This window comes from Diuraphis noxia, unplaced genomic scaffold (genome assembly GCF_037042655.1).
Source record: "Diuraphis noxia isolate RWA-SAM2 unplaced genomic scaffold, SU_Dnox_SAM2 contig0002, whole genome shotgun sequence".
Lineage (NCBI taxonomy): Eukaryota > Metazoa > Arthropoda > Insecta > Hemiptera > Aphididae > Diuraphis > Diuraphis noxia.
The window spans coordinates 76,755,649-76,827,028 of record NW_028301712.1 but is presented as its reverse complement, the minus strand read 5'-3'; the positions used below and the strand labels follow the sequence as shown (position 1 = coordinate 76,827,028).

Below are 71,380 nucleotides of genomic sequence, written 5' to 3'. Positions count from 1 at the left end.
TTTAATTTTGTATAAACGTATTTTAACAATTATATTATATTAATACGCATTCCGTTGTACTATTATTACCTATATATTTTTATTGTACGCAAAGCTTCGTCACCATATATCGCTACTTGCACCGATATTTTATTTCGTTTTATAATATATGGATATCGTCTGACCATTTGAAGTTATTACTATTATTTATGTTATACAATGGTTTATTATATTATTACAATTGATAGCTAAAATACCAGTGTAGTCGTGCAAAGATTTTACAAATTTGTTGATTCAAAGTTTGAAATTCTGGTCTGATTGAATTCATTGTTCTTCGAAACATCAATAATTTTACAGACATTTCAATTGCATAATATTTCTAGCCTACCTACATAAATTTTACACGCAGTGGCAACGTATATTGGATATATATATTATATATATTGGAATAAACTAAATTGTAAGTAACAATCTTAAAGACGTTTGCATAACTCAATAACTGTCTATCCCATGACATTGAACACATGTGAATAATAGGTGACTGATCACCCGCACACCTTGTCTTATCTTGTAAACATGTCGCCCTCGGCTCGTGATCATAAGAAACTGTAGGACGAAGTTCTCCGGACCGGAAGTGTCGATGAGGCTCGTAATTCACAAATACTCGTAAGTGCACCAGTTTTATTGTTACGCCGGATGCCGGAATCCCGTAGTACTGCACACATGCATACACACTCGTTTGCACTTTTGGACTGTTCGATTCAACATTGTTGAGAGTCGGACGGCACAACGGGACGGGATAACGGTTTTCCTAAGACTGATCGACGGCAAATATCGCTTCTGCCCACTCGCGAATTATTTAATAAACAATTTAACCAGAGGGTGCCATGAGCCCATGATGTATAACTAAGTAGTCGTTTGCGCACACGTCGTTTTGACGGTTCCGAACTTCGCATCACCGCGGAATTGGCCGACAGGCGTAATTTGATGATGGGTGCGTCCAGATGAGAGTTGCCGCCAAAACTAGTATCAGAATTCGGTAAAACGGTTTAAGATTTACCCGTCTAATACTATATGATATGTAATTATTATATTTATAAATCTCATATTCTTCATAATTTCACAATCATGAGTTTTTTTTTTATTCAGTTTGTTTTGTCCATCATTATTTATTTAGTAAAAGGACTAATCCATCATATAGTTTCTATATTATAAATGTTAACAAATCATTTTTTTTTTTTTATTCATCATTTTTGTTAATTATTATTACATTTTATTTTAATGTGTATTTTCATTTTTTTTTTCCTAATGACTGTGTTCTTATACATTTTTAAACTATATTTTTCTCTTTTTTTTCGTATCTATAACGTTAATATTTCTATGATAATTACACATAAACTTGCTAAAGGCAAGTCTGCTAGTCCTCCATCTAGTCGTTGAATACCTTAAAACATGGGTAATTAATGTAACATCGGTACCTATGTTTGAAAGCATATTACACTGTATTATTTGCGGAACTTCAATCATAAGTTGCGTGTATTCCCATAATAATATCATATTACTCTTACTCACACGTCTAAAATTTATGTTGTGTAGTGTCCAATGTTAAACATAAATAGTTACAAGATAGTATGAATATTTAAATGATAATTACGGATAAAACTAATAACAATTTAAAAAAAAATATATATATATATATAATTTAGTATATGCACACGGAACTGGTAAGACATAAACCAATGCTCGATCATGTAATACCTATAAATAGTATTCAATTATAGGTATTGTCATAACTGTAAGACTTGCAGGCTGCAGCACCAATGACCGATAATATGCCTATTGAGTCCTATAATTCGGCTATTTAATCGATTTTGCTATAGTTATTTGATGTGTGCCATTCATAACTATATAAGCCTATAAGGAATAAGGATATGAAATACATACAACGTAAAACGAGATGGCTATTTCCATATAAATATAAATCAGTGGTACAGCAGTTGATCCACGACCATCGATATTCTGAATAGTGATATTTAAATATATTATTTATACTTAAAAATTAAATATCAATGCAATACATTTGTATTCAAATATAGTTATTATTATAGTATAATATACATTTTTTAGGCAATAAAATAGCCGATGAACACACCGCAATTGCCATCAACAACAAAGAAACCGTCTTAATTAATAATATGTCATACGACGACGCGAAAAATCTCATAAATGAACGTACAAAATATAAATGGCAAAAAATATGGAACATACAAAACACAAAATTAAATGAAATAAAAAGAGACATACATCGTTGGACTTATCCTTACCTCAACCGTAAAGAAGATACGGTTTTCAACAGACTCCGTACTGGTCACACCAGAATTACTCACGGCTTCCTGATGACAAGAGAGGATCCCCCCATCTGTCAAACCTGCGGAACCTTGTTAACAGTCAAACACCTAATAACCGACTGTTAAATGTTCAATCAAGAACGGGCCGAGCACAAGATATCCTACAACCTAGACGACTCACTTGGACCCAACCATAAAAAAACATTGATTTAATTAAGTTTATTAAACAAACAAAACTTTTCAATCTTATAAAAAAAAAAAAAAAATTATTATTATTATTAGCAATTAATTAGTATAATAACCTCTTTGTAACTAATGGCCTTTGTTGTCGATGTTATTTTTTGCGATCAATAAAAAAAAATATATATACATTTTTTAATATTTTTTACTCTAACTATGTATAATGTTTTACATTTTGGCATAACTTATAAAATGGGAAAAACATATATTTTTTTTCTTAAACTCGATTAGGTAATTTTTTGGGAACAAACAGTGCTAATAGACTATATCGATTTTCAATTGTAGTCCCGCGTTACAGTTCCGCGGTGGAAGCCATCCGATACACACGTGTCTCTGTGCGCTCCTCTCGCAATTAATATAATCGCACTCATTAGCGTTCACTGTTCAGTGACAATGAGTAAATCTTAGTTGTACTTTAGTGTTTCTTTTTTCGCAACCTACTAGCAGTGTTTTTATTATGATAAACTTACCAACGTCGCTTGTATAAGTTCTCCAAAATCGTCGTTTAAAATCCTTACATAAGTTCGCCGTACTCACATTACTGCGTTATTACGCAATAGTGCATACGAGTTCTCCTTATCTGCGACCGCCACCAGGCGGTCTAGATAAAACAAACACACGCCGCCGCCGCCGCCGCCGCAATTTAATTAATTATGAATAATATTAATAATAGAGCTAATCAGCAAATCGGTCAACGCAAAACAACAACGTCCAGTCAGCCAATTAAGTCAAACCCTCACGCTTCTAATACCAAATATGACGACGCAACTTCAAATAAAAATCCAAATGACAATGTTACTCATGCTACTCAAGGTAAAAGAAATCTCTCTTCATCTTCTCAAACCTCATCGACAAGCGATCAGGTCAATATTATATCGCAAAATATTAAAAAAAAAAAAAACCAAACTGTTTAAATCAACAAATCGGTTTGAAATCCTAAATCAACTTGACGAGCCTGACCAAAACTCGTCTTCTCAACAGCTGCCTGACGAACCAAACAATGATATCTCAGACGAAGTTTTCAAACCCCCACCTCCTATTTTTGTAAGGGGCGTGTTAAACTACTTAGACCTATGTACATCGCTAATTGAATTAATTGGTGTAGATAATTTCTTCTGCAAAACGTCTGCTGACCGTTTAAAAATTCAAACATCGAATCCTGAATCATACAGGGCACTTATTCACTTTTTAAAAGATCAAGAAGCGGAATTTCACACTTACCAGCTCAAACAAGATAAACCACTCCGTGTCGTCATACGTAACCTTCATCCAACCACTAATGTAGACACAATTAAAGAAGAACTAGAAGTTCGTTTGTTTGAAATAAGACGTGTTACAAATGTTCTCCACAAAGTAACAAAAATTCCACTTCCGCTCTTTTTCGTAGATCTAGAGCCATCAATCAAGTCAGCTGAAATCTTTCATCTGTCCTCACTGTTGCACACGAAAATCAAAGTCGAAGAGCCCTACAAGTCTAAAACAATCAGCCAATGTACAAACTGTCAGGAATACGGTCACACAAAAACCTACTGCGGTTACCCTTCACGCTGCGTCCGCTGTGGCTCAAATCACAAGTCCCCCGACTGTCCAAATCCACGCTCCGATCCACCAAAGTGTGCTCTCTGTAGAGGCGATCATCCTGCAAGTTACAAAGGCTGTTCCATATACAAGGATCTCCAGCGTGCCAAAAAACCATACACCAAAAGTAACTTTGTACCAACTAACACTAGATTTAATACCACAAATGTTAGAGATAGTCATCCAATAAATGACACCCACCCAATTCAGCCCGATTCTCATTCCCCCACCTATGCCCAGGCTACTTCTGGTAGGTCAGCTAATAATCCAACTCCTTCAACCGCTCCTGATTTAAATTCTACCATCACAAACTTCCTTGAGGATTTCAAATCACTGATAAATCCTCTAATATCCCTACTCACCAAAGTAATCGAAAAACTTCTTGCTAAATAAAATGTCAGACAAAGCTACAAATAAATCACTTTTAATACTACAATTTAATGCAAATGGAATAAAAAATCACGTCAACGAACTCCAAACAGTTCTTTACAATTCACGCATTGACTTAGCACTTATTACTGAAACCCATCTCACCAAATACTCCAACATTTATATACCAGGGTGTAAGCTTTTAAAAACCGACCATCCTGATAACACGGCTCATGGTGGTGTCGCTATTCTCATAAAAAATGCTATTCAATTTCAACCTCTTCCACATTTTTGTTTTAATTATTTACAATCCTGTTCCCTAATCATAAAGTTAAATAATATTCCTATTACTATTGCGGCCGTCTACTCTCCTCCAAAACATAAGATAACGTTTCAAAATTTTACTAATTACTTTAACTCTGTGCATAACAATTGCATTATTGGTGGTGACTTCAATGCAAAACACCATTCCTGGGGTTGCCGTGCAAACAATCCGCGTGGTCAGATTCTTCATAATTTTGTAACTAGAGAAAATCTTAAAGTCCTTGCTCCACCAGGCCCAACATATTGGCCGACCTCAGCACGTAAAAACCCAGATATTCTAGATATTTTCATCACAAAAATCCCAAACAACATTCACTGTACTACGGAGAATATACTTGACTTAAATTCTGACCATTCCTCAGTACTGCTAACTCTTAATGTCTCTCCTCCTCTTCGACAGGAATCCCCGAAATTATTTAACCATACTACTAATAAAATCAAATTTCATGACCTTGTAGACCAACAAATCAAATTAAACATTAAATTAAAATCCTATGACGACCTGGATCTAGCTGTTTACAATTTCACAAACCTCATTCAAAGTGCAGCTTGGTCATCTACAGTCACCTCCCTCAAACTTTCTAAGACTCCTGCTATACCAGTCCACATTCGTGAAATCATTGTTGAAAAACGTAGGTCAAGGGCTCTTTACCAGCGAACCCGCTTGCCTTCACACAAGCAAAAATACAATAAATTAGCCAACCATCTAAAAAAATTGTTAGCTAAACTCAAAACTAAATCTTTTGAAAGCTTTCTAACTAATCTCTCTGCAAATGATGGTAGTCTTTGGAAAGCAACAAAAAATGCATGTAAAACTAAAGCCCCTAACGTCCCAATAAAAAAAAACGATGGCAGCTTTGCTATATCTGATACAGATAAAGCTGAACTGTTCAAACTCCACCTATCTGAAACTTTCCAACCTCACCCTGATATTGCCTCTCCAAATAACATCAACTCTGTGGAAGAGTTTCTAAACTCCCCACTACCAGTTGCTCTCCCTGTCAAACATTTCACTCCGAATGAAGTTAAATATGCTATTGATAAATACCCTCTCAAAAAATCTCCCGGGTTTGATCAAATTACTGCTGAAGTTGCCAGATGCCTGCCAAAAAAAGCGATCATCCACCTCTCACATCTATTTAACTCTGTTCTTAGGCTCTCATATTTTCCTTCCCTCTGGAAATTCTCGATTATTATTCTGGTTCCAAAGCCCAATAAACCTCCTGACACCATTTCCTCTTATCGCCCCATTAGTCTATTACCTTTTTTCGCTAAAATCCTTGAAAGACTTTTACTTAAACGTATTCTACCATGCCTAACTGTGAATTCCATTCTTCCCAACTCTCAGTTTGGATTTCGATCTACCCACTCAACAATCCACCAAGTTCATAGAGTTGTAGATGCAATTTCTTATGCTTTAGAAAAAAAATTATATTGTACTTGCGTTTTTCTTGATATCTCTCAAGCATTTGATAGGGTCTGGCACCATGGGCTCCTTTTCAAATTGAAAAAATTTTTACATCCTGTATACTTCCTGATCATTAAATCATATCTTTCTGACAGATATTTCAGTACTCGTTTCGGTGAAACCCTCTCCAGTATAGCCAAAATATCGGCAGGCGTTCCACAAGGTGGAATTCTTTCGCCTGTGCTCTACAACATCTACGCCTCTGATCAACCAACCTCCCCGAATACGCTAGTCGCCGACTATGCTGACGATAAAGCTATAATCTCAATAAATAATGACCCGGTTATTGCCTCCCACCATCTTCAAAATCACCTCTCCCTCATGGAAGAATGGTACACCAACTGGCGGTTGAAAATAAATCAGTCCAAATCCATACATTGTACTTTTACCCTTAGACCTCCTACCTGCCCAGCTGTCTCCATTCATGGCATCCCTATTCCAAACTCACAAACAGTTAAATATCTTGGACTAACTTTAGATCGTAGATTAACCTGGGCCCACCATATTAAGTCTAAACGAACAAACTTAAACGCTCGTTTACGCCTTCTTAAAACATTTATTAACAATAACAAATTCACTAATATCAACTCAAAACTGCTCATATATAAATCTTTAATCAAACCAATCTGGACTTATGGAATAGAGTTATGGGGTAATGCAAAAAAATCAAATATAAACAAAATACAAACTTTTCAAAACATAGCACTCAGGAAACTTCTAAACGCTCCTCCTTACGTCTCAAACCACACTATTCACACTGATCTAAAAATGAAACTGGTACATGAAGAAGCTATAGATCATTACCAACGCTTCCACAATCGTCTTTCCTCAAATAGCAACCCGCTAATACGTAATCTTGCAGTCCATACTATTCCTGGTAACCCACCCAGACGTTTAAAACGTAAATGGTGTCGTGACCTACTTGCTCACCCCCCTGCCCTCAACTAATCATTTACAGAGTATCAGTTGTTTAACTAATTATTCTAAAAATAAAAAATAAAAAAAAAAATAAAAAAAAATTTAAAAAATTAAAAAAAAAAAATCAATCAATTTGAGTGTCATTAGTGGATGACTTCTCACGTCAAGCGTATCATGTTGTAAATTCTCTAACCATATAAACTTATTGTGCCCCTAAGGTATAGATTGTTTATCTCAAATAAAGAAAAAAAAAAAAAAAAAAAAGTCCCGCGTTACATTAAATAAAAGGGTTCTAATTTGAGGTTTTGAAAAGTTATTTATTACGCTTATCTTATCGTTGATAATATGAAATTTAAATTTAAATTTAAAAAAAATCCAAATGTTAAGTTTTAATTTTTTTGTTAATTTATGATTATATGTCTATATTGTGTCCATCAATAATTATACAAATTTTAAAATGATCACTACAATTAACTTGTACCTGAACATATTAAATTCTGAAATTTTTTTTTATTTGATTATATTTTTTATTTCTTTGATATAGCATGATAAAAAGCAATGTGTAAAATAGGGAAACAGACGTTGCACCAACTATAAGAAAGTATATATTAAGAGCCTTAGTAGTCAGCACTCGTAACCGTCATACAAGTATAGTTGTGCCATTGTCAATAATTTGGACATTTTTTGGACCAAATTAGGTGTAAATTTATAGACGAAACTAATGTGAAAAATCAAAACATGATAATTACTCTAGATGAACAGTAGGAATAGGAGTATCTATTATGAATTTATGATTAAGTAGGCTAGTGTAATAGATGTGTTAAATTTAATTCAATACTAAATCATTGTATATAATGAATAATTGGTTCTGAGCAAATGCGGTTAACTTTATCTGTATTATTTTAATAACAAATAATTGTATTTTTTTTTCTAATTCTATTTTGAGAATTATAAGAATTTTAATAACAAACTAGATCTTATGTGTTGACATACACCACCCGCAAAGTTGAAAATTCAACCTTTTTTTTTTATACAAAAAGTGTCTTCTGTAAACGCAAAAAAACACTCTTCATGTCAATCAATATATTCATTGTTCCGATCAGAATCTATATTAGTTAAAATTATATCTATAGTTCCTTGCATTTTTCGCAGAATTTCGTCTTGAGATTTCGAAGAATTTCAAATTGGTATTTCAATGAATTTACGTATTGCATACCATACTGTTAAGTTTATTAAAAATAAAAAATTGAATAATTTTAATAAGCGTAGCAAATTTTTATTTGTTTTAAATATCTATCAGTATCATACCAAGATTTTGTTTATTTTTAAAATCTTTGACCATATTTTAGTTATAATGATAATATTAGTATATTGAGATGAATCTGACAAAATTATCTTACTGTCAAAAATCCATTAATGATCATTTCGAATGGATCATTACGTATTATGATGCAATTTATCGACATGGAAATGTTAATGATATTTTTTAAGAATGATGAACGATAAAATAACTCTTTTCACAGCAAGTTTATTGTAACTAAAATTTGTATAATTAGTTTGCACCTCGTTGTATTATAGGTATAACTAATGAATTATCACATGTTATCGCCTTTTTATATTAGTTGCATGTTATGCATGGTTTTTCATTCGTTTATTGTTTTTTTTTTTGTTTTTTGGAGGTTGATGATACATTTTAGAAAATGTTGAGATCGACTAACATATTATGTATAACACTGTACGGTGCATACTAGAAATTCGACGTCATACAAGTGTGTGAGAGCCAATAAGAAGAATAGCCAGTTATTAGTCATGGAATACAATAATATATTGATACCACTGATTTTGTAATTATATTTTCATAAAGCTAATTATTGCGTAATGAAGTGTATTTGTGAATTCATGGTCGCAACACACAGCCGCACAGGTATATCATATTGGTATAATAGTACGTCGAAGTAACGAAAATAATAATAGGAAATCATCTATGGCCAGTGCAATATTGTCCATTTGTAGGTAGTAAGTATCAACGCCTACTGTTTATTTCTTAATACGCATAGGTAGGTAAATGTAGGTTTATCACCAAATCTTTTATAATATTGTAATAATACGTTCAGTCGTGTAACAAATCGAACAAATATTTATAAAAATGTAGAAACGCAAAAATATGTTAGTTTGCAGGTATCTAATATTTTCCAGAATTTAGTTATTATACGTTTATACAAAACAACGATCACTCGATAACTATTGTAATTCCTCATTGCGTGAGTGTTGAGTAAATATGTACTTATAGCGACTATAGCGTATTCAATAAATACTCTGATTTATTCGTTTGTTTATTTATAATATAATCATTGAATAATCCTATATTTGCATTACAATGTTGAACTCATAGTGTCAATGCGTAATTATTGTACCCCTTAAAAATGCTACATAGAAGTGTTTCTCCGTATTTTATGTCCTAATACTATCCATAACACACAAGCTTCAAAGATAGTTCAGCTTTATCTATTCGTGCTATTTTATATAAAACTGTAGTTTATAATGAGAATTAACTTACGAAATACATGTTAATAAATCACGATTGATTGAATTTCCAAATTGCTATATGTCGTGGAGCGATTAACATTTAATGTTGCCTAACCTTCTAGATTTCGAGAGTATAATAATTAATAGTTAATTTACGCGTTGTGTTTATAATTTATTAGTGTGTATTATACATTGATTATACGCGGTACACTATAATACGCAACAAACAAAATGTTAAAAGTAAATTTAGATATTCATCTAAAACTGCCAGCTAAAAGTTACGTTAACGTCTGAAATAAAGTCAGATTTTTTTGACAACAATCAATTCATTAACAATCAATAGTTTTATGATTATAATATTATTATATAACATAATCAGCTACTTCTTATACGACCTCGTTGTTACGTATAGGTGTTGGTAGGTTTATCGTTTATACTAACTGCACGAATTGTATTTACGGTCAATTTTCAATATTATAGTATCACATAATGTACAGAAATGTGGCGTTTTCCTTTCACCCATATTTTTTTTTCTTTATTGGGCATTAGACGGGTACATTTTTAATTAAAATAACACTACCTACTATAATTTATTAAAATATTGCACTCATTGTTTGTAAGCACTGCAGTTTATAGTCTTCATTAAACGCGCCCAAATCGAGTAATAATAATATATTACTGTGAACCGCCTTCGTTGTAGAATTTTTTTATAGAGTAACTTGTTTTAAGTTTTTGAACATTTCTTTGCAATTAAAATATCGAAAAGCTATCATAACATATCTGCTATGTCACGCGTACGATTATACCTAGAAACTGAACGAAATATGTTTTATTAGGTATCATAACAACCATACGACGAGCTTTGCTGCAGAGCTTCATGCAAAGTTATTCACCAAGTATGTTTCATTTCCGCATTTTTTCCTGAAATAATAGATTTAATGCAATTTTTATTTTTGTATAAGTACATCGTACATAAGAATCATAATATTTTTGAATCTTAGATGTATTAAGTAATTTGATGAGTAGGCATTATAACGATACAAACTTATTTTTTTTTTCAAAATATTCGAGCAACGCTTTTTTGTTTGTATCTGTTAAGGTGGTGATTTTTTTCTTTGAAAATGTCGTTGAATCTATATAATTCGAAATTTGAAAGAATATTTTCTGAGTTATTTAACTTTAAATACTAAGGAAGTTTTAGTGTATGATATAATAGGTTTAGCAGGTATGGAAGCAATAATAATGATTTAAAGTTATTCTGATAAATTGATTTAATGTTTTGGCTAGTTGACATTTTCCGAGTATTATACCAAATAAATATGAGGTAAAACTATGATGTAAAGCAATTATAACTAACAATTTACAATGAGAAAGGTGGTTGTCATCTGGAAAAAATATTTTCTGATCACCTGTAATACGACTCATCCTCCTTGAACGGTATATGTCTAAATGTCTCAAGTATTAAAAAATAAGTTCTTCATTTAGTTTACTCGGAGATTCAAAATTTTAATTCCTGAATGCTGTTAAAGGATCGGAGGGCAGTGACAATCATGCTTGCAGAATATTGACCTGTACATGTTCTTTTTCTTGTGCGTTATGGCGGTTATTTAAATTTTTACATAATTCAATAACCGATGGATTACAAAAGAGTCGTCTATAACACTGCTAGTGGACAGTCTCACTGACGTAAATCTTTATATGCGCCTATACGTCTTGCGCATAACTGTGTTCAATAAACGTATTATGTACATATAATATTATATGGTGGGTGGTCTCTGTCGTAAAATCAAAGTCATCAAATAATTCATACATCTGCACCTTTCCGCCGTACACGTTTGACATAATTTTAAAAGTACACAGTGACTATATAATAAACATATAGGTAGGTATAAAAGTACTATACGTCGTATAACGTATTTGTTTGTTTGTTCGTTTATTTATTTCCACACCGTTCTATGAAAAGTTATTCCGTGCTGTGCGGCGTTTTTGCGATCTATTATATTATACACATAATATGCACCTATACTATTTAATAGTTCCGTTGGCTAGGAATTAATAATGGATTCTGTCAGTTGTCCGGTTGATAATAATTTACGTATGTGCATAAATATGCAGAAATGTAATGGGTACGTACACTGCAGCGTACCTACATATTATTTTACTGATTTGTTTTACACGTACCTACAGGTACTTTTGCGTAGGAAAAAACATAATCCAGAGAAAGTTTCGTAACGCAAAAACTCAACTATACGGTTATCGCGATGGTTTCAATCCACAAACATATAGGATTGTGTGAACAAAAGCTATCAAAAATACCTATAAAATGTAATATTATATTAAATTTTAATTATGAACCTGCAGTGTCATTTCATTTGATATATTATGTCTATTTTATACGCCGTCATATAAGTACAAGATATACAAATGCATAACACCCGCACAGTAAAACCTACCTATATCTACAACTACCTATATCTACAAAATAAAGTAATATAATATAATAATTTTGTCCCACCTAGAATATTATAAAAAAAACGAAATCTCTCGTTTTGAAGACGTAATAATGTTACGGATAAATCAGTGACCGTGTTTGATTCGTTTTTTGTGTATTTGGTTTTGAACAAATGTCACCTCCACGAAAATAAATTAAGCATAATTATATTACTATAACTTATAGGGTACGGATACGTTTATGCATCTAAAATGTCTTAGATAAGTGCAAAGGCATTATTTTAATTCGTGGAATTTATTACAAATACTATAACGTTTGATTTGATGTGATTTATGATAGACAACTCACATAATACAAGTAGGATGGTATTTTATCATCTTTAAATATTCTTATCACTTTTCGGTTCTTAAATATTATTTTATATTAGGTTATATCCAACACGTTCTATCTACATGATCAAATTATAATAATTATTATCAACAACCAAAAACTTATATTTCATATTATTCATCGTGTCAACCATACAATAATCATGAGATAGCACAGACAGACAGACAGACAGACAGTTATAGCTATATACACCAAGTTCTGTTTACACATTCCTGAATAATTTTATTTTTGCTCGCTGTTCACAAACAGCGTTGTTGTTGAAAAACGAGTGGTTCTGAGTATTACATATTAGTTTACTAAAAAATATTTTATTTTAATATAAAAGTAAGGTAAAACAGGGCTCGAAAAATAAAAACGTACGAAATAATATGCGTACTTATGAACTTATTATCATTAAATTATGTAATCATGTAAAGCAAAAATACTCATGTTTATTAAATTGAAACAAATTTAAAAATGTATAAATATACCAAATAATTTAACTGTACCTTAAACTTGAGTAACTCATTACTTCATTATTACATCGCAGATTCAATTTTGAGTGTTCACTAATCTAAAAAAAATGTGACAGTAGAAAGTCGATTAAACGAAATACAAACAAATACGTTTTTATAACATTAAATAATATTTGTTACCTAGGTCCTAGAGTGTTACTGCAGTTGACATACTAAAAACTAAACACTTGGGATACATTTTCAAATAAAAATGCCCGCTTGTTCTCAGTAAAAATATTCTTGAAGCGAGAGTAGTTGCTTCTCTTTTTTACGATTATTTTTCATTTTTTGTATTACTCGTATATTAGTTTTTATAGTTATGGACGATATCGTTGTAGTACTTTCAGCAAACATTTACTTGGTTTAGTGAGCTAGAAAACAAGTATAAATCGAGTAATGAGTATTGGCAACAACTAACGAAAGGTCAAACCGTAAAGGAGTCGATATACATATTGGTAAAATAATTGAGTCGTAAATTATTTTTTCCATATAATATATATTATATTAAAAAAAAAAATGCTAAATTGCGCAATACGTATTTCAAAATGGAAAATTATGCAAAATCAAATGTTTTCACTAATTTAATAGGCTAAGAATTAAAATATGTATGATGGCCTTGCTACTTTTTATTTTTTAATAACTAGGTAATAAAGAAAAATATACGTTTGCATGTATTTCTGAACTCTACACTAATTAGTAATTGTAATTATAATTATAATATTGTGTTTATTATACCACTATAGTTCAATATAATATTATATATCGCTAAATTTGAAAAAGCTGTTGTTTACGTATCATATGTTATAATATATTATTATGAGTCGAGTTATGTAATTTCTCCCCTCAAATATTAATTGCAATATATGAGTTGGATCGGCTCTGTAAAACTGTCCTAAGAATTACATTTTATTCCTATTCAGTATTTAGTTGTGTTAGTATGTTTCCCTCTCCTTGTGAAATCAGTCGTATAGTATATACATGGCACTTTACATAACACATATTATATTTAATATTTATCGAACTGTTAACGAAATTGCATATTTATAATAAATTGTAAATAATACATGCCATTCTCTTTTTTTCATTAGCGTACATTGTATGATCATAATATGCACGCGACAGTATGTAAATTTGTGTCGAAACATATATTCGATTATTAATAGCCGCCGCCTGTAGTTTATCTGCTCAAGAAAATATTTCATAGTAAACGGTTAAACTAAATACATTTCGATTGTTCCAATTTACCAGTAAGGCCATAACATAATATGTTAATTTCCTATACCTAATTAATTAATACACGCTACCCATCTAACACATAACTGGTTGATCCTTTTTACAGTAACACTAATTGGCTGTTTCAGAAAGTATTGCAGTTTTTAAAAACATATTTTTATGTGATTTAATGTCATTACAAAACAAAATTGTTGAAGAAGAGTTGTTACAATAAGTAATTACCGAGTTGATTTTTACTTTTTTTATAGACAGCGAATTTTTAATTTTATTTTTCGAAACAGAACGTTTTTCTGAGTATTTTCAAACATTATATGTATTTGAAATTTAAATGAGCGGAATGGTGTGGCAATCATAAATATCTCGAAAAATGTTGATCCACTATAACTATACTTCACTCAATACAAAACCCTAATTACTTTTAAAAAACTAACTACAATTTTGGTTTTTAATTTAACTTCTAGGCGTAAGATAAATAAAGGATGCGTTCATAATTGTTGCAAAGATATTAAATACATATTTTTTACCTTTAGATATACGCGAGATACATATGTTACGTCAACTTGCCATATCTTTGGCTCACGTGACATAGGTTCATCAACCTTGAGATATAAGATATTAGATAAGTATATTTGTAGCATCTAATAAAATTCGAGACATATTTATTTTAGATAATTGTCATTGCAAGTAAAATACTATTCAATATTATTTACTTAGGAGAATGAAAAATGAGCCTAGATAATCCAAAATCATAACTCTTGCCAACTAACTCCAGACTTGTCATGTGACCTGCACAAAGCCACATTGTCCGTGTTTAATTATTAGATGTTATAATCGGGTACAGACATAACACGAGACCCGATTAAAAAGCTAATTCGAATAAATTATTAACCTTTTTTTCTAAAAAAAAAAAAAAAAACACTTTCTTGTTTTTGTCTATAATTTTTCACGCGAAAAAAAGTCACAAGACGCATTTTAGCATTTCCATTCAATATACCCACTTGGTACAAATCAATAAACGTTTAAGTTTTGATATAAACAATAGTACAACAGTCAACCATTAATTTATCTAATCGTGTTTCTACAACATTATATCTACACGGCCCTGTAATTCTACATCTATATACATACAGTATATACCGTAGTTATATACCATAGGAGGGTCAGGAGGGATGTGTATTAAAGTTATTTTTCGTATCGCGACAATCACGGCATTCCTGACCGCCATCATGCAAGGGCTGAAGTAAACCAACGTTCATTAGACAATTAATACTTATACATAATTCCACAGCCGAGAAAATAAAACGAACCCGAGTGAGTATCGTGTTATTGGTTTTCATTATTTTTTTAATATAAGCTATCATCAGATGCTGTTCTTAATAAATAATTTAGGTTTGGCATTAAAAAAAATCGCGCGGGTATACAAAAACGATGTTTTTATTCCTGTAAACTAATATGCGTTTTATATTGTGTACGCACAATATTTTTAGTTATGAAGAACTGCCGTTTCGTCTCCGTCTGGGTCTCTGTGGACAAGAACCGAAAACTGCAGCCGAAGACTACAATAATAATACAATGGTTACAACGAACGGACAAACAAACGAAAATTCGCCAAAACTCGTTTACGGGTTCTGCATGGGATCCGATTTCCAAACAACCATCTGCGGGGCAGGTTTAACCTATTATTTTCGTATATTTACGAACATCGTCTCTGGCGTACCGTGAACACAGATGATAATATTATATACAAATATTGTATGAAATATTATAACAGGTAATATAATAATATGTAATATGGTATTGTCCGAAAAACTGCGCGCTATTCGTGTTTTCGCTTTCAATCATTGGGAACGGTAAGTAAACGCAAAACTGCCACTCCTGTAACTATAGTCAGTAAATAACAATAATAGGTACATCAAATCATTTTAAAAAAAAAAATAACCCAAAATAATTGTTCAATAGCTCTGCGATGCGCCTGCGGGTGTATAATAAACGTCACCGTATATTATTTTATTTCTGACGTACCTCAAAAAACTCATCAAATCGCGCGTACCTACCTACGTAACATAAGATGCATATAAGATGATTCACTAAGCATGCACGCCCACATTTTCCCCTTTAATAGGTACCTAGTGAATTCATCAAAATTCTGATTTTGGGACTTTTTTCCAGCAGAATCTACATATTTTTAGTTTTTATTTTTTTCAATATTGTTGAGCAGATGATTTTTTTGAAAACTCCGATGTATTTGAATAAAAATTCAAAGCATCAACGAGTAGTTTCTAATTTATTAAAAATAAATGTATGTACAAATGATTTTATCGCATATAGTTCTAAAAATAGTATCACAAATATGTAATATAATTTTCAAATTATCATAAGTCATAACCCCAATAAATCGTCCAAAACCTATATTGTCCATAAAAGCTACACAAAATTAACCAGGTAACTCGAAAACTACACGTTAGATTTTCGATTTATAAAAATCAAAATGTTCATTTTCCTTCTTGACAATTCACAGGAAAACAGTGAGATTGTCATTTGAAAAAAAATAAGTTGCAAGTCACAATTGACGCTCCTCAAACGTTGGATACAAAAAAAAAAAAAAAAATACAAACATTTGAAAATAATACGGTTCTAATAAGACATTTAGGCTTGAAAAATCCAAATCTCCGAATTTGAAAAAATGTCTGATTAAAAGTAAAAATGGGGTTGACTGGATGCGCGCCATGTTTGTGGTGGATCACTCTGTATATGCCATGGGAAAAAAACACGTTTCGAACTGGTCAATCGGCTTGCCATCATATAATATTTTATTATAATATTGCAGGTACATGCAACTGCCTATCTAAGCTGTACAGAATATTACACTATATTACTATTATACGCTTATAGATGACGTGAGCGCATCGGAGATAGCTCCAAACGATGTTTATTAATAATTATATTATTCATAAAACGTTTGGTAAATTATGCGCAATATTATACGCGAAACGATGCGGTTTCAGATCCTTCATAATAACAAACCTTCGAACATTTTGCGGGCAATTAAAACTCGTTTTCGGCGGCGATTTAATAGGTCAAACGGTCGATTTTATTTTTCCGGTGATATTACACAAATATTATAGTAGGTACGACTTGTGCTTCAGAACAAGAGAAAACGAAAACCACACAACTAAAAATGTGGTAACAAACACAGTTTTTTTTTTTTTTTATTGATGCTATCATTAGAGTATCCAGAGTATTTCTGCAGACATGACCTCATCGTGACGTCATTTAAATTGGATTTATACTTTCGTTGACACTGCAGCAGTCGTTACACCTGCCCGTACAGTTATTCCACACGAAAAGTCCGAAAAAGCGTGTCTAATAATAACAATACTGCAGAGTGGATTCAAAAACTCGTGCAGACACGAAATGCCCAAACACGAATATTGCAATATTGAATTATTATTCACCTTCGGATGATTGTATTAGTTGTAATCAACGTAGGTGTAATAAATATATTTTACCTCGTTAATTATTGCGGTAAAATAGGGTCATTTGGCTGGTCCAAGATTGGCTCGACGACAGTAAAACGAGGTTAGTAAAACACACACCGGTAAAGATGTATAGGTACAACATAATTATTTGAAAAGTGTGTACATACAAACTATTTTTATTCGAGAGAATCTCTTTGGTAGGTACATTTGATTAAATTACAACACTAAATTAAATACGTTTTTTTTTTTCATTGTGTATATTATAAATAAGCCTTAACATAAATTAAAGTAAAGATACGAATAGTAAAAAAAAAAAAATAAATAAATAAATAAATAATAATAAATACAAAAAAAAAAAAATGGAATTCAATTAGTTAAAATGTACACGAAAAAAATCATACATGGTCCGGCGTTTATGAACAAAAAAAAACATTTTGGAAGACAGACTTTTTTTTTATCATGAAAAATCCAGGTTAAACGATATAAAAACAAAATATACAATTTTTAATAGCATATTAAATTTAAGATACATATTTTTTGTACTTGTCGTTAAAAAAGCTCAGTGCTTATCAATAATTTCACATAATGGTTAAATTAATAAATATATGAATATGAATGTCTTTTTATTATTTCTTAAAATAATTATCATTTAAACTTACAATATTTTGGAACACACAATCATCAATAATTAAATATAAATATTATTGTTTTTTATTTCATTTAGAATACAAAAATCGCAACATCTTAAAATATTTATTTGAAATTCAACGCATTATTAAATTTTCTTATATTTTTATCCTAAAAAAGTCTTCCAAAAATATATTATATATTTTATAATATTAAATGTTTATATATTTATGATTTTTTTCCATTTGAAATACTGTCTTTTTACACAAATTTATACAATTGATTTATTCTAAAAAAAATAAATAAATTTTCAAAAATTTATGAGCGGTTTTCGTTTTGCATTATTACTTATGAATAATGATTAAAAAATATTCTTATAACTAAGTAGGTCACACACTACCCCTATGATAGCTACCTAACTAATCAGTCAAATTTGATATATTTTTTTTATATATTATTATTATAATATTTTAATTCTGATTTCGCAAGTGATTTGTACATGCTAAACACTAATAAGTGTGATGGACTTTCTACTTACGATCGTAGAGAGATCTATTTAATGAACACAAAATTAATTATTCAATAATCTTATTTTAAAGGGTGATTGGGAAAAGGGGTATACCTAAAATCGATCATTTTTAAACTCATGGGTGAGAATAGTAGGTGAGTTCATCGACAGAATTAATTTTAGAATAATAATTTAAAAAAAATTTATACCGAAGCCGAGTTAACTTTGTTTCATCTAAAATTGTTTATACAACGGCAGCATAAATATTTGATACACATATAAATAGGCGATTAGTTAAGAGTACAAAAATAAAACACTAAACATTTTGGAATCGTACATGAAAAAAAAAGTTGTCTATCAAAAAATAATTCACACATATTCCTTATTTTGGGGTATAAGAGATGTTTTTCACTATAATATGTACAGAAAAAAGTAAAAACAAAAAGAAAACAAATTATAACAAAACTCGTGATTAAAAATTGATACTTATAACTAGGATTTTCTTATTGACGTAAAATGATTACTTAAGTCCTATCCAAATAAAAATTAAAACGATAATCGTATATTATATAAATAGCTTCTTTGGCATTCGTACGAAATTCGAGAAGTGTAAAAATGTAATGTACGGAGGAGAGAGGATGAATTTTTTTTTTGGTGGGTTGGGTTAGATAGAGTTGTGTCAAAGTCGAAATCACATGGCATGAGGAGTGGCCGATCGACTGTGTGTAAAAATTAATACAAAAAAAAAGGAAGTAAAAAAAACTTGACCCTTTTGCTCCGGTGACATATGTATACTAGCTGCTACTATTGACATTGGTTCTCCTGGTACGGTCCAGTCACCATACACGGGAACATCGGGAACAGCGTTGTCCACGTTGTGGTGGTCACAGTGGTCGATTTGCGTCCACCATTGGCCGACAACAATGCGTTAGCCTTGGTGGTCGTGGTCGTGGCCGCTGTGCCGGTGCTGAAATTGCAGTTAGTAGATGCGTTGCCCATCTTCCGCACTCTCATTTTCTCCTCCCATTCATCCCAGCCGTGTTTGGGTCTGTTCAAATTCCGGTGCTGGTAGAACACCAAGCTGATCCGAGTTGGGTGCAGTCTGTCAGGTTTCCGCAGCGCCGTGGTTGCGTGTAGTTCCTGCTTTGCCACCTCGAACAGCACGGAACCGTGACTTAGCGCAATAGCTACTCCACCCATTTGCGAGTCCTGAAAAATTGCAAATACAAACTGTTTTACAAACTATTTAGGCATAAACGATTCAACTGATGATGAAATACAAACATGAAATTGATTTTTGATGTACAATAGCGATCACAATGAATAATTTTAATCTGATAGGCGTTGAAAAGAATAATAAATATCTATTATTAGGTATGCGAATATTCCTACGAGTATATAGCGAGAGAAGTAAAAATAAGATTGCATAAAAATAAAAATTTACTGTAAATTTCATAAATATTCGAGGAATTATAAATCTTAAGAAATAAAATTATGGTATAATTTACGGCGTAAATTAATTTTTTCGTGTAGGTATAGTTGAAAAGAAACGACAATCATTTAGAGACCGTGGTCTTCAATTTGTAATAGGTATTTAGTTGAATAATAAAATCTAAGAACTTTTTTCTCAGCCGTCTGCTGGTTTTATCAGACAAACGTCAATGTGGCATGTGTTCACCTCATTTAAATATAGATACAACGCTCAAAGAACATACCTTGAAGCATTCTTCGTTCTCTATGTAATCGGTCACTTCGCCGATCGGATGTACTTTGGGTGCCGCTGCAGGTTCGGGCACAACAACTGAGGGGAAGTACGGTGTTGGTCCATATAGATCCCATCTTGGAAGTTGGTACTGGGACATCCCCTGTAAGAAACGAAATCATCGTTAATACGAATACAAGACGCATGTTTACAGACAAAACCACTATTAAACGTGATTTACCTGATTGAACATAGTTGTCGGGTCCTGATGGTTAAATCGAGTCGCTTGCGTTTGGAACGGCTGTGGTGATGGTGGTGGTGCATACAAATGCGACTGTGGTGGTGGTGGGCACCAGCGGTTAGCGGCAGCCTCTGGGTGCAATGGCAAATACTTTGGTTGTTGGCTGTAATAATGACTGTAATCTATTGGGGGGGTGGCTATGACGTTTGTCGGATTGGACAAGGCTTGACTAGATTTATAATAATAATTATAGTTGTTGGCATTTGCCATCTCAGTCGATCTCGGAACTGATCTGCTCTGAGCGTAACTGGTCGATTGATTGTAGTAAGATGGTGGTTTTTGCAGCATCGGGGTTGAATTCTCGGCAAGTGCGGGCTCAACCGGTTTGCCACCAGGCAATCCACCACCAACGGGTGGCCAAAGGTTACGAACGTGATGCCTAGTTGACGATTGATAATTCGTCATGTTTGTTTTCGAGTTAATTTCCATATCCATGTTTGGTGAAATAAGATTATCTATTTAAAATGATTATCATATAACATTATGATTACTTAAATGATTAAAAAAAATGACTTGATTATTATACTAAATTACAAAAATGTTAACTTACCAACATTATTCCACGGACTGTATTGTTGAACGTTATAGAAATTAGAAGAGCTCTGCCCCAGTAAACCTTGATTGTTCCATTGTTGATACATGTTTATTGTTGGGCTATCTAATACTGTTGAAGATATCTAAATACAACAATGTATAGAATTAGTTTTTATAGTTTTATACCAATTTTGAAGATAAAATAAAATACCATGTTATTACATACCTGTGAACTTTGAACTTGTGCGTCACTATTTTGTTCGGATTTTTGTGGTACTAGAGTTGTTGGTACACCTCTAGGAGACTCGGGTTCTTCGGCTTGACGTTTCTTACGTCTACATGGAGTAAGTGGTACAGATCTAACTCTTACCTCGCACGGAAATCTAAAACCACGAAAAAAAATAGTCATGTATAAAATGTTGATCCAATCATAAATAGTTTATAAATTATACAACGTACTTGGAAAGCATTTCGACCGAACCATTCTTAAATTTATCACTTTGAGCTTGCTTATCTCCAAACTCATCCGACTCATCTACTACGTATAAAGGTAGTACATGCAACTGTTCGTCATCAGGTTTTTGAAACCCTCGATGTTTGTTCAATGTTACCACCTATAAGTCATCAAGAACTTTTAGAAAAATTTCCTTCTGAGATAATGAATTTATAGTTTCTTACGACTGTACATCCATTGTGCATGTTATGAAAGTCTCGGTGAGCGTGAGCGCAAAAATCTATACAAGCCGTAACGCTAGCAAAAGGACGACCAGGTTTTAAACCCAATCGACAATCCGACGCTTCACGTTCACATTGTATTTGATTGTTGTACGAACGTGGAGCCAATGACTTGTATAGAGGTGATAAATTAGTCGCTAGCATATGTAATCGTTCTTCTAATTCTTGTTCCTAATTGAATTTGAAAAAAAATCAAATATTATTAGCATACAATATTAGTTTAAAAGGTATTGTATACATAATTATAAAAACTAAATTTACCTCTGTCCGTACGGAAAGTCTAAATTTTCGCACGTCTTTACTTCTTGCGTATTTACAACCGTTATAGTACATCGACCAAGAACAACCGAACGAAAATGAAGCTCCACACGTATCCGGATCAAGTCCCTGACAGGCACATGTTCGCGGATCGTTCGTACCACATCGTCTGGTAGTCGGTACTCCGTATCTATATTGAATAAATCGTTTATTGATTAATAACGCAAACAACGTGGGTTAATTTATATGTTATATTAACGCGTACTTGTTAAGTTTATGTGACAGCATTGTATACAGATAATCGGCCTCGTCGGACAATATGCCTTCCCATGACACAATACAAATGACAATCCAGGAATGTTGACATTTGTGCCCTCGTCGGTTTTTTACAACTATTAAAAGTTTTTCGTCTATCGACGAACGCCGTATTACCCATTTGGCTAAAGGACAGCCTTGCGTAGTTTTGCCTTCTTTTCCGGTATATAACACCTTTATTCATTAAAAATAAATGATAATATTAGCAACCATCAATAATTATGGAAATTAAGTAAACTTCAGTCATCTAAAATTATCATACCTTTTCCATCCGTATTCCATTGCCTCGTATACCTGACATATTTTCCATATTTGTTCTTAGTTCCATTAAGCTATTCGCTGAACCCAAGTGAGTGTAAAACGGCCCGGGCTCTGGTGGAGCTTGATCCGTAGGGAAACAATTGCAATCGGGAACTGTAGCTTTGATATTAGTTTTTTGTCTGAAATAAATCATTCATTTCAAAAAACATAATCATGATGAATTATAAACAATAATCACTTACTTATCATCTAGATTATCAGAGGATTGACTATTATTTAGACCGTTTTCTTTTTTAATTTCCTCTGGATCGGTCCCCTCATCCAGCGCCTTTAAGCCACGGCAACACCCGTCAGATAAGTGTTTTGTTGTTGGCGTATCTGTACCACCCATTCTACAGCACCACGGGCCTGCCACAACGTCAATAGGATTAGGACCACCATTGCCGTTGAATACATAACCATTCTTCTGGCTTACTCTAGGATCGAATCCAAACGGCAATCGATGCAATCTCACTTCATACGGTATTTCAATAAATTCTTCTTTAACCAGTGTACATTTTTGGATGTCTAGACTATTTTTGTAATCATAAACAGGTTTCTGTTTCAGCTGTTGTTGCTGTTGTTGTTTTTGAGATGGTGGAGGTAGTGTCGGTTGTTGTTTTCCTTTAGATTTGTTTTGTTCATTATGGTGGTGGTAGTGATGGTATTTCGGATATCGTTCGACTTCCGAGAAAAAGCCACCACCCTCAGTAGCTAAGCTCCGAGGATGGTGGCCTTGGACTAAAAAATTATTGCTAATTAAGTTTTGTTTGGAGTCCGTCCGATATTGTTGGTGATCAGATTGGCTCAATGGACTCTTGGCGTCTCCACTATCATCGATTCTTTGTTGACGTTGAAGCGCTTGATGCTGTTGCATTATTTGTTGTCGATGTAAATGTTGTTGATGTATCTGCAATTGGTTATTAGTTTGCTGTATACTTTGATGATGCTGCTGTTGTTGTTGCTGCTGCTGTTGTTGCTGCTGCTGTGGTTGCTGCTGTTGTTGTTGCTGCTGTTGTTGCTGTTGTTGCTGCTGCTGCTGCTGCTGTTGTTGTTGTTGCTGCTGCTGTTGTTGTTGTTGCTGCTGCTGTTGTTGTTGTTGCTGCTGCTGCTGCTGTTGTATTTGTTGTTGTTGTATTTGTTGCTGATGATGCATTTGTTGGTGATTGTTTTGCTCTTGTGGACTGTGCCTCTGTTCAGATTGATATTGATCATTAAGATATTGTTGATGCTGTGCCGCACTTTGTTGTGCTTGTTGTTGGGCTTGTTGTTTAGCTTGTTGTTGTGCTTGTTGTTGCGCTTGTTGGTGGGCTTGTTGGTGCGCTTGTTGCTGTTGAGCTTGAACTTGTTGCTGAATTTGTACCTGTTGTTGCTGCTGCTGCTGTTGTTGTTGTTGTTGTTGTTGTTGCTGTTGCTGCTGCTGTTGATGCATATGTTGGTGATTATTTTGATCATTGGAATTATGTTCTTTTTGATACTGATCGTTAAGATATTGTTGATGTTGAGATTGTTGTTGATCTTGCGGTCGATCTTGTAAATACTGTTGTTGTTGATATTGTTGTTTGTTAAGAATCATAGATTTTATTCGATTATTTAAGTTGCTTTTTTCAGACACTGGTGTTGATGTGTCATATTGATTATTTGACTGGCCCCATACGCCAGTTGCTGGAGAGTCAGAAACTCGACTCCTCTCCTCCCCTACGGAATTTCCTTCATTTTTACCTGGGTACCTGTTAATATAAAACAGCATCAAATTTTAATTCGGATTAATTTTTAATACATTTTTACATTTAAATTTTAAAAATCGTGTTTTAATGGAAAAATAATAAATCGTTTAGTTTTCAACATTGTGAATTAATCAATTATTATGTAGACATTTAAAATAATATATCATTGCTTCTACATAATTATAATAAAATATTAAAAAATAATGAAATTATAAAGATAATATAAAACTAGTAATAGTAAGTTTTTTACCCATTAGAGTTGTGTAAACTCTGTTGCGATTGGGGAGGTTGTTGAGGTGGGTACCCAGGTATCGCGTTTCCCGCACCGGGTTGACTAAAACTGTTGTTAACTACTTTGATAGATGCATCGTTTGAAGAATCCAAAGTCTGAGACGATGGTGATTGTTCTTGTACCTATATATGTTAATATAATAATAATGATTATTAAATTTAAAAAAAACACACACAACGTTTAACACAAGACTCAAATATACGTACAGTCTGGGAAATGTGATTGTAATTCGGTGTTCCATTGACAAAATCTGTTCTACCCGAAGTCTCCAAATATTCGACATTGCCATTTATAGTGGGTGCAACATTAGGCACACCATTGATTAATGAGCTAGTGGTTACTTGGGTGGGTTGCTGAGCGAAACCGTTGCTAACTTGAATAAATCCGGAAGTCGGCGTTTGAGCCGCGCTTACCGTCTGATAGCCTGGTTGGTTGTAAACGTTTGGTGGAGCGTGAGTAGAATAATGCAGAGTGTTGGCAGGTGAATGGTATCGTATGTCTTCTAGTTGAATTTGTTGACCAACATACTGAGGTTGTGGTGATTGAGTGACTGCCGTCCAACCTATAAAAAAATATTACATTAATGTAAATTCATCCATATTACATTATTGTAGTTATTTCCAATATATATATATTTTTTTTTTGATCGAAATTTATTTTATCACGTTAGCATTATTATTTTGAGTATATTATCGTACTAACCTAATGCATTACCGTCGGTCGAGTGCCAAACTGTGGCTGGCGTTCCGAACCTATTATCTCTAAATCCGATGCCATTAGGATCGGATTCCATAATGCTGACCGTCTGGTTGCCGTAGAACCCAGACCCGTTGCTTGACGTTGACAACACCGAACCAGAAAGCTAAAAAAGAAATGGTATATTATAATAACGTAAGGAATGCAAATACCGAGGTTTCAACAATTTGCGTGTTATCTCACCGAATTGTGATGGGATTCGGTCATGACTACTGGCGATCCGGGAGCCCCGTTTAACGGAGTCGACGGTCCGGGAGACTGTTGTTGAGCGCCCGAATTGCCGGATATCGATCGGTTGCCCTTGTTTCTATAAGCCTGTAACAAAAATATTTCAACGTAAGACTCTAGTATATATTATTACCGCGGCATACATAATAAACTGTTACAAAAGTAAACAGACTGTTGATTATGTAAAAAAAAGAAAGATAAAATGGCTGTTTGGGCTTAATAATAGAAATTACTGCACTGTGTGTGGGCGTGCGGATATTTTTGATTCAGTGCCAAGCAACATTACGAGTTTTAAAAGAAATCAATGTGCGTCGGTGGTTTCACCCTCGTCCGCCTTTCGAAAACCATATATCTACTAATATTTCTTCTACTACTCCTAAACTACTATAAACTACTACTACTATAAATGGCACTCGTGATGATGATGCATCGCAGCTGGATACCGAGGAAATGCGCTCACCCGACCTTCCTCAATCGTTTTTCAAGGAACGCACTTGTTACGCGCCATTTTCACAACCCGCTCAACGCATGTACAAAAAAGCTTCTATACATTTGATATATATATATATATATATTGTTTTGTATATTAAACTATACAAATTAGAAGCCCCGAGGGACATTAAAAGAATGGATAAGTGCTCGGTGGAGGGTGTATCTTGGAGGGGAGTTGGGTCGACATCTTTGAACGCATTGTTTTCGGAACTCGAAAGATCTATTATTTAAAGTGGGTTCCAAATTGTAGGTACTTATATATAATAAATATTATACGCAGCGGAAGTTTTTTAGATTTATGAATGGAACAGAGTCTTTCTCGTTGTTTGACTTTGGACAATGGACACCGCTCTCCGCGCGTGACGATAACGTCAACTATCAGCTAATCGTTATATATTTTAATATTACGATTACTATAATATTATTGGATTATCTCTAAACGCTTATACGATAAAAATATATAATACTTATAATATTCTTATATTGAACGTGCACCACAAGCGAATGCATTCCTCTAATTGTTTTTGCAGTGGTATGTAATCTAAAAATTATTAATTATGACTGAACCAAAGAATATTTAAGTTGTTATGATATATTACTTAATATACCTCTATAATGATATATAGGTAATTTTTTAAAAGTTCAATATTTGTCCATAAGTATTATTCACGAAATAAATAAATCCTTCCATTCAACTACACCAGCAGATAAACGAATTATCGTAATTTTCTTACACTTAATCAAATTAATGGTGGTACCTAATTATATTAAATAATTGTAATTAATGTTAAAAATGTTTGATAAAAGTTAAATTTATCACACTTTCTTTAACGTACTTCTTCATTTATGTCCACAATAAAACAGATTTATTGAATAGACAATTATAATATTATTGTATTTTAAATAATAGGTCAACTGGATATGAAAAGAAGTAAATAAAATATAAACTCAACAAATTTATTCTTATAAATTGTATTATAATATAATATTGGTATTAAAATTATTTTAAAAACTCTAAGGATTTTATTCGTCAATTAAAACGAATAATTTAATCATAAATCTCCATTTTTTACATATATATATATATATATATTATGTTTATATTACATGTCAAGCACTTAAAGGTTTTCAATTTATTGGTTATTTAATTATGCTTGTGCAATCGTATTTTACCAAATTAGATTGGCCATGGTGTGAATAAGGTATATTAAACATTATTTAGTATATATATATAATTATGATATATACATACAATTATAAAACTGTATACTATTATATTGCCTTTAATTGCCGAAGAAGTTATATTACATTGATATGTTGGGACAAATACCTAAATAATTGAAAATGTTCTTGTCCAGAGTATTGTTTGAGTACTGTGGGTACAAACAAACAAAACGTAAATCAGACTTTTGACATCAGCTGGTATAATATTATATAATCACCCGGATTATAATATATTCCCAAATATTTGAATACCTATTACACACACACACACACACACACACACATATATATGTAGGCACGAGGCACTAAAGGCACGGCATGCGCTAGGCCGTTCTACTTAAGTATAAAAGTATAGTAAGTGAAGTCAACGTACAATATATCAATATAATATATTGTGTTGTACACGCACGACGACCACGACGTAATATGTATGTGAGTAAACCTATAAACGATCGTAGAACGTGTGCGAGCGAGGCCATTGCACCAAATTACCATGAAGCATCAATAACCTGAACTGCGATTACCACCGTACAGTATGATATGTTTGTATACTTCCATAATTTAAACAAGCCGTGCATAAGATTCGGAGGATAAACTAAAACTATGAATTCCGAATTTAAAAATGTATATAATAGACAAAAAAATGATAAAAATATTCGTCCAAAATATGATTGTTTTACACATAATAAAATATGAAGTTAAAAATGCATGTTTTCGTTCAAACAAGTTAAGACTTAAAAAATTATAATAATTATGAATTGTAAAAATATTCGTTTTTTTTTTCAAAATGTCGTTTTTAACCGTATAAAATTGTTAAATATATAAAAGTGGTTTACGATAGATGAAAATCACCTAACAATTATTATAAGTTGCATTGCTCACGTTTCCCACGATGATTATTATCCTTACCATTTACCACCTGCAGCATAATACTATACTATAGGTAATTATAAAATATTGCACCAATTTCTAAGGCTGTTAGACCCCCCCCCCCCCCCAATACATGTCAAAATACAAATATGCCATCCAATCTTAATGTTTTATACCTCAAAATCCCTTTCGAGAACGTATACCTTCTACCATATTATATAATATTCGCAAAAATATAAATTTGGCTGGCCAAAGAACTCGAATATTTGTAAAAACAATAAAACGGGTACCTTTATGATTATAGACCATAGTATAACTTGATATCTATATAATACTATTATACTAAAGTCGGTGTTACGTCATCCCACCAGTTAATAATGTTCAATATATTACTATAAATACCGTTGTCGTCTATATAGTTACCACGGTATCATGTATACCACTGATGCAGCAGTATAATATGATATCGTCGTGGCCGCCGGTATAACTAAATCATTAATTTATTATCGTACAGTTACAGCAATGGAGTTATTATGATAACCTGCACCAAAATCATGACACACATTCGTCTTGCTCCTCAAATAGGTATATACGTATTATACAATCGCGAGCTATGTTTTCACATTCGACCACCGTCGTCGGCGTATTATATAGTACCTACCTATCTAGTGCTTGCGAGGACTTGCTTGCTCGGAGAAACGCATAGTTGTCGTCGATACCGATTCCATCGTTTCCGTCATTCGTCGGCCGCCGTAAGAGCGATTTACGAGTGTATACAACGCGATTAGAATATATTATTTATATGGCTGTATTAGATGCGTTTGAAAACGATTTCAGCGGCGGAGTACGCGCGACGAGTGCAGTCGATATCAGCGGAGGTCTGACTGTGTGGTATTATCAGAATACCACTGTCCTCCACCCGCCCACGGCAAGCCGCCACCGTTCCAGCCTTTCCAGACGTCCAAACGCGCGAGTGCATATTGTTATTATTATTATTATTATACGTACGACGCGCGCGCGCACGTCTGACTTCGAGGCCACCGCAGTGTGGCCGCGGCCGCGCGCCGTAATTATCGGGTGCCGTGCAGCGGACTCTGTCGTCACAGTGATATTGTATTTTTACTACTACGTATAATAATAAAAACATTAATATTTCTCCAGTGATGGTACGACTACAACAATCTATGGCTTGAATATATTTACGGAAAGGGTTTTGAAAAGCGTCCGGAAAAGTCTCCGAGAAAGCGCGTCATTCATTATTAGTCCATAGCTATCATCACTATTATAGTCGTCATATTGTATTCGTCTCTCGATTCGAGTACCGACAAATGGGTAGGTACATTAATTATTGTACCCACTTGCCTATTATAATATTATACCTACTAACGTACGTTATCGTATAAAGTGCGGTAGTCAGTTGTACTGCCCTCTCCACCCCGCATTCTCATCGCCCACACCGGCCGCCACTGCCTCTGAATTACGTGCGTGTATACACTATTTGGGTCACGTCACTACACGCATACACACTTATCAGGAGTACGGGTCGTCGACCAGTCGCCTGATAATTAAGTGTTATAATATAGGTAATAATAATAATATATACACATTTCGACCACCACCTCGAAATAGGTACCCATTCCGATACTCCATACAACACCGTCAACATTCGTTTATCTATACAACATATAGATAGGTATATGATTATAATATTATATGGATAACCATATCGCATATATATATATATATATATATATATAGGTATGTAAACCATGTTATTAATTATTTTAATTTAATGCCTGTATGATATTATAAATTTCGATTAGGTATAGGTACGTAAAATTTGATAAATGTTTCAGATATCATCGGTGCATTAGCACGTACACATTTTGATGGACTTTATTTTTAATCGGCCGGCTTATTCCACATTCAAACTCGAGTGTTTGATGTATTCATATATCATATTTTCACGAAAACTGGTAGTAATTTTAATATTATATACTAAATTTTTACTTGTAGTAGCATTGTATATATTCAAAATTTATCAGTACCCAATATCTGGTATGTACCTATAAAGGTAATACAAACGAAAATAATACATCTAGAATTAAATTTAAAAAAATTGGAAATATAAACTGAAGTTCCATCGTACAATAGAATTTTTTAAAACGATTTTAACATCAATCTCACTTTGATTAATGCCCTTAGTCTCACTTTCCATATATTATAGTGTTCTTAAACATTTTGTTGATTATACCTGCAATATTACCCCTCTATTATACTGGTTTAATTAAAAAATGTTTTTCCAAAAAAGATCCATCAATACGTCAAATTCTATCTATATCATAATATATTATGCTATGATAATATTTATAAACAAAATCTCCCGTCGTCGATAATAAATATGACAAGCTACTTTGAAACTGTTTAATAAAAAAATAAACCCACTTCTTGTACATGATAGTAATTGTTCAAAAACAGTTCATATAATAACAACACATTATTATTATAAGGACTTATTCATTTATAGCAGACTGTAGTACTGTAGTACTATTGATTTCTTATTTTTGAAGGGTAGACATTTTCAATATCCAAAAATGTATTTACACTGCACGTACCTACATTGCGGTGACTACACGAATTAATATTAATTTTCCACACACCTACTAATATTAAAATCAGTTTGCAGAACTTTCCGCATTACGCCCAATACTCCCAACATAATTAAGATCCACAAAATGATTTCCATGTTATTATATGTAAGTAATTGCATTTATAATAAACACAATAATAACATGAAATAAAAAATGATTTCGGTCGGTAGATTTAATGACCTTTATTTTTGTGTTTTCCTAAAATTCGTTTAAAATGTAAATTGCGATTAGAATTTTAATTAAAAAGTACATTGCATATCAAACAGCTGTATCCCAATTTCATTATATTTTGTTTTTAAGCAAACAATATTTTTACTGTTAATCTGATGAGTTTACGACTGCCTCAGCCACGGTTAAAAAATTTGTTTTTTATCCACCCCTTAAAACGATTTTTCATTTTACCGGATCTAGCGCGATAATAATATTATGCCTGATTACATTCAGCGGTGAAACGAGTGTCCAACGATCAAATAATATTATTGAACAATTTTGAAATGTCAAAAACTGTAACGATTTATTATGGCCGAACAACTAATATGCATAACGCATATTTGGTCTGGCCATCATGCGTAATTTACATATTATCATATTAATACACCACCTTATCTAAATATTTTATAACGCTTGGACGTGACGTTCACTCCTTCTTGATAATAGTTAAAATTATGTGGATCAAAAGTGTGTTGGTACAAAATTTTTTATTTCATAAAGCAGTTTTAATCTTTGAATAAATAATTAATATCACACAATAATTATTATGATTAATTAAAAGCGTAAATAAGATTTCAAATAAAGCAATAATACAAATCATTTAGATAAAATTGTTATTATTTTATTACAACTTATTATTATATTACACTTATTAAATCTAGGCATGTATGGTATTATATAAGTGTCTCATTTTACACTTTCACCGCCCCTAGATGGCTACACGTATCAACGGCTTAAAATTGTATAAGTTTTTTTGACGAGTATTGAATGATAAATTAAAAAATTTAATTTAAGAAATCGTATATTTAAGATTAGTTAACATACAACAATTATGGATTTATCTTTTTTCAATAAAATAAAAAGTTTTATAATCTGTTTTGGATAATATTGGTGTAATATCTAAATTAGCAGTTATGGAAATATTACAAAATCATAATAATAGTATATTGGTGTGAAATAATGGAACTTACCTATATATTAAATCAGATAATATTTTAATAGAAGTATTATTATGATTAATTTATTTTAAATTAGTAAATATATTAATAATGTCATCGTACTAGTTTCACTTTTCAGAAGCATTTGAAAATCAACTGAAATATAAAAAAATTATCTATTCACTATCACTATCAGCCAAATTAAAGTTCAATATCTGTAAAACCAGTAAAACCTTAACAATTTTATTACGAAAATAAATGGTTTTCTTAAAATATTTAATTATAATCATTAATTGTACCTATACTAACAAATTTGAAACCCTAATATTTAAACCAATATTTATAAAAGTCATTAAAACACAATATAATGTGTATATAGCTCTTGACACAAAAAAATACCTGCCCATATAATATAACATATACTATATAGGTACTAATAGATACCATATAGACAAAACATCATCTTACGACGTCCAATTTATTTTAACAAACTATTTTTGATAAGACCAAAAAAAATCGTGTACAATAAAGATGCGTATTTCTAATCTAATAATTCTGCGGCGTGACGCGACGAGGATGACACATTATACCATCTTCTCTGACAGAAATGAATATCGTGAACAATCATGGCATCTTGTCGACGACACAAGGAGCGCTTAAAATATTAAAATCAATAGAAGCCATCGAACATAGTGAGTGAAAAAAAATATAATATCATATATTTATAATATTATAAACACGAAAAGTGCAATGTTCCGAAATGTATCAAATAACCGGATGTACCAGTTTTCCGATACCCGAAAGTGCCATTTAATATAAACGTATGGAATTTGACTCCAACAGGCAACAGCATTATGGTTTAAAAAAAAAAAAATTAACAATAATACCATATTATGAGGTACCACGATAATCGACTCATTCGTCAATCTTCAATCGTCGAATTCGATAATTTAAATTAATCAAACATGCGTCAATTGAATTTCGGATACTAACTATTGTCGTTTTTAATTTGACGAGCAATATGGGCTAGGGTCAGTTTATTACAATACTATGTTTTAGATAAAACTCGAAATTAATTGTTATACAACTAGAATATTTTTAACGTAGATATGCGTAAAAAAGGTCGCTGAATAAATTTAAAAATAAAAACTATACTAATTTTTTACGAGTCAATAAAAATATTGCCAGTTTTTGTAGTTAACCGCAATTAAAAAAGCATTTAAAAAAAAAAAAACATCGTAATATTTATGGACGTCTAATTCCTTTCGGCTACTCTGTCATCGCGTTGATATTTGCCACCACATAAATTAAAATGTGAAATTACGTCGATCTGCAAATTACATTAAAAAATAAGTTTTGTAGAAAACTTGTCATGATTTGTCATCGCATAATACGAAATGTCTCCGTTTAAATAATATATCACAATCTCGTGAAATTATATAACATTATATAAATTATTTATGTACAATAATTATGAAAGAATATTTTCGACCCGCCGCCTTCCGATTCTCTCGAGACGCCGCGTGTCGTGCATTAACACAAAAAAGCGTACCAACGCGTAAGTTTGATTGCTTATCGAATATAAACGCGGCGCTTGCATAGAATGTTGGGTAGAAAAATCGACCGATGAGCCCCCGTACAGGCAGTGTTACCAATCGGATTTTTTGAAGCAATCAATGGGCTTAATTTGGGTGGGCTTACGATACAACAATTTTATTATATTAATAAATTATCATGTCTGGGGGACAAGGGAAAAGATCACTAAAACGTTATTTTATCGCGGAAAAAAAATGATACAAACCCTAACCGTCACACCTATTTCACGTACGCCACCGGATTATTCAATTACGTTGTCGTGTTTACAAAACGAGTGATTAGTTTTTTCGGGTGAGCGTTTTCCACCTACCCTCCGAGTCTGTCGTCAGCGGACGTTTGTCCAAGGAATTGAATTTCGCGTGTGCTAGCGTAATTACCGCGAGGCAAAAACGTGTGCTCAGGGCAATTACTACAAATAAGAGGGTGAAACCAGCGGTCTTGATGAATATACACGATGGTTCTCGCACCTCACCCCCAGCCAACCACGTAACTCCTAATCAACCTATAGGGGTGGCCAGGATATTATGTAATAATAAATAACGCATGCGAAAGCCGCACACTGCAGCAGGCGTCGTCATCTGATGCAGACTCAAGACTTGTACAATCGTCGACCGATCGATTCGCTGTGACACGATGAGTCTTTCTTGGGCAACCGCGACCAACCCTCCGATCGTTTCACTACGTCAAAGAATAAATTTAACGTTGTCGATGGAAGCTTGGTACCATGGTAACTATACACGATCCGGCATCCGTGTTTGCAGTGCTTTGTGTCGTCCACCGGTCACTCGTGTATAATATACGGGCTACACTGATGATATATAATCATGTATACACAATATAAATTATTAATGCATTTATGTATACGTATACAGATAGTTAGGGGAGCTTGCACAAAGGCACGACGGTGGTTGACAACCGCGAAAGACATTTTATAATCTACCTGCATCGCACCGGAGCGCTCGTCAAAACCGCTATGTGCGGTGACGGCGACCACCACACCGCAGCCACCCCTTTTTCGAAAGAGTCATAAACTGTCCTACCCCACGGAAACGACAACCCACGAGCGGGTGGGTTTTCCATCCCCATTGCAGAAAACACCCGCGGGCGGTAGCAGTGGATGCATAGCGGCAGTGCAGGCGTATAGTTGGTGTCGGTGCAGGCTGAAGCGGAGGCGACAACCACGACGTCAACAACAAAGTGCCCTTTTAACCCCCTCGCACGCAGCCAACGACGGTGGAGAAGGATTTCGCCTAATAACCTCGTTTGTGTTATGTGTACGCTGACGAGAGGTGACCCCCCCCCTCCGAAAATCCTGCGGGCCTTTGTATACATATACGCCGGCCCGTCGGTGGAGAGACCTTAACCCTGAATGTCCGCTGATGTTTCGCCCCCGACCTAGATATAACATCTAAATCGCGAGTTTGTTTACCCGTTTTTCACCAAAATGGCTTTGACGAAACGGCGCACACACACAACCGCATCTATTATAGTTACAAAAAGAATCGACACTTTTACATTTTTTAAATTTTTATTCGCAGATTTCACTCGATCTCTAAATGCATCGCATCCCCATGATACAAGCAATATTATCATATTATATGCAATAGGTAAATTAATATTATATTAAAATTATAAAATTCATTCCATCATTTTCAGATTTATTAATTAATACGACGAATTCATACAAAACAAATTTATTTTATTTTACCTATTTCTTAAAACGCAGCGTTATAAATATCGAACAGAGTAAAATGCATTTTAAATATTTAAATATTTAATGTAATAAAAACATTGATTTGAACAATATGCATTGTACATTGTAATGACGTTTGTAACATATCCATCATCCGCATATTCCATTTTAACCATTTTGAACCCATAAAACATTCGGCACGGGTATCTAAATCTTCAGCCTTTTATATGCTGAAGATAAAAGATAGTTCCAAGAAGAAAACCACTGCGTCATAATAATGTATCTACCTATGTCGGATGTCCTATATGCAAAGTAGGCCAATGAGCCACTATAATTTTTCGTCTACACCACGCGTCGGTTCGAGATATTTTATATGAAAAATTTGTATATATACCATAATATATAGTTTGGTAAACAGTAGTAGGTAAATAAACTATTATACAAAATTAACATCATGTACAATGTATATTGTAAACATATGTATACTACTAGGAAATCTATCGGAAAATCTACAAATGTGTATAATTGTGTTAGAGAGCTGACTCTTGGCAACGACATTGCTGTAATTATAATATACTATAACTTTTTAACCCGACCATATTTATGTAATTTCTGTAATTTCATTATTCTTTTTCGATTTTCCTGGGCTACAAGCTAAAACATTACAAACCATCCCTGTCATCTATAGACTATAGTTACTACTCAAAGCACTAGATGCCAGTACGTCACTACAGAGCACGACCGATTACAATAAATATTACGTGATTTTCGTTTGTTTTAAATATTGATATTTTATTTATATTATTTAAAAAAAAAAGTTTGTTCAAGTAATATATTATATTTTATGATAGGAAAATGGAGATAAACCATTAAAAAAACCAAGCACCATATAAATGATAAATAAAAAATAAAAACAAAATAAAATAAACATACCGCTCGACTTCCTTTTCCACGCCCTCTTCGATTTTCCCCACGAGGATAGGATTCGTTGGTCAGGTATAGGAGGTGCTGAAACAATATATTTCATAAACTTAAATAAACAAAAACAAAAAATTAGTTAAAAAAAAAAAAAACATAAATTATTGTAATGCGCTGAATTTAGTTTGAGGCAGTCAAAATAAATACTCGTAATAGGTAAATAAATAGTTCTCTCATAATCTATAAACAGTAATTATAATAATAATACATAATATAGGGACGACATAAATTGATCGCTATAATACTACGCAGCTGGGAATGGGAATATAATTTTATTCGATCAATTTGTAATTGATATAAATCAAAGACAATTTAATATTTCGTTTGTCAAGCTGATCAAAGGGAAGGTTTAAACGTTTGACGGCCGGCGGGTCAATTATTAAATCGGGTGCATGTCGTACCAGTCGTATTCGGTATAGGTACCCAAGTGTAGAGTGGAATTCACAAATAAAGTTATAACAGTTATAACAAATAATTGATTGATCATTTTCTTAACGTTTGTTACATCTTTGCACTTAAGTTTATAGGTATTGCAACTAACCGGTTGACATTATTGAAAAATTGGAATTTTTTTTAATAAATTATGTAATGTACATTTTCAATAACAATTAAAATTAATTCAACGAAAAAGTAATTTCAATAATTCGTTTATTCTATAATTCAATAGAAAATAAAAATTCCTTATTGAATTTAGTAAAAACTATAATAGTTTAAAAATTAAAATAAACTTAGTAATTAGTATATATAAATGCATAATATTATATTCTTGGGGTGTTGTTATTATTGTAGATGGGTCCTCAGTGCGATTTCGGGTAAGCCCCGTAAGGCTGTAACAATACCGGACAGAAGATGAAAACTGTGCACATGATATATTTACGATTATACTAAGTGCATATCTCATCAACAAATTCTGACTTAGCCAATCTACCATGTAAATACAATTAATAATTAAACTGTAAACATGTAAATATTTGTTTCTTATATCTTTTCTTTTCTTTTCAATTGTATACATATTTAAATATCAAATCTGTTTTTTATTTAAAAAAAAAAAAAAATGTTGGCTAATAACCGTAGAAGTGGAAGCCTGTAATTTTTTAAATAATAAAAAAAAAAACCAAGTGCATAATGCATGTCATACCTATCAAATTATTTAAAAAGGTAAATATTAGCGATATATTGGCGATGGCTGATGATGGGTGTTTAGCCCGTCCGTTCAGTGATTATCCTTTTTACACAGTCGTCGAGTCATTAGGGTGCGCGAAAGTGCAACTATACTCTCGCGCACAAGCACACAAGAGCGTGTACAGTCTAATTTTGGACCTTTTTTCACGTGTCCTGTACAGGCAACAGACGACGTCTATATTCCATGTTTATTATATTGCGTTACGGTAAGGTCATCGAGCGTCTACCGCCGTCGCCGTCGCATATGTCAGTCTAGATCGCATAATATATTATATTATTATAATATATATATATATTTCGTATACATAATACATATATAATAATATAAAATATATGTATTATATACTTATTATACTTATATAGTTATATACATATACACTGCACGTATGTAGGTATTATATGCATGGGTTTACGTATATCGCATGTAGTATATATGTATGTTATAATATGTGCAGTGTATATATTGACATCTGGCACCCATCTGCCGCGCGATAATATAATTATTATACTATATACATTCACGACCACGGCGTGATAATATATGACTTGACTGAACGGGCCGCCTTATACCGGTTGGAGTAATAGCTTAGTAGTAAATACTAAATAGTAATAGTATCATAGTATAGTAGCGGTAGTAGTAGATAGTAGTAGTAGTAGTAGTAGTAGTCATTGGCATGCTGAGGAGGGAAGGTTAGGGTTTACATCCCACTCCATTGTCTTTTTTTGTCGACCTACAGAAAACAACTTATTAGTTATATAAAAGCTGTTTTAAAGTCGCATTACTCAATACTTTTTATTAATTATTAGCAAAAAGTTATTGTAAAATATTTATAAATTATTTATAAATTCCTTCCCCCATTAAAAATATCTGGACACGCCACTGGTAGAAGTAGTATTATTAATAATATTAATATAACTTATAAGTTGTAGTACCTAGTAGTGGTGATAGTCGCCGTAGTATGAGTGATGAAGCACACGAGTATAACAGGAAAATAACAGTCTATTATTCGCACACGAATTCAAACAGTCAATTTCTTTCGAATAAACCCTTTTCTATACGTACTCGGGGCGCGACCTAAGAAATAAAATATAAACACAACATCGTCTCGCCGTCTGTATTTTATAATCTCACCTAAATGTATAAATGTGTAGTTCATCGTCAAACCCTATTAAAAATTACATGCTGTTTTTATTTTCATTCAAGTCGGAGATCTTCAGTAGGTAGGTTATATTATACCTACACATTTAAGCCCGCCGAATCGTGATTATCAGATTTATTTCATTGTTCGGCATCAATATTTTCCTGCAGGTATTTACTAAAACAAATACTAGGTATAATAATATATATTATTAGATCCTAATCCTATAAAATACATATATACTTATATTATATTATGTTATGTATAATATATAAGTTATATACTTAACTTATATAATATGACTACAGTTATTTTATAAACATTAAAAGTTGACGAGAACCTATAAAAATGTAACAAAAAATATAATCATGAATCCATTTATAGTTGTATAATAATAAAATAATATTCAACTATAAGTCGTTACTATACCCACAATTCCACTCGATCCCGAAGTCGATCTACTAAATAATTACGACGGTGGCAATGTGCCTATATATCTATATTCACTATTGCAGCATTGTTTCCCTGCAAGTTCATATATATATATGTATAATGTATGTATATATGTATTATGTTTACGTATACAGTAGTGGCCGTGACTCATCCTACTCTAGCGCCGAGAACGCGATGCGTAGACGATCGAAATTGGTAGTAACATCACCGGAAGAACTCGGGAGCGCGCGTGCGCATACGTACACCCGACGAATAGTATGTGTATATACTATATATATTATATATGTTACACATCAACCCCTAGTTTTGCGCTTGTGTACGAAAAACTAAATAAATATATATCGAATCTAGTGCCGCCGGAACGGTTTACGGCGAAAATGTTGTGCATGGAAACTACGAGTACACGCCGTGGAAGCAGTCTATATAATTCGCATGGCCAGTGATTCAAGAAATTCGTTTCCACGCGTCATCGAAAACACTAATGCGAGTGCATTGTGCATACTAACAATTTATAATAGTATTAAAATTATATTTTTAGTTTGAATATAAAATTATATTTATTTCAATATTTACGAAAACATATTATTATGATCGGTTTCGGTATATTATAATATGGTTAATTCACTTGATTGTTCTGGTGCAAACTCACCGCGATGGTACTACGTATGATATATAGTCTCACAAATAGTCATGTCTCTAGAATCCGCAGAACTATAAAGACCTTTCGCCAAAGATATTATATTATTATACTAATATTTTCGCGCTTACGTAATAATATGCCTACATTGAGATCAAAATTGTTTAATAATTATAACAATAATAATACATGGGACGAAAAAAAACTTTTAAAAACGAATTAAGCGGGCCCGTAAATTAGAGTTCAATTATTGCAAAGCATATGCTGCAGTTATATCGTTATATGTTATTATTTTACGTTTTGCTAGGCGCACTACGTAATATTGTTTTATTGAACGAGTGTATGAGTATTAAAAACAACTACCATCATCAGACGCACAAAATAAATAAATATCAGAAAATAATCGAAAATAAAATGCAGATCAAAGCTAACTGCTTTCATCATAAATAATGCATATATATATATTATCAAACGCGCATCATCATAACATGCAATTCTGCTCGTCAGTAAATACGGAAATGCGCGCGCTGCGTCTGTCATCCAAAACTTCAAACTTTGGCTCAGGCTTTATTTATTATGAAATATTATCGTATTACGGGAAAAGAGATTGTCAAATGAATCCATGTGAAAATAGTGAAGAGTCGTTTCATTCACGGACTTGAGTCGGTGGTGGTTATTGGCGACAAATAGCGCTGTAGGTACTAATTTATAATTATTCAAAATTATCGATATGTATTAAGTCGGGAATCGGAAAATTGTGCATGAACAAATTAAAATAATGATTGACCTATGAGTTGTTTGCGAACCTCAAAAACCAATTCACATCGATGGACATGATCATTGCCGTAGCAGATCGCTCTTATTTTGTTATAATAACAAAATATAACTCGCACGGCGATTTAAAAAATATATGCGCCACCACCGCGAGGGTCGTCTGTCCGCTGATATTATCGCCTGGAGACGACGACGGTGAAAAAAATTGATCGCGCGGCGGCGGCGTCGTCGTCGGTGTGATGGCGAGAGAAGTAGAGAACGCATCGGCGGGACGTCGCGAAGGGGAAGAGAAGCCGCGGCGGCGGCAGCAGCGATGAATCACACGCACGCGACTTTTTACGGTCGGCGGGTGGTGGGTGGTCGGCGGACTGGCGAGCGGGGGTCGGCCAACACGCATAAAATCAATACTTTATTCACATGCACACGCGGAGCGATACGCGCGCCGCACCCACGTGGTGTCCGCCCAACGACGACGGCGACCGCGGCGCCGGTACCACGTGCGATCCGCCCGGTCGCGCCGGCGTTCGAGCGCGGCTGTCCGAGTGAACTTGAAAACGCGGACGAGCGGTTGGATACGTCAGCGCGAGCGCGCGCGCGATACGCACGCTGGACCGGAAAAAAATATACACAAACACCCCGCGACGGGGTTCTTACCCTTTAACCTTAGCGTGCGATTGTTTACAACGACAGTACGAGCGCTTAAACGTCGCTCACTTTGACGATCGCGATCCCGTGTACAGTTGATGTGCTTCGTACACTTTTCTGTTTCCCGCCCAAAAATTAAACTTTGATGTTGCACAATCTGATGCGCAAACCGCGCGCTTTTAATATTATTGTATTATAGTTATTACGTGGAATGACCTTTTGGTTAATATATGGTTGAGCTTAAGCAGATTCTCTCTTATGTTGACCATTCAAATTGAATAAAAGTTAGGTGTGGGTATTGATATTACTCCAAAAATCCGAACGACTCGATGCAGGGGAAACCGTGGTATTATTTAGGTACCTATTTCAAAATAAAAACCTAGTTTTTTCAAAATTTATCATAACGAGTCAAACTCGAAATTAGTAATAAATATTATGGCGATATTTATTGAAATATTCATTTTTATTGTATTGTATAACATACTGGATTTTATAATGATATCATACTACCTATAATCGATAAATAGAAATAATAAAATTTCGAAATAAAATACGTATAGATACCTTTAGATTCATGAATCGATAATATTGATTATTATTTATAAATTACAACCATTGAAAAACACAATACATATTTAAATATTAATACAATTTCTTTTAATCGCGGTGCTTAAAAGTTAAAAACTTTTTAAAACGGATTGATTGCGTTTGTTAAATTTGTATACGATCGGTGAAATAGTTAAAGTAAAAGAAATAAATCATACAAATTTCAGCATTGGTGCCAATATATAGCAAACAGCAAACAAATATTACCTATATGATATAGAGTGATTGAATATTTTTTCATAAAAGTTTAATAATATGTTGAGATTACATTTTCACTTTATAACCAGAAATACGCGATGCATCGTAGTATTTGTATGGAACATTTAACATTTACGTGTTTAGCCGTGAATGCTCATCGGAGGGGAAAAAATCAATTTAGGTACACCCTTAAACTTACATATTCTACTATAAGTCATGTGATGTATACAGTATACACATTACACACTTTAGTGTATATGTGTATAATATTACATAAATACATACTATAAACTGTTAAAGTGTAAAGTGAATATGGTGCTATAATGTTATTGAAGTTTGTATCATTGGTATACGTATACATATATTATTATATGTGTGAGTGCAAGCATATTCTCCCTTATTCGCTGTGGCCTGTGGAGATACGTAATTTTTTGTACGTCAATTTGAATGCAATAAAATTAATAATTTTAAAACATCGTAAGATAGAAAGGTAATTAAACTAATTATTTTATTATAATATTGTTATTGCTAATCGAAGTTTGAACGGTAAGTATATAATGAGAATGAATATATTAGGTATTTATGGTATTATCAGGTACATTATTATGATAATATATTCAATGAATATGTATCACGGTTAGAATCAGATACGACGACGAGACATCTGCTTTTAATTTGTAAAAATCGAATTTGCCAAATTTCGGTTAAAAATGGCGGGAAATATTTTCAACGGCAGTAAAATTGAATTATTTACACTGGACCGATGCAAGCTGAGTGGAAAAGAAACAAATAGATATTTTATGTGAGCAAATGTATGTGAAAAGAGAGAGAGAGAGAAATAAAATGTGAAAAAGAGAATACTATCGACAGAGATGGAATAATGTATGTGTGTGTGCGTGCGTACGTGTGTGTGTGTGTATGTGTGTTTGTGTCTGTGTGAAAGACAGACAGACAGACAGAGAGACAGACAGAGAGAGGGACATAGATGAGTGAAAGAGAGAGAACAAAAATGAATTATTGTCAGACGCATCAGCGGCGACACACACGAATATATGCAGCTGTTCATCATCGTTTTTACTGAGGGCCACCTGGCCACCGTTTTCGATGTATCCGCTGCCGTTACAAGTATTATAGGCACCTCTAAGGTCTATATGGTTTTATTATTATTATATATATATATATATTTTTTTTCATCATGTAATTTTATACACACCGTCCTCGCATAGTTAGCCCAACGGTTTTTTCCGCATTTGTTTTGTTTGCATGTTCAGTATACAATATACATATATATTAAATATGTGTGAATATAATAGATATATACAACGGGGCTAACACACCTTTTTCTTCCGTGCCTATACGTACCTATTATAAAAAATACCGTTATCACCGCGGATTTATTCTCCAAATATCGTTTTTGGATGCAACGGCTCGACCGCGATGTCAGTTCGATTATATATATAATATATAAAATCTATACAAGAAATTCCTCGTAAAACCTTGAAAGAGTTAACCGAATTACTTTTGCTCTTTTTACGACGGTAATTTTTCTGAACTCGAGCAAGAGGTGTGCAATTATAAATGTCACACGTTTTTTTTTTTTTTTTTAGCTAGGGTGCACTGTATACTTATACGCCTCTCCTGTGCCTCTTGCGTATTGAGGGGGTTGAACGATTATCAATTGTTTACCCCTTATCGACGGGCCGAGCATAATATTATATACGAATTACTGACTTTTGATTTCAAGTGTCAACCCCAATGCGCGTTTTCGATTAGGAAATAATACGACGAATGAGGGGGTGATTATTGTATACATATTATTATATACATGCATCATGTGTAAGTTGTCCTACTTAAATAGCTTGGAAAATTTATTGCTTACATATAAATCTAATTTTTAAAACTCATTATAAATTTAAATTAAATATTTTAATCACGACGTGGCCTCCTGCAATCGGAATATATAGGTACTACGTAACAAAGTCTCGGAATAAATAATATATGAATATGACGCATAACGCACGCGGTTTGATTTAGTTCATGATGTCATTTTATAATATACTATCATACTATTTATATATTTTTAAGTTCTACCGATGATATTTTCGTAAAAAATAAGTATAAAAAATACCGTTCGTTTGAGAATATTACAAGCAAATGAAACATCCGGTACGTAACACTACTACGTCCTTAGCCTCTGGCGCCATATTTACGCAACTGAATATTTGTCGCCTGCCATTGCATTTGTGATTTAAAATGTAAATACTTTTTGACACAGCATTTCGTAATCAAACAATTTTCGACTAAATTTAACCGTGAATCATTTTCCGGGTCGTTTCACGGTTTACTATCATATAGCTGTTGATTTTGAAACCCATCATAATATCATATATTATAGAACTCGTTAGATATTTCAAAAAAAATTATGCAGGCAAATAATTATTATTCATTACTAAAAAGAGAATAATGATTTTAGACCGTTAAGATTCTCTACCTCTCTCAGTGCAATGCAATGTAATACACACGACCCTTCTTTTTTGAAGTCAAAATTAAAATGCCAGTTTACATTAAATATATATATATATATATTTGAATATTTCTCTCGATATATTATGTGGGTAAGTGGGTTTCTTTGATCCAAAAAAATAAAGAAGAAGAGTACAAAAACCAGTGTGTGAGTGTGTCATTAGCATAAAATGGCGAATTGGTGAGAAAACAACTACCCACTATTTAACTTCTCTCTCACTCAATCTCTTTTACCGAAGTACGTTTCTAAAAGGGGTTGAATAATTTTTCACAAGCATATTCCATTCATCGTATTGTTATAATTTATTTCAGCCTCGAGGCGACATAATGATACGCGTTATGTGATAACTGGTTTTTCACATATTATTATGTGCTTGTGTGTATGTGTTTTTTTAATTTTTTTTTTCCCTTTCGTTTACATAGTCATTGAAATGTAGTCCAACTAGTTTATGTATATGATCATATCAATATGTTCATACGAACTATACGAAGCTTCTTCACCTCTTACGTGATCGGTAAAATGTGTGGTCTTAGTTTTTGGATATCAAACAAAAAATCGAAAATTGCGTATAAGTAATTTTTTTGGATGTAATCTTAATAATTAACTTTAAAATTTATCACATGTATACAATATTATACAAATATTCATATAGATATTTCTAGATAATATATGTACAGCGTGAGATATATGAGATGGAAACCTAATACGGGCGGGCGCCGCCTACGCGCAATGAGGTACATCCTTTTTCCTGTTTGTGTCTGTTTTTGAAACTCAGTGCTGCATTTTTTTGAAATTTGAATACCCATAAAAGGTTGGTAATTTCAATTTAAGGAATATTATTTGGTATTTTTATAATCCAACGTTCCCACAGTATAATATAATATAAAGACGCAAGTTGCTAAAATGCGTAATAGATAGGTACAATTTGTAAATAATAAGACTCTTGAATCCGACAAACAACTTTACATACATCCTCGTATTAAATGAAAAATAATAATTTGCAATGTCATAATTAATAAAAATAATATAATGTGTGTAGCTATGGAGCTATGGGTAACTAGTAGTATTATAGGTACCTAAAAGACATTTTAAGCATATAATATTTACATCATTAAGAGTGTAACTTTAACTACAAATTCAAAGATAATAATTTATTGTCGTTTGAGAAATGAATTAAAAATATCTATATATAGAATAGTTGCTGAAGTAAAATAAAAAATTAACAACGAAAAACTAATTCAAAATTCAAAAGTTATATAGGTATTATATATAGGTATCTACCCCTAACCTCTATCTCTACGGCTCTACCCCATAACTACATATAAGATATTTAGAATAATTTTTAAAGTCTGTGTGAAAAGGTCTAACAACAACAGATATTCGTTTTGCTAAACTAGTTTTAGTGAGAGAATAACGTCAACATAAAGAATGTATGATATACGTATACTATGTATATACGATAGATGTAGGTACATTATCATACACTACTAATATAGGAACGAGTTTCTCAAAAGTCTCTATCGATCGTCGTGGGGATGGGAATTTTAATATCTTGGAATGCGTTTCTCAACAAATACGATGTTGTGGTATATGTACACGTTAAATATAAAATAATAAATAAAAAAATGTCTATAGATATAATAATATTATATTATTATCTATAACACCTACATTAACCAAACAATACCGTCGTCGTCGACGCTATTTACAATTCACGGTTCCGATAAGCGTTTATCTTTTTCTCCGTGTACCTATTTGACTTGTGACTACCACGACTATCACGTCAACTACACTGCACTAACATCATTACGATATCATTACGATTACGCACAGTACAGCAGTGGTAGGTACCTATATAATATGTATGTATATATTAGACGAAATAATACAGTCTTTGCCATCATTTAAGTCTCCATCAATACACTCCGTCAATATACAAATAAAACTTTACATGTTTAAACCAATAGGATGTCCCTTGCAAATTTAATCAAGAATACTTTGCTGTGTACATTTTTCTCCAAAAAACATGGTTATAATACCTATATCGTGAACAACCAACGATTCGAGTTCAAAAATCATGATATTCGTAAGTCTCTTGAATTTTATGTCCATCATTGCTTTGATTATAGTATGCAGATAACGCGTATTGGACAGTTATTGATTTTCACGAAGCGGGAGAATAAATCGTTCGAATAATAAAAAAATTAGTCGCTTGGGAACACGGTGTGTATTATATTATTATATACGTTTTTTATAAACGAATTATATCGTCTATATAATATGCGTTGTAGAACAATATAATATATAATATATTTCCATCGTAACGTGCGTGCGTGCGTATGTGTGTGTGTGTGTGTGTACATGACAAATAGGCTTCGGATGAATCATGTTAATGCGTATTATTTTATATATATATGTATGTATATGGACGGGCGCGTGTGTACGTGTGATTGGAAAAGGGACGCAGGAGGGATGCGCGCGATATATATACGTATAGAGTAATATAAACGGCCGCAGTTTATATCGATCCAGTTTCCCCCCTTCCCCCCGAACAACCCCCGGACCCCTCCAGATACATATATTATATTATAAAGTCATTCCGCACTCACACTCATTCTGTAAATACATATATTATATTAAACTATGCTTTAAATATAGGTATATATAATACATACATACTGTACTGTATATTAATATTATTATTAATAATAATAATAATAATATATTGTCTATACGTGTGCGAAATATAGTTTTTTTTTCCTTCCGACGGCGGCGCATTCCGTGATGACGGTTTCTCGCCCGAGCCTCTAACGAACTCTAATTGAACCGCCTGCACTGCACCGTTCCCAGGTTCCCGCGAATGGATTTGATTTGTTTTTTATTTTTATGATTATTATTTTGTCGCTTTAAATATGGAGCTTACGATGTTCTTGACCTCAATTGCATCCATAAATAAATCAGACTAAATAATAATCATCGCAACAACTAAAAAAAACTACCTACCATCCGATTAAATTATTAGCGTAGGAAAATTGTTTAACAGTTCGACGAAACAGTAGTAAAATGTAACATATACTCCAGTATAATACACATTGTTGATAAAAATCAAAATCAATAAGAGTTGAGATCTAACGCATGAGAAAAAATCGTTTAAAAGCCATCGCGTAATAATATAGTACAAATAATATTGTATATTCCTTTGGAAGATTTAGTGTTACCAAAATAGTGAAAATACTATATAATAAGAGCGTTCTATAGAAAAAAGAAAACATTTAATAACGATTGGCAAGGTTTAAGCGCGTTTAACTTTTTAGTGAATCTGCAAATCACCTACATACTAAGGAAATTCCCCAATCAAACTGTTATATATATTGTAATCTGCATGTCTGATGTAAGAAACCCATTTTTATTTAGAACTGTTGTAAATAATCTCGATGACTTTGATAAAACACAATGCTATAATGTTGTAAAATATTAGAATATCGCTATACGAATCACAGTGAAATACAGATGACGGTAATTGGTCAAATAACTCTGTAGGTATACGGATTGCCAATATAATATGTATCTTACATTCTTGCATCATGTATATGTATTATTATGAGTGATGAATGATAATAATATATCTATATATATATAAGAAAACATTAATATCAATGCTATAATTCTGCACTGACGTTATTTACACACACGTGTGGTGATCCTGTTATTTTTTTTTTTTTGTCTTTTTTATCGAGACACATAATATTCGAATAATATATTATTATATTAATAACGTCGCACACAGCAAATTTTCCACCCGAAAGCCCTTCAAATTCAGACACATCACCGCAAGCCCACCACGACGTTGGTTTCGTATGTACTTATATCTCTATATATCTACCAATACATGTACATGTATATATTTACATAATATACGCGATGAAGTTTCCAAACCGAAAACCGGTACACGCACGGCCGTTTATTCAGGATCTTATTGTCGTATACATACGCACACAGTACGTCGGAAATCCGGCAACCAGGCGGCGGTGGTGTTAAGTTACGGCATATAATAATATTATATATACTCTACGTGCGTGAGTGTGTGTGTGAGTGTGTGAGTGTATATGTGTGATATACGAAAAGTTGTGTGCGTGCGTGTGCCGCGTGTTGGCTAAAGAGACATTTTGAAAAGGATCGACAACATGGCCGCCGCCGCGCCGCTGTATACACTGACAGCTGTTCTTATGCACACCTCCCTTTTGTGTGAGCGCGCGCGTGTGTACGCACTCGCTTGCGTATATTTGTGCGTGTGTGAGTGAGTGTGTGAGCGACCGAGTAGTGTACTATGCCGTGCACGCCGCGTGTGCATTATGTTGTTGTATTGTACCCTGCGGGCCAGGGCTGCTCAGAGCGGGCGACGCGGCGTGGCCGGCGGTACATGCAGTTACCGCGCAAAACGGCCGGCGCCTAGCCCAACCGTTTGCGACTCACGGAGAGACCAGCCGAAACGAAACGCGCGCACTACGTCCCGGTAAACGGTTCTCGACCGACGGCCGATTGCTGCGAGCGCGCGCATTTTAGACACCCTTGGACAGCCGCGGATCCCTGGGCGACAGCTGCCGTCGCCGCCGTTTTGTACCGGTGGTGGCGGTGTGCCCCCGCCAGCCACCCTCCACCGCGTGGTATTTCACCGGTGCGCGCGTATTATACACGGCAACAGCGTTGATGCGTGCGTGCGTGAGTGCGTGCGTGCTCGCGTACGTACAACGTGCCGTTTCGGTAAGCCATTCGATTATATATATTATATTAATTTATTATATTACACAAAATATAATATTACTAATATATTATAATCAACTTGTGACGAAAATAAATAATACTGCGCATGCGCCAAAGTCATCGCGTATATATTTATCGTGTTCCACAAACGTAAGAACAATTCAATAATGGCCCCACTATAATAACGGGGGAGACGCGTCTATATATTATAAATTATAATATTATTATAGATAGCCAGATAAAGCTGTCTTAATCGTCGTGGTTGTCATCGTCCTTGGACAAGGACGCCGATCAGCAGACGATGCATCAAGACGTCCTACGTTTTAATTAGGGTTCTAGGTGGTAGAGCGTGATATTTATATGTACAGTATAATATAGGTAATCATCGAGAACGTATAGTAGTAACAGTAACAGTCGGTATTATTAGTTGTAGTAGTAGTAGCCGTAGTAGTAGTAGTAGCAGTAGTAGTAGTAGTACGAGTAGTAGACGTAGTAGTAATAGTAGAAGACAGTAGTATATAGTAATATAGTTACATGTATATACAGGTCCCCTTCGTTCGCCTGAGGGTTAAACGAGGGGCGGAGACAGCGCCGACCACGCGACGACGTAGACGCGTGGTCAGGGACCTTTGAACGGATCGCCGCCGCCACCGTCACGTGAGACGTCCCTCGACCGTGGTATGTATACAAGCATTATTGTGTTGTCTAGCCGTGTGGATCCACGGCCACTGACCCTCGTCCAACTCGTCGATTTGACGAGACATCCGGCCGGAGACGACACGGGGGTCGTCTCTTTTTTGTTATTATTTGTTTTTTATCCTATAAAATCATCCCCGACGCGTGGCTATACCCAAATTTTGCATTATACGAATACTATACAATTTTTATAATACATTGATCTATTATACTCAATTTAGGTAGGTTTGGTTTGGTAGGTACCTATACAGACATTTCGTTTCTTAGGCGTACATTATTGTTATTTTAATAACATAGGTAAACCGCGAGTGCGGCTGCAGCGGTTTATATTTTTTTTAAACGCTGTTATAGTAATACGTTTTTAATCAATCTACTTATTTTATACCTATGTTTTTACTGCTAACAGCAGCTGCAGCTCGCACTATTACCGCATACATCACTACAGTTTGGTCATTTGGCCGACAGAACGTCTACTATGTATAATATAATAAATTAGAAAAAAAATACTCACTGAGAAACGTGTACGCGGGATCGTATACACATAAAACGACTCAGATGGTCACCAGGAATTCATTTTTCAATATTTACTGCAAATTGATAGTATATATACCGGAATAATGGAATTCTTTTTTAATAGAAAAAAAGCGAATTATTGTTCTATCGCTATTTTCTACTGTTAGTACTGTACCTATCTCTATAATATTTATTAGTATATTTCGACTGACTCAGTCCAACGAATATAATATAGTAGAATAAACTTTATTGAAACCATCTGGATTCTAATCCATCGTAACTAATAAAAAAAATTAAACCCACCTGGGTTTGAACTATGTTATTATAAAAATGCTCATAATGTGCGTGTGACAACAATAGAATTACGTCCACCTGGAGTGTAATATATGCATTTAATACACGTATAATGTGTATACAGCAACTAAAATCATAAAACTCGCTTATTTAACATCTATTGTATAATTACGTTTTCCCTAGACAGATTTAAATCAAACTTTATTAAAAAAAAAATAAAACTATAAGCTCTTTTATATTTTTATTTGCTTTTATATTATATTAATGCTAGGTGTAGACTACGAATATATATAATTTTATATAGTATTAAATAAATTTTTTTTAATTCTTTATTATATAGGTACCTACTACCTAGTAAAATTATAGTTGATTAAAAAGTACCTAATATATATGTTGACTTTGATTTTGACTCTTAGTAACTTTAACATTAAATGTGGTCAACAAATTATATCATTAAGGGTTATTATTTTTTAAAGTTTTAAGTTGCTACAGGCCTACAGACTACAGTATCAACTTTAATGCTGTAGTATTGTTATTTATTGTATGATTTATACGTATATGAACATATTAAAATATTTGTATAATATCCAATAGAAGTAAGTACCTATTATTTTATATTCAACGATTCTCGGTTAAAAATGTTAAAAATTATTAATAAATTGTACAACAAAATCGACAATTTTATTTTCAGTTCTATAGGACAGTAGTAATGTAATATTATAAAATAAATCATGGTATCATGAAAATAAATTGCATTTGTTTTAACATCAAAAAATAAACAAAAAAAATGAAAATTGTATACAATTTACAGTTTACTCTTTAGTATTTTCATGTTATAACGGTTTGAAAATTATTATGGTTGATTGTAAAACGAATCGTTATTCATTTTGATTAAATAATACGTAATATACGTTACCCACCAACATTATTTAAAATAAGTACGAGTTATTAAATTACAAGTATCGCTTAAAAACTACCATAATACATTACAGTTTAATAACAATTTATTATATTGGAAAATTTATTAGCATCACATAATAATATAAACGAAATGGTTTGCGCATATAATGTTACAGTTTATGTATATGTAGGTATATGCGCTACACATTCGTTAAAATTATCGTTATACATTATATATTTTATACGTTTACAAAATATTTAAATCGACCATATCATTCGATATAATATAATTTATAAATTGTGCGTGCGTATGATTGTATACACAATAGAGAAAAAGAGAATAAAATATCATACAGCAGTTTCGCGAATATTTAATAAGCATAAACACGAGAACTCGGGGGGTAGTGGTAGTCGGAACCAATATCACACATACAGAGAGAGACACACACACACACATACGCACATATTATACATATATATATATATATATATAAATGTATATACGGGATTTAATCTTTGTCACCCTATCGGTAGGCAAGGTGGGTTGAAGGGGGGTTTTAGGTGCAATGGCGGCAGTAGCGGTGGCAGCGTATATAGCTCTCGTTTCACCCTATAACATTGACCTTCAACGATGCAACGTTGCCAGAGTGCCCGCGGACGTAACTCAGCGCATAGCATACGTCGTGAAATTTTTAGAAGTAGTTTACCTTAACAATATAATATTGTATAGGTAATAATAACAACAAACCCAACCCTACCGTCACTGGAAAATATTATCGTTATAAGCTTTTCGACTGTCGAAGAATATAATATATATTACACTGAGAAAAAATTGTAGATATAATAATCAAAAATTTTCTTTCATTGCGCATGGACCAGACAAGTCCAGACTGTTATTAATCATTGTGGTAATGACAATGTTCCAACATTTTCTTATTTAAATATGTATAACATAGTTGCTAGGTATGTAAGTACATTGTCAATACTCAATATAGGACATATAAGTACTAGTGTCATAGTGCACTAATAGGTACGTGAAAAAAAGGCTTCGCAGCCGGAAACGATGTCTCGTGTTCGTTTGCGGTGTGTGTGCGTGCAGTATACATGTGTATATATACGCACTGTGTGTGCGTGTGCTCCAGACACATGAGCGGTGTGCGGCCCGTGCGGAAGTGCGGTCTCCTTGGTCGCCAGTATCATTGTCGGTTTTTAATGGCACACACGGTGTATATGAGTGTATGACGTCATATAAGTCGTAAAGGGATTTCCCCCATCCGCTCAGTCATGTGCACGCTTTCTCGTAAATGCAGTTTATCGGAGATTTCGGATTTACTACTTTTTCGCCAAATGATGTGCAGAACGTTAGGAAAATTTTCAAAAACGGTATTCAACCAGAAACTTTTAAGCGTACCTATACTATGTAGGCTAAACCTAAAGGTCGGCATATTACAACATTATAAACGTAAGTAGGTACCTAATGTATTGTATATTCACGGCGAAAACATTATAGCACATAGTGACAATCGCCGCAATGGTTATAACTTATCACTATGATAGCGTGAGAGGGTCGATTGAAAAACCATCACCGTGTTTTTTTGAATTTGTTATTTCACAATCATTATTGTACATTATGCGAGCGTAGAGTTGGATAGGAGGAGACGGGGGAGATCTATTTAGGAAAATACTGAGCACCAAGAAAAATGGCCGACGTTTATTGTTTGAATCGATCATAAAATGCGTTCTGCAGCGTATATCGTTAGTCGCCACAAATAATCCCCTCGAATGATTACGTCCCTTATTATCAAACCGTGTAATATTAAATTGTATATTATGTATAGTTTTATCACATTTTAAATATAAAGCATTACGACAGTTGCAGCTGCGATTTTATTTTAACTTTGGTTGATATAGCTTCCCAAAATAAAATGTTATTTTTATGTTTTTACTTAATGATGCAAATTTCTAACTAAAAGAATTTTGGGCATTGTATGCTGCATGCGTCGGTTCAAGGGTGGTTTAAGACGGCCGATAATAATCTGCTGCTATGAACTCAGCATGTATATTATATACAGGTATATTATATTCACATACGTGAGACGTAGACTAAACGACGATATTGCGGCTCTTCTCTTTCTTGTCCAATTTCGATTTTCATGCACACCTTCACACAGCGTGGGGCCTGCCACCAACGGTTTTGGTTTTTGACCAGTTTTGATGGGAACAAAATTCACAAATGTTCTGTATACATAAAATACGCACCGTTCTATTCTACGAAAACAATCATTTTGTATATACAGTTGGCAGGAGGACAATGAGGAAAATACCAAGCTATTTTACGATACAAAAGTACATCTTAATGTACTGGTCGATGTTCAAAACAATTTATATAGGATAATAATAAGATAACATTTCGAGAGGGATTGTTAAATATGAATATTTATTTTATTTTTTTAAAGTTTATTGTTATTAACTGTATAGCTTTTTTTGCGACGTGATAACGAAATTACATTTTATTCGTGACATATTATGAACACACATTATCAAAAAATATTGCAATTTAAAATAAATTTTAACCTCAAGCTATTGTATTGTACACAGTTTAAATGCGTCCTGTATGGCTAAATCTGATACATTATGAGTTCGAATATAATATACATATATACATATATAAATCTAGTTGCACAATCTCATTATATAAAATAAATTATTTGGTATATTATAAGCCACTATTCGATAAGAATTTTAGCGAAACATTAAATCCCCATAAACGATATTTTTGTTTAATATATTTACATACAATAAAGAGGTATATACAAAAGATGCAATTTTTATCCGTATACTTTGACAGGTATAAATGAGAAAATTATACGTGATTTATGACGAGCTTTTAAATATATGTTTTATAATAATAAATTGTTAGCTCAAGCGCAATTTAAAATTTTACTTTGAAACATATGCATAGTAGACTATAAATATATCAGATAATATTTATTACAAATATAATATTTAAATAAATCTCTTTAAAAATAGTTTTCTTTATAGCTTGTTTATAAAATACCTATTTTATTTGAAAAGTATTTACTCCATAATAATAGAAAGCTTTTAGTTTTCTCTCGCATTACGAATAGTCTAATTAGCATTTTTGAATCATTTTGTGCACCCCCTGTGAAATCAGGATTTTATGCATCTATTTTTATATGCGCTACCAATGATGTTAGGTATAATAACTTTTAATGTATACTTAAATAATAAAAAATTATCTTTATTTAAGTACAATATAATAATATTAACTATTAAAAATTGTCTTGTAAAAATTATGTTATTTTAAATATTAAAAAAACAACTCATATACCTACAATAATATAGCATGAATTATGATGGAGTGACTGTTTCCTAAAAGGGCTACTTATATCTGTGCAGATACAAATAATCGCATTTTCGTGAAATCTGTGAAAATATGCCACCTTTTATATAGGTGCGCACATGGGGCATTATGCCTATTTTATTTAAGTTACCCTAACTGAAGGGTTATTGTTATACCTAGGTGCAGTTTATCTACACCAAAAGTTGCGGCACTATGGGGGAAGAATAAATGTAGCCGCAGGAGGCGATTCTCGGCGTCCCGAACCTTTGACAACCACCACAAACACGCCACCGCTAGCCGGCGCATCGCGTCTAAACCGCCGCGGCCACGACGACTACGACGACGAAGGACGGTGGCAGCGTGTACACATCGAAAAGAGGGATGTGACGAGCAAAATGAGTCATCGCTGCCGCTGCTGCCGATTCCGCTGCCGCCGCTACTTCTGCCGATGGCGAGCGTATAATATTATGTATACGCGTATTATGTAGCGGCCGACGCCATTACGGGGCCTCTGTAGTATCGATCCGATCACCGCTGCCACCGCCACCTCTAAACTTGCACCCTCCGCTCACCCACACCGCTCCACCACCACCTCACCCAGTCGTGCAATGGCCAACGTGATATTTTTCTTTTTTTTCTTTCTTTTTTCTCACTCACTCTCACCATTTTTGTTTCCCCCACCACCCACCTAAACACCACGAGACCGTTTTCCCGACCCTCCAAAACTTTTACCACCGTCGTATATATATATTTATATAATAACGACACGACGACGACGTTTATACACGCACAAAAAGTAATACACAAACGATATTTTACGGATGCGCATGCGCACCCAAACACACTGTAAATATTATAAAATTATAATGTAAAAAATCTATTCGTACTTTTATGTTATACTTAGAAGATATCATATTGCCATATATATTATGTGTATAATTTGGTATTGCGGTGACTTAAGACAGATTTCTATGATTTGTGGGTAGATGTAAAATCAATTCAATCAAAAGTATACATACATTTTTTTTTAATATTGCACGTTATTTGACTATATATTACTGTATACCTATATTTTACAAACATTTTTCTTGTGCTTTACAAACCTATACATACCATTAGTGGCTGATTGGTCTATCGGGATACCAGGGAAGTTCCAAAAGGGCCATTCCTCAATTCCTCATATTAAAGTAATTCCGGTCTGATGTACTTGGATTACAAATTGCACGATAATATTTAAATGCGCCGCGTCTACTTTGTTTGTTGTCATATACTCGTGTAACGATTTCGGATGTCATTCTGACTGCACTAAGTTTTAAACCTACATGAGTTAATTTATTTTAAACCATCAACATTTTTACTGAATTTATTTCAATATTTCATATTTTGAGCGTAGCGATGAACATATTATAATGGTGTGTTTTAATGTAAATATACAATATCACTGTAAAATCCACATATACCACAACTGTAACGTAACCTTAATTTAGAACTTAGTTATTTATTTGTATATTTACTTATTAATGATAATGTAACAACAACCACAGGCTAATGACCTAGCTGTTGATGCCTTTAATATCAATAAAAAAATTTTTAAAAAAAAAGGTGTGTTTTTAAAACTTTTTAGGGTATTAAAAATTCTTTTATTTTTAAGATCAGAATATTTTGTTAAACTCATTTCTGTATATTATATCTATAAACGTAATAAATATAATAACTGTAGTCTGAACCTAACAATTTTTGTCAAACCAAACATTAGAGCCCAAACTCTTAACTTAGGTTAGGAAACTTACTATGGCATGTAAAAGTTATATAATTTGATGACTAATGTGCAACTTACTTGTTTAACACGTCACCTGATCGTAATAATTCATAATATACCTAATCTTTAAAAGACGATTGACGCATTTGGTCGGACTGGCAAAGTTTTGGCGGAATTTCAACACACAATACATACCACTTTCATGGACGTTTTGATCGTTAACTATATCGAAAATTGAACTAACCGACAAACGTGAAGAAAACAGTAAGTGACAACCATTTTTTTTTAACATTGCCTGACGAAATTAAAAATGGTTCACCGCTCATGAAGCAATATGGTAGCGGTGATTGGCTCGATCGCTTTAAGTACATTGGTCGACTATTCGTGGTATAAAACTATAAACTCAATCAATTTGATCACGGTACAAAATTTTCCACATTTACTGCGGTATAAATTCTGTTAAGTTGACCGCTAACCGTGGACTACCGTCTATACACCAAAAATGACATTTACAAACGAATAACCGTGGAAAGTTTATCATCAGTTAATTCTAAGAAAACTATTGTTGCTACATTTGCTCAACGACCGTCGACGACAATTATTCATAACGGGTTTCAATCAAATCGTTTTAGCATCAACATCAGCACAAGTACGTAATATATAAATATATTATACATATTAAAAGTGGCGCGACGAAATTCCAACGACATAATTTTCGAACATAATATTATTTTTATGGCGAGCCGCCTTGTCGACTTTGGTTTGACGAACGATTTGCCCGTCGACTGCAGGCTGTGGTATGACGACCCAAAGTAAAAAACGCACATCTGTCATATTTTGTTTATTATTCTCGTGTTCCTTATAGGGGTAAACAGTTATTCATACATCACCGTTGTTGAGAATTGATAGAATATTTACTTGTTATAATATTGAGTCTATACATATTATAAAGGCGATGGACTTTGTAACATCCTGATTTTTAGTTTTACCTTGGTAAAACATTCATATTGTGCGTTATCTGGCAATTTTTATCACAAAAATACCTGAATAATAAATATTCATCACTATTGTCACTATATACTCATATGACACATAGTCACTTCGTATTTTTACATAGATCCTAAGCCTGAACATGACAAAATAACGCATTTATGTGATACGTAATCGTGACGTATGCATTTTAGTTCGGTTACGTTTTCAGCAATTACCATTATTATTGATATTTAGATTTTGTTTTTTCATTTTGTATAATACTTCTTTGTTTAAGTTATTTAGATTATTAAATCGCAAAAATTTAGTAATTAAACTAGTATAAATTGTGATGAATTATTATTAAATTACTTTAAATGATAATTACCTGTTTAAAAGTTATACACTTTTACAGAAATTTACCAAACAATTGAAAAAATCTATATTCATGTGCGTAGTCCATTGAAGTTTGGAAAAGATTTCATCATACCATATTATTTTATCATGTACCTGAATACCGCGTGATCTGAGATAAGCGTTACACTATATAGACTACAATACCTACAGTCTAATTATTATTTATAAATATATATTCATATAACTTTCATGATGATTATTATATATCTAAACGTTTGATAAGATAGTTTTCGAACTTTAAGTTTTAAATTATTATTCTTAAGACACTAATAGATACCTAGGTAAATATACAAGTGCAAATAATTAATTAGGCTCTGGGTATTAATTTTTTCATTTAGGTACTAACATGGGATGTCTTAAAATATTTTATGCGTCGACCAATGTAGCTATAAATGAAACACGCAGATATTTATTAAACATAATTATAACTATGTAAGTTTTAGTATTTACTACATAATAGGTGTAACATGATACATGACTCAGTCGTGTGGATTTGTCTTCTAATTTTTAAATTGACTTAAAGAATAAACAAACAGTAACGAACGATGCTCAAAACGAAAATGAATGTTCAATATTCGTAAGTATATAACATTTGTAATTCTAATTTGATTTTAAAATTAAATACGTATACATAAATACATTATATTATATCCTACGAAATAGTGTATATTATTATTTATTCATTCACCATAAGTACTATTATACTACGGCAACGATAAGTATCCGGAAGTTAATTAATGCTTTATGTTTATATTCGCTTTGATAATTGTTGATAAGTTTTTTTTTTTAATCGTTAAGTAAATAAATGCAAATTATAAATATTATCTTGCACCTTTCGGAATCTAATACCCTAGTATTGTATGTGAGAATAAAAAATTAGCTGTCTCGTAAAATTACAAAGCATATGAATAAATTGAAATGTAATGGATTTAATCAAATAAAATGTATATAATTAAAATATAAAAATGTTAAAGTATGTCAGTAAATGCTGACATATATTATTATATGTACACCCACTACATAGGTTATTTTTATTTTTAAAGTATGCGTAATGTATAGTTATTTATAAGGCACAAATTCATTGTGCAGAATGCACATTTCAACAGTATTAATTCTATATGATTTCTTGGTTCTGTACATAACGACAGAAACATTTAAATCGCTTATAATTTCATAAATATTTCACAATTCCTAAGACATTTTGCTAATGCAATGATTGAGTATCTATTCAATCGTATAGGTACGATTTGAATAAGCATTTTGTAACATTTGTGGGTGATGATGATGGAAATAAATAGCAACGATTGATTGCGCAAACGTGCCCGGTATCTGTTTTTTGTCAATTGTTTCACACGTAACTACCTAACGGGCACACCCCTTGAAAAAAAATTAAACGTAAACAATTCCTAAAACCGGACAACGTCTGTCCACGTTTTGACCCAGTGCCCTTGCACTCGTCGTCACTAATCACCGTCCATTTATGTCTTTGGACCCGATCCCCATGCGAGTATATTTTATAATATAGTGTTAGACTGTATGCGCGCGTGCGCGCATGATATGGGGGGCGGCAGAGGTGACGAAGGGTTACGCAGGTGCCGCCGCCGCCGCCGTAATGTGTGTCAAGGGGAAGGTCCCGTTGACGAATCATCAAAACAACAACACACTGCAGTAGTGTATATTATACTGTGTACATATATACACACAAAAGCGTATACACCGCGTTCACCCACTCGATGAGCACACGAAGGGGTTGTATCATTTTAAACTTTCATGACACGATTCGTATAATATAGTAGGTAGGTATCTATATTTTATCGGCTGGAGAAACTATTGTTATGCACAGGTCTAACGTGTCTTATAAAAGCGAAATAAACAAAGGAAGGAGATAAAATTTAAAAAAAATTGAATTTGAATAATTATCGCGTTGTTCCCATTGTCACGCCGTATTTTGATGTTCCTAATAATTAATATACACAGTTCTTATAAGCTATATAATATAAACATTTATGTTCGTCGTGCGGGGCTTATCGTTTTATAAATAGTTATCTAATAATGTAATTATTAAGCTTTTTATAAAACTAATTTGTACGACGATTCCCACGCCCGCGACTTACCTTTTTGTCAGTGAGCTTCTCACATCTTCTCATCTTGCATATCTGATGGCTCTTATCGTTTCTGCATGGTGCGCAATCTCCACAGTTGTCCTTTCGCTGACACCCTATGCACTCGCCGCACCGTTTTCGCTTTTTCTTCGTCTGCTTGTCCATGCCATTGGCGCCATTTTCACAATGATCCGAATCCATCATGGACCCACCCACATTGCTGATATTGCCGCCACCCGTCATTCCAATCACGTTGTGCTGGACTAGAGGCGACTTAAACCCAGCGGTGCTGCTCACGGCAGCCACCTGTCCTGAACTCTCCACACTGGAACTTCCCACGCCATCACTCTCCACCGAGCTGTCCATGCTGGACGCTCGCACTTTTCGTCGTTCTTTTTTCCTGGACTCTTGTAGCCCACGCGGCGATAGCGTGTCTTCCATCTTGATCGAATCAATGTACGTGCCACCCGCGTTCTGGTACACGTGGTTAGGTATCTGAGCGGATACGATGGCCACGGGTTCGGTTTTTACCACCGTCAGCAATGTTGCCTGATTTTGATGGTGTGGCGCGCCCATGAAGTTGCCCTGAATGATAGTATTCTGATGGGGGTGGTGGTGGTGGTGGTTTTGCTGGGCGAAAGCTTGTGGTGGTGGTGGAGGTGGTGGGTATTGAGGGCTCTGGAACAAGTGTATGGTGCCGGCCCGGTCATCCAAGAACTGCTGCTGGATGCCCGGCACCAGGGTAGGATAGCCTCGGGGCCCAGTGGCCGCTGCCACGTTTACTGTAGATAACGTGTGAAAGCTGGGTAAACCAGGCGACTGTGTCGGCGAAACGGCAGCTGGCGTCAGCGTGGTCAACGACACTGTTTCTGGTTGCTGTTGGTCATTTTGGAAGTTAAACTGCGACTGGAACGACGGCAACTTGCTGCCGGCCGGGGATGGTGGATAGTCGAACGACCCCTTTGACATTGAGTCTTGCGAGTTACTACCATCTAGCTTGCTCTCCCACGGCCGGTATGACTGTGGTTGTGGTATGATCATCGTGGTTGGGTACAGGTCCGGCCTGTGTAGCCCATCTGGGTTGTAGTCCCAATGCATGTCCATTATTCGACCGGTGGTTGGGTCATAACCATCTCCTGGACCGAGCCGAGCACCCAGCCCTTCGGCCAGTTCGACCGCCGAGAACGAGCTGAATGGTGGTAGACCTGGTGCAGGACCTGGTGTCTTTGATTCAGGTACGGTTGATGATGGGGTGGCAGGCTGTGGTGGCGGGTAACCCGCCGTACCATATGAGGCCATAGCCTCCCCGCCACCCTCGCTCATACTAGCCGACGTTGCAGCCAGCGTCAAGTTCCCATTGCGTCACTTCTAACATACACTACAAACATATAAAACAGAAAAAAATTCGAGCATTACGATTATATATTACGGTATAACGGGAAAATTTCATCAAAAATAAACCTTGAATAATATCACAGTCCGAAGTGATGGGGTTTCTTTTTCCAAACAGTTTAAACCAAAAAATGTACGGGTTTGTTGTTACCTACAGGTGCGTGCCTATATACACATTATCCACACGTATAATACGTATATATATATAATAACAAAGGGTTCGATTTCTATTGCCGGACGTAGTGTACCTATTTGGTGTTATACAGTTATAATAATATTGGGCAAACGAAAGAGGGAGGTATAGGGCTATAGGTAGATCACTGTAGATCGTGTGCGCGTGAACCGTAATAAAACGGAGACATATATATTGTATATAGTAAATGATTCGATTACAAAACTTATATGAACAACAGTAAATCTGTAAGTTATATACTAGATGTCAATGTCAACGGTGAAACTTCTTAAAAAAATATATATAAAAACATATCTCGTGACCTATACCACGAAGTAATTTTAAACGTGGGTTGACGTAGAAAACGTAATGGAAACAAGAATATCCCACTAAAATGCTCACCCCTGCCAGAATAATTTCCCTCGTTTTCACGGTAATGCGAAATATTTTCTGCTCAAGCACGTTCGATTTTTAAATTGAATTAGTAAAACGGTTGGTGGGTTCTTTTTCGAAACGGTTTTATGGAATGATTGTAATGGTCGATGGTAAAACTAGTATGTAGGTACCAATAGCAATCATATAAAACGGTTTAAAAAAGAATTCCGTCGTTAGCACGAATAGAGATATGCCATATTTATTGAATTAATCGAAAATTACCATAAAACTCATCGGTTACCGCTTATTGGTACATATGTTAATTTTAATTGTTTCCCTCTGAAAACCACATCGTGTGAAACTCTAAACGGCAGACCGCGTTAAAAACACACTGAGCCACATTATAATAAAATAATAATATTAATAATAATCTGCGACGGCGGTCGTGCACGTCGGTTAATCAGGAAGGATGTTTTTATTGTTGAATAAAAACACTTTATTTAATAAAACGACATACACAAATTCGTGTATATGTATATATATATATATATATATATATAAATACACATATATACACATGTTGTAAATGTAAAACGCTGTTGATCAAAACTACTACTGCACTCATGTGCGTATATGACAACAGCCAATTATAATGATATAATTTATTTTCCGACCAGACTGCCGATGAGTGAAAATTATCGAAACGAGCGGTTAACAATTAAAAACAAACACTGAAAATAAGTTCGTCACAATATTAATAAATCACTCAACAGCCTCGTGAAAACCGACGTGAATAATAAAATGGATAGTTAGAGGGAAATGAACGATAAAAGGAAAACTCACGTGGAAAACTCAACAAAAATAAGGAATTTCAAAGTCATGTATAAATGGGTCAGAGACCGAAGTGTTTCCGGTATTGCGCTTTCGTTTTCAGTAGAGCGACGGCTGGGGTATGTTTGGTTACGAATCGAGAGGGAAATTATTTCCACGGACAACGACACCACACTCATAAACTTGACACTCGACGGGTATACTTTTATGTGATGATAATAAAAATAAAACAGTAAAATCGAAATGCAATAGTTCATTCATTTACCGGTATAATCGATTTTGGATTTTAAATCATTCATTAGAGAAAATATAAATAAATAGAATAAATATTAAAAATAATGTTAAACGTATTGTATTAAATAATAAAGGTAGGTACTAGGTATGATAACGAAAAGTCCGATTCAAACTGATATCTACTACAAAATTCAAATTATGACATTATATAAGATATAACCAAAGTTAACAACACATTTAACATTTTGATGTACTTTATAGGCAGGTACTATATTATCATCTAAAATTTAAATTAAGCACAAAAATAAATAATAACCGTCATTTTTGAGGAGGTGCTCAGTACTCACTTAAGATGTGTGGTCCCCGGGTGTGTGCGTCGTCGTACTGCACTTGGATCAAGCGAATATCGAGGGAATGACAAAAATAAATAAATTTTATTTTTTTTATACCACGAGAAATTTTTCGCATACAGCACTAGCATACAAGCATACATGCATTCAACAATAATAATTATTTTCACACTAACAAACATAAACGGACAAAAAAACGGACACGACAGACACACACGCGCGCGCCACTCACTGGGGCTCGCATACGCACACGCACCGCGACACGACTGTTGCCTGGGTGTAGACGACGGACGGACGGACGCGGCACCACGCACTCACACACACACACACGCACACATACACAAATTCACACACACATACACTGACTCACACGCACACACGCATCATGCACAACGCACATTGCACACAGGGTACATAATAATAATAATATAACGTTCGGCGCGCGCACACGCACACCACAAACGGCGCTCACAACGGCGACGGCCCACCGCGCGCTTACGAGGCGGTACACAGTCGTAGTTGTCGGCTGGTCCGCTAGAGGGGTAGGTTTTCGTGTATAATTTTTCTATATAATATTATAATATTATATTGTTATTATAATATATATATAATACATATACTTATTACTTTTTCGCGCCGTCGATGTACCCACCACCACTGCCGCCACCACCTCCACCACCACCACCACCACCGCGAACAATATCGGTTCGTCGTCGCGTCCCGATGAGGCCACCGCCTCTATTGGTGGGGGGAACCGCGGCAACGGCGACATCCCCCTACCAGGTGCCCCCGCCAACGCGTTGACGGGGTGGCAGCTGTACACCACCGCGTGCAGCCGTCGACGACGTCGCACCACCGCGCACGCACGCGGTCACTGTGAATGTTCACCATCGCCGCCGCATCCTCAGCCTATGCCGTCTTCGTTGCCGCAGACGTGATGCAATACCGTATTTATGCGCGTATAACGCACCAGAACCTTACCCCGCCCGCCTACCACCGTCGTCCCTTTTGTGCCCCCGCGCGAAACTATTTACCACCCCGACTATGTATATATATTATAATATACACATCATATACGAGTATATATTATATTATAATACGCGTAATATACGTAGGGCCGTCCATTTATTTATTGTTATATATATATATATTTCAGTTTTAATTATTAATATTACTTTTAATCGGAATACAAAACCAGTTTGTGCGGTGAACAAAAGACTCAACGACGAACGGACGGACTTATAAAGTTTCGTGCAGCGTATTACGAAGGCGAACAACGGTGTGGAGGATGGATAAAAAACAATTAAATATTATTGTACAATCGTCTGCGTCAGCTATAGCTCGTGTGCTCGTCGCCAGAATTTACCAAGGCGTACTAAAATATTATGAATTTATGATATTATTAGTGCTTGTGCCATACGATTTCGCGTACGTAGAAGGAATATTATAGTATATCACATTGTGTATACCGAACGACCAACATATCTCAATATATTTACTCATCTAAATCGTCGCCAGGAATTCACGTGTAAAATGCAATATAAACAAACTACATACATAATGACGTAGATTAAAGTCGAGAACAATGTATCGACCCTTTTGTATACGTACAAGACTTCTGAAACTTAAAAATGTATATGGTTTTGGAGTTAAGGTACCGAATAGTAATCTGAACTCGACGTTAGGTCATTCATAATTTGTTTATCTAAAACATGATGGTAATATTATGCTCTATACCTAATACTAATAGTATCACCTGCACAATACAAATTTTGTGTCAAAGTTGAATTTATTCATTTTTTTAATGTTTAAAAAACAATTATATCGCAATATTTTTACATAATACTAATACTATATATTGCGTATCATAAAAGTTTTAAATTTTTTAAAGTTAACGAAATCAATACTGTCATAGTTTTAAACTGAGATGCTTAATAATAATACCATAATAATTTCCAATTTTGACACGGGTATGTAATCCAGCCACACCAGTGAAATAATAATTAATTGAAATATTTTGGTTAGTATCATATAAGATGTTTGATTTAAAATGGAAAACTAACACAAAACCAAAAATAGTAATTTTTTTTATTCAAATATAGGTACCCGATATACCTATTAATAAACTTCCATAACCTCGGATTTCACATATTTCTAGTTGAAATTTAATTAGTAGGTAGGTATATAGATTATTAAAAATAATACGATTATATAAATAATTTAAAAGTGTTACAATTAAAGTTTTAAAACTAACTTAATGCATTTGGAAGCAGATTCAATTTAAAAATTTAATTTTATCGTAAATATAGTTATGGCAGTCCTGTACCAAGGGTACTATATTGTACATCCACTTTATCAAAACTGAATTGTAAAAACACAACTGTTCACCGTTAACTCCTTTGGGAGTCACTAAAAACGTCCATCGAGTTTCCAGTAGTATATCCCTGCACCCGTATATAGAACCATAAATATTCATTATTAATTTATTATTTTTACAGTGTTCATATTATTTAATAACTATTTTTTAAACACCTAAAAATTATTACTCATAAAATACAGCCCTTTAAATTAAATTTCACCGCACTATATACATATATATATATACAAATTTTTAACAAAACTTTTTAATAAATATTCCACTTTTTACAAAGAAATTTTACGTTCAATATTAAATAATATTTAAGTTATAAATGTATAAAATGTACGTACGCAATGGATTCAATCCATGTAACAATATGCATATAACATGTGGTTTGAAGTTCTCTTAACATTCTTAAGTCCTCAAAAAGTCAAAAGATCTAATATAATATAGTTTAAATATAATTATTTAAAAAGCCAAAAAAAATTATATTTTAAATATAATTTAAGATTTTGAATTCAATGTGATAAATGTATCAGTCTTGCAATAATACAATAGATAGGCCAACTTTAAAAAAAGTAGAAAATTCCCAATATACTTTATTAAATAACTGGGACGGGATAAACTAAAAAATATATATAGAGTATGATGGGATATTTTAAACAAAAGTTAAAACCATCTACAAAAAATCGATTTTTTGGGAATTCAAAAATAAATATTGGCCGAAACGAATAATCGGATTTTGCTAGACGGCGCGAAGCGCAGCATACTACATTGTTCGTTCGAAAATCGCAGACATCAGATTATTGAGTCCACGGACCAGCAATCAAATAATTCATATTTAAACTTGAACATTTAACTAATAAAATAATGAAGTTTGTATAAATGATTTAATTTTGGATCTTTTTGAGTTATTAATAAATATTTGAAATATATGAAATAATTTTTTTTTCTTATTAATATTGATACATTTTTTGAATACTTAACATAAAAATGTAATACACGATCTATCATAAGTTATTCTTATAAGACTTAATGTATACGAAAAATGCATATACATTATTTTTGTCCATAAATATTTTATGTTCTAAATTTTGTAAATTGGACTTAAAATAACGATTTTAGATATTAATATGTTGAACTTAAAGTACATAAATCACTGGGACTAAATATTTAGACTGATTTTAAGCTACTACGATTTTATAAACCTATTTACACCGTTTAACTGCTATGCAAGTACACCTGTATTGACTTAAATTAGTAACATTAATTTAAAATACCTAGGTATATAAGCAATGTTTTTGGCGAAAATTAGTTTAAAATTACAATACTGCTAACTGAAAAATAAATTACTTATTTAATATAATATTACTAGTCTTAATTAACTAATTTAATTATGATAAATAGCTTAAGATAACAATGATTTATTTTTGAATTATACCTTTATACCTATATATATATATATATATATATATATTTGAAAAAATTGATTTTCAAAAAAATTGATTTTGCTACATTTTTTTTTTTTTATTTTAAACATAAGACATTCCTAGCCTAAGGCTATCTAAATCTATGGATATTTTACAGTTTACATAATAGTTTTAACATTATAACATGATAATTAAAATAATTAAATATTTTTAAAGTAGGTACTAAGGATAATTAACAATTGGTAATTTTAAGATTTCAATAATATTCTGAAATTTATATATTTACAATAGTGTAACTTTAAGTAACTGAAGTCGAAGAGTGATCTGGAAGAAACACACGTGTGGGGTGACGATTTGGATGTTGAGAGGTGGCTTAGTGTAGGAGGTCGTGAGGACGACCTCGTTTTAATCGACGATGAGTTGGGTGAGTGAGGAGGTTATAGTGAATTGCACCTGATGAGTTTGGAAGAGAGCAGTGGAAAGATTTTGCTAAATAATAATTCATATTTCTCTATTTTCTACCATTACATAACGTTATGACATCCACAAAAAAAACCCTTAAAGTTTTTCATAAACCCACAATATAGTTTTCTGAGAAAATAATAACTGATGAAGAACATTCATATATCATGTAGCATAATCAGATTTTGTTCAAGATATATTACACAATGAACGGAATCTATTTAGTACCTATAATAATCAAAGATCTTTTTTGTCTATAGTTTAAATAATTTTTTTTCAACTATCTACAATATTATATTATATAGGTAAAACAAAAAAACTGCACGTAATGGTAAAATTCGTCGAAATGTGCTCCCGTCCTTCTCGCTCGTATGTCCGGAGGCAGATGAGTTGGGCACTCGTATATATATGTTACGGTTTAAGTGCGAATACCAGTTAAACCTAGAATTAAACCGTAAATCCTATAGGTTTCACCGACTTCTGTTCTAAATGTCCGAAATTCGGACATTTAACAATTAATTTCGGTTAAACTTAGGAAACACAAAATTATTTGGTCAAACCCCGAATGATTTTTGTAGTTCGGACTTTAACAAACGCGATTTGGTAAATGTATTAGGATAAACAATCAGTGTCAGTAAAAGTCTGAAACTTTGTATTAGTAATTATTATTGTTAAGTATATTTGGTACTACATTAATGACTGGTATATCAGGTACACATATTTATATTACTGCTATATAACTATTATTGCAACAAATTTAGATTATTATTACATAGTACTGCAGTGTTAGTGTACTTAGTACATTAATTACTAGTATATTATTTTTACTATAATTAAATTAATTTTATTAATAAATTATTTATTTGTGCAGGCTATTGGCTAGTGGCCTCTATAGCAGGTATGGCATCCTGAGTTGCACGATACATTTTTGGATGGGTACTTACCAGTGGTTAAAGTGGGAAACATTTTGAGGGGGGACTAACGTTACCAAAAACTAAGGAGCGTTCCCGAGTTCTTCATCTAAAATCTATATCTAACCAAACTTTTTTAAGAAACCTACTAGGTATGAACTTATATAATTTGATTTTTTTATACACCATGGTTCATAAAAATGTTATGTTAATATAGTATGTAATATCAAATTTTCTCCTATGAAAAATGATTTTAAATATATAATGCCTGCTAAGTTAAAAATGAATTGAAAATCATTGCCCGAAATTAAAAAAAAAATACATTTACGTTTTAGTTTTAAACATTTCATTAAAAAAACAATTTATAATAAATAATATCACTATTCATATTCTTTCAGTTTAATATTTTATTTAAACCATAATTATTATATCACATGGAATCGCACACTATTATGGATAACACACTACACTATTTAATCTATTCTGTGACACTACTACACAATAATTTATTATTTAAAAATCGCTTATCACACTAAACTTAACCATCTTCAGAACGTGGAGATTATTCGAGCGAAATAAAATACGTTTAAATTCGAAATCTAATCAATGTGTGTGGCTGCATAAATAATTTAATAAATTATTAAAATTAACATGCAACATATTATTAAATTCACAATAAATTTATTTTTTTAGCGTCCCCCCAGACTTTGGAGACTTAAATTAAAGGGGACGCATAATCTAACCGTAAATAAGAAGGGGTACTCAGTCCTCCTTCGTCCCCCCTCAGTTTAACCACTGGTACTTACATCTATTAGTCATGTAGTTATTCAAAAAATCACAGCTTATTAATCCTTGTCCACCAGTCAAAGACAGTTGTGATATTAAGTAGAAACAACTTTATCACATAGGTACTTTTTTGGCTAATTTATTGATTGTGCGATATTAAAATCGAAATGGAAATACCTAAAGTCAATACTTAAATAATAATAAGTTATGATAACCATGATTAAAGTCAATCGCAATAAAATGTCACTTGCTACATTGTTTCAAATATTTCAATTTTTGTAGTAATATGTAAATTAATATAATAATAATTATTATTATATTATACTAACACCGCAGTAATATGTAATAAAATATAAATTTGTTGTGATAATATATAGCAATAACATAAATGTTTGTACCCAATGGTGGACAATAACTTGTTAAAAAGTTAAAGTTAAGTTAAAAAAATTAACTTTTTAACTTAACTAGTTAATTATTTTTGTTTTCAACTTATTAACTTATTCAGTTAAATTTTTATCGTTTTAACTTAATTTTTTAAAGTTAATTATCATTATGGTGCAGTTAAGTTAATTTTAATTTTTTTTTTATATATCACGTGGAACCAACAGAAAACTTAGGTATTCTGTCGATTTTGGTAATTTATTTTTCTGATGTTATAATATCATCAATTCATAATAATCAGATTATATTTTAATCTTCACTAGTAAATAGTACATATTAATATTAGAATACTGATCAGCGTCTTGGTAAATATTTGTATAAATTAAAATACTAGGGCAATTTATTACTTATGATTATTGTGACTTTAAACTTTTTTTTTAACTGAGTTAAGTTAATCTTATTTTCTATCTTAACTTTTAACTTATCTAGTTAATTTTTTTTTAGTAACTTTTAACTTAACTGAAGGCAATTTTATTGAATTAACTTAACTTGCCAAAGTTAAATTTTTCCATTAACTTGCCCACCTTTGTTTGTACCTAATATGCTAATCATTAATGACTTATGTAGTACCTAATATATTTCAACAATAATAGTTATTCATACAAAATTTCAAACTTTTACTAACACTGATTGTTTGTTCTAAGATTTACCAAATCCCGTTTGTAAAAGTCTGATCAACAAAAATCATTTTGACCAAATCATTATGTGTTTCCTAAGTTTAACCGAAATCAATTGGTAAATATCCGAATTTCAAACATTTACCAACATTAGTCGCCGTAACCTAAGATTTACCGGTAAATAGGTAACCCAGAAGCATTTCAGAATTTTCGTGGAACATGTTTTTCGAGTTTCTCGTGAAAAATTTGCTAAACGTGGTTTACAACATATTATTTGAAATAAAGGGATGATATTTTCTGTCATTTTTAGTATCTATCATAGACATACTAAAAATGTTTATGTCCTTCTGTCCG

The 71,380-nt window shown here is 33.2% G+C and overlaps 1 protein-coding gene across 1 annotated transcript; it reads right to left on the bottom strand.

Moving 5' to 3' along the window:
• Positions 1–17,942: 17,942 nt before the first annotated feature.
• On the bottom strand, positions 17,943–64,358 carry Tet (Ten-Eleven Translocation (TET) family protein). The gene is made up of 18 exons (XM_089218696.1): positions 64,018–64,358; positions 60,679–62,044; positions 36,689–36,763; positions 26,037–26,168; positions 25,800–25,959; positions 25,304–25,659; positions 25,056–25,219; positions 23,282–24,808; positions 23,041–23,218; positions 22,729–22,952; positions 22,467–22,653; positions 22,149–22,376; positions 21,930–22,084; positions 21,697–21,853; positions 21,487–21,613; positions 20,877–21,391; positions 20,649–20,798; positions 17,943–20,142 (listed from the first exon to the last, which is right to left on the bottom strand). Exons 2-18 carry the CDS (start codon positions 61,987–61,989, stop codon positions 19,738–19,740), a joined length of 6,051 nt encoding a protein of 2,016 aa, XP_089074822.1. The 5' UTR covers positions 61,990–62,044; positions 64,018–64,358; the 3' UTR covers positions 17,943–19,737.
• Between the last annotated feature and the right edge of the window lie 7,022 nt (positions 64,359–71,380).

Coding starts and splice junctions, on each gene's coding strand:
- Tet (XM_089218696.1), bottom strand. CDS start 61,989: ATGAGCGAGGGTGGCGGGGAGGCTATGGCCTCATATGGTACGGCGGGT. Junction 24,809..25,055: donor AGTTTACACAACTCTAATGG/GTAAAAAACTTA, acceptor TTATATTAACAG/GTACCCAGGTAAAAATGAAG. Junction 22,654..22,728: donor CTGTCACATAAACTTAACAA/GTACGCGTTAAT, acceptor TATTCAATATAG/ATACGGAGTACCGACTACCA.